This window comes from Peromyscus californicus, unplaced genomic scaffold, assembly GCF_007827085.1.
Source record: "Peromyscus californicus insignis strain IS unplaced genomic scaffold, ASM782708v3 Scaffold_1__1_contigs__length_55948999, whole genome shotgun sequence".
NCBI lineage: Eukaryota > Metazoa > Chordata > Mammalia > Rodentia > Cricetidae > Peromyscus > Peromyscus californicus.
In genome coordinates, this window is record NW_026294492.1 from 39838908 (window position 1) to 39910996 (window position 72089).

Genomic DNA, 72089 nt, shown 5'->3' on the forward strand with positions numbered 1-72089 from the left:
TATGAGCTTCTTTATGCTCCTTCCAGCGAGGCAGAGGTAAAAAGGACAGGGTGGGCGGCTAGTGCTGGGAGCTGTGTGACAGGAGAAGTCAGAATCAAACTGGGAACCTGGAGCTTCAGTTTTGCTCTCGGCCCTGCTACTCACTGACCATGTAAAGATGGGACTAAATGTCTTCATCTCTGCAAAGAAGATCTTCAAATCGTCTTTCCTACCTCAGGGATATTGTGGAAATGGAATAAAACCATGAAAGTGAAATGAATTGGAAACTTGTAAAATACTTTGCAGGCATTGTTGTCAAGTAGGGTCATTGAGAAGCACCTGAATTGTACGAGTCTTTTGTTACAGGAAGGATTTCAGGAAGGGTAGAGCATGAGAGAGAAACTCCAGAGAACACATGTTCTGAACTCTTTGAAAGCATTGTATCTAATCAGCACAAGGTCCTGTTGCTAATTGCAGGGGGTTTCTCCCTGGGCATTCAGTTCAGTTTGTAAAGTGTTATATTTATAACTTTCTGAGGATCTCATCCCTCTCAGAATCCCAGGAGACAAGAGTGTGATCTGATTGTGACTGCAGATTGCAGTTGATACTGCGAGGTTGCTGGTGATTTCTAACAAAAGCAAAACAGCAGGATCACAGAGAGAAGGGCACTAAAGCTTTCTGTGCCTCTGAGAGGCTCCCCCTCCTCCTTACCCCTCCTCCCTCCCTCTCAGCCAAATGGGAGAGGCCATGACTGGAGCCAGAATCAACCTGCTCACCTGCAAAAGTGAAACTGTCATTCTGGTAGGAGCATCGGCAGGGAAGGGAGTTACCACGGGCAGGAAAACATCAAGTAGACTGAGAAATCATAAGAGGCCTTCATGAACTGTAGAGACTCCATGTAGGAGAAAGTCAGTATATGAACCAGCAGCACCTGGCATAGTAGACCTGTCCTGGCATGGGCATGGCAGACAGAACAAGTGTGTGTGTGTGTGTGTGTGTGTGTGTGTGTGTGTGTGTGTGTGTGTGTGTGTGTGTGTGTGTACGCAGCAGACCTGGGTTTGCATTTCATTCCAGCTTTTAGCTCTAATGGTTGTTTCTACAATAACAATAATAAAACAGCAAACTAGAAGCTATAACTGAGGATACTTCAAGTCTCATATAAGAATTAAATAATGGTGTTACAAACACAGCTTTCTTTTAATAGGGGTAGAGAGCAGATGCTCCATGATGATGAAAAGGCATTGTTATATCAGCATTCTGTGCCTGTTTGTATATCCCGGAGATGCAGATTATGCATGTTTATGTTACAAAAACCCACTTGGAAAAGAAAGAAGGAACACTAGCCGTGTGAATTAGCATAGCTTGAGAGCTCAACAGGGAAAGTAGGTTCATAGTCCTAGGGCTGGAGAGATGGCTCAGAGGTTAGGAGTCTGTACTGTTTTTCCATTGGACCCAAGTTCAGTTCCCCATACCAACATCCACCTGCTTGTAACTCACAGTAGATAAATATCTGTGGTCTCTGTGAGTACCTGCACTCACATGTATAGACACACACACACACACACACACACACACACACACACACACACACACACACACACACACGTGATAAAAAGTAATTTCTTTAAGTTATGGGGTTTTGTTCCAGAAATTCTGAGTTGCCAATTATGTGTCAATGATGAATTGTGTTCTTGTTAAAAAGATGTCCAGATGTTAGTCCCAGAAACTTACTTTGTTGACAAGGAGGATTCTGTGTTACAGATGTAATTAATTATTAATCAATTATTTTAGAGCAAAATGATTATCCTGGACTATTCAGTGACCCCAATGCAATCACACAGGTAACTAAAAGTAGACCAGAGAGAAACATATGCAGTGACAGATACAAATGCAGACCCATGAGATGTGAGACTAACTTAGACATTGCTGAGGATGGAGAACAATGACCCAAAGGATGCAGGCAGCCTTCAGGAGCTGGGAAAGGAAAAGACATGGACAGTTGGTTTTCCCCTATGGACTCAAGACTAGAAGGCAGATAGCCCATCCTATACCTTGATTTCAGGCCAATGAGACTCAGGTGGGACTTCTAACCTACTGAACTATTAGACAGTAAGTGTATTGCTTAAAACAAGGGTGTAGTTCAGCAACAAAAAACAAATACAGCATGGAAAATAAAATTATAGCACTAAGACAAATCATATGGATATTAATTTTAGGAGCTTTTCACATCAAGTTGGTGAAGTAGTTGAATCTAAATTGAGTCAAAGGTTAGATATTAACTCTAAAGTGGACATGAGGTTGCTACTTATAAGTATTTTCCCCACAGCTTCTAGAAACATTGAGTTTCTGGGAACCACTGTAATTCATCCTCCTCTTTTGACTGAGGCCTGAGCAGTCTTTCAGCGTCATGAATCTAACCCTGCAAGCCTTTGCTTAAAATTCTTTGTTGATTTCACATCACCAAAATAGCACATCTACACTTTTTATTTCAGAGTCCTCGTTTCTTCTTATTCTACATCCTGGTGTGCTTTAACTGAGCCATAGGCAGACTATAATATAACCACAGCTAGTGCATTTCCTCTTGTCCTCCTGATGCTGTCCTTAGGCCTCTGAACAGAGGGTATGTTTTCTATGTACCAGTCTTCTCTACCAGCTCGCAAATTCTGACTCAGCTCAGCTCAATGAGACACTTTCAGGAACATACTCCTTTTAGGTCTTCTCTCTGACACAGACAATATCTTAGAGCATATAAACAAGCATTAGTCATTTTTTCGACTACTCAGCTGTGGAACTACTATTTACTGTTAGTGTCTTGTTCTCCCTTTGGCGGGGGGTTGGGGGGGATGGTTCATTATGGTACATAGTCTTTTGGAACCGGGATTCCCAATGTTCACTTCTCACAGTTGGCTCCCCAGGCTCAAAACTTGAGGTTAGTGAGCCAAATTCCCATAGTCCAGACCCCTACACCCCAAACGGAATGTGTGGTTGAAAATTAATGAGGCTTTCAGCTCTGAAGTTCCCAGCACTTGGAATTTCCAGTGAGTGGTGCAAAGAAGTTTGACAGGTCAGATTGATTGTGAGGTATGAAAATGCCAGAGGGCTAGAACCAGTTCCTGGCATGACCATGGCCTGCTTACTTCCTATGTATTTTCAAGCCTGCTTCTCCTGACCCTTCATCTTTCCTTACAATTTGCTATAATCTGATGGTGTATACCCCCCCTCATAAGATTAATAGGTTGAGGCTTCATCACTAACATGAGTGTCCTAAAAGATAGGGAGTGGGGCTCTGGAACTTGGTTAGTTTAGGACGCCAAAGCCCTTACCAAAAGGTCCCAGAGAACCACTTTATTCCATTCACTGTATGAAAGTCCAGAGAGAAGGAGCCACCTCTGGGTGAGGAGGAGGGACCGCACCAGCTTGACCTGTACATCCCTTGATCTCGAATCTTCCTTTACCTCCAGAGCTGAGGGAAATCAATTGCCGTTGCTTGTCAGATCCCTGGTGCTAGTGTTCCTGTCTTCCAGCATGACAGGATGAAGGTGGTTCCCGCCGGTCGCTCCTTCCAGAGCACTTTCCCTCTGCTCAGCCTCTCCAGAGAGATTTCCTCTGCTGGCTCTCCTTGCTCTTCACTGGTTAAAGGCTCCTTCTCTGTGCTTCCATTGCCAAGCATCCATGCATGGTCTGTAATAAATGCCATTTAAACCAGCTACGATTTACTCATTTATCCATAAATAAAATGTTTGAAATAACGAAGACTGTTTCATATTCAAACTGGCTACATAAAACTTAGATTCTATCTGATAAATTTAGATTTTTGAATAAAGCATTTTTTTAAGGTTATTTAAAGTGGTGTCAAAGTGATATTTTGCCGTGAAAACTAAAAAAGCATGTGGTGTGAGGAAGCTTTGGAAGGAAGTGAGACATGCCTTGTGAGACAATCAGGACGCCGAACATAACAAATAGAGAGAGGAGAAGGTAGATCGACGCACAGAGTCCTGCCCTTGGAGCCGACAGTCATGCAATTGCAAAAGGAGCTAGAATGTTGCATGTTGCCTGGGCTGAGCAAGAAGATCATAGTTTAGCTATTAAGGGCCCCATTAGTTTGAGACGATTAAATGATGGCGTCTTCTATATGCAAATTTTAAAGACTAAGCTGTAAGATGAAGACAAGAAAAGTAAACACAAGTTTAACATTTTTTCCTTCCTTTCTTTCTGTTTTTCATTTTCCAGACAGGGTTTTTCTGTGTAGCCTTGACTGTCCTGGACCTGGCTCTGCAGACCAGGCTGGATTCACACTCATAGAAATCCGCCTGCCTCTGCCTAACAAGAGTTGGGATTAAAGGGGTACACCACCACCCCACTGCCCAGCTTAAACTTTCTTATTGGGAATAAGCCTGTATTTCTTTAAAGCTTAAAATATCTGTGTTTTGATTTTTTTTTTATATTTTGGCACCTTTGAACTTTATTCTTTAATCACCAGTTTAGTCTGCCTATTGGTAATCCAGTATTACCTATGTTTGGATGTTCAATGATAATGAGACCTTTGGATCTGATGATCTTCCATTGATACAAAGTACGTACTATGTACAATATAGAGAGATGCTGTGGTTATTTGGGGGATGGAGGCTTAGAGATAATGAATGAAATTCTCTAGAGCCTAAGCATAAACCATTCATTGTCATACCTTGCAAACTAGTTTAAGCGTGAAGGAAAGGACAGTGGATAAAGTCAATCCCCCATGCAATAATTTCATAATGAGGATTTTGTATTTGAGTGCTATAAATAGCCATACTCCTTCCAAAAGGAAATATAGACAATAATTTTTTTATTTTAGATTTGAGATAAGAATGTCTAGACCATGGAAACACTTGCAGAAAACCACAACCAATCAAAACATGAGGTTGTATAGCCCAGTCCTGATGGCTACAGCTACAAAATAATTCCCACACCAAAGAGTAAGGGAACATTGTAGAAGAGGAGGCAAAAATATTCTAAGACCCAGAGGATTGGGAAATTCACTGTAAGATTGTGTCTCTTAGTCATTTCAGAAGCTACACCCATAAAACACAAATATGACTGCTAAATATGAGCCGAACAAAGACAACACCAACAGACGTACTAAATTGGACAAGAAGAAGCCCACATGGCCTCAGTCCTTCACAAAGACCTATAGGCAACTAAGGAGCACTGGGAGTGGGAGAAAGAGTCTTTCCAGGGGAGAGCACAATTGGTCAGATGATACACCCTGAAAATAAACACACACAGAACATTATACAGACTGAGCAGCTTATATTTAGGAATATATTTCTATATGTGTGCATAATGTATATATATATATACATATATATGTGTGAGTGAATATACATACATGAATATATATACACATACATACAGATATATGCATGCAATAATAATTAATAAAAAAAGAAGCCATGAATTTGAAACAGAGCAAGGAAAGGTATATATGAGTGTTTTGATGGGAAAGGAAAGGGGGAATGATGTAATTGTATTATAATTTCAAAAAGAGAAAAATATAAATAAAAAAGGAAAAAAGAAAACATTTTGACTGAAAGGCCAGGTTGACTTACGCATCCGAATAGCGGCTGCCCAGAAAGGTAGCAAGACAGTGTCAGGTGCTTTTGCAGGCTTCTCTTAAACACTTGCAGTTACTGATTCATTTACGCAAAGCGGTGTTTTATTTGCCATTTATTTTTTCCCACAATTTTCCACATAAGACATTACTAATGGTAGAAGTAGAATTTAGAAGGAAGAAAGACTTTAGCTTTTACATCATCACTAACCCTCATAGGCTGCCCAATGTTGCCATGTCTTGGTATTTTACCAAGACTAAGAGTCAGGTAGCATAAAAATTGGCCATAAATAAAGTACCCACACCTTCTTTCTTCCCTACTTCTTAAAATATCATTAAGATACAAAACACTTACGGGCGGGTTTGTCCGTGCAGGGGGTTTGTCTGTGCAGGGGGTGTTTGTCTGTGCAGGGGGTGTTTGTAGGACCAAGGCTTAAACTTAAGAACCATTCAGTGCATAAATTCAAGTTGGGCAGTCATGGGCACACTTTATGAATCTCTCCTTAAATCCAACCAAGTGGTTAAAGACAAAGCTAAACCGGGGATGCTGCTCTTGATCTCACTGACAATACACCTATTTCTGAGTTTTGCGGATTCCCACTGGACATGATTTATCTCAAATTATCAGTTTAAATGCACTAGATGTTCCCATATCACTTCCAGTTGTTTTTTAACTGTTGTTGCTGGTTTTGTTTTTTCAGGTTCACTGGATTTTTCTACAGCTACATTGAAATAACCCTTCCATCATACAATGATTAGGCTCCCATTGCTTGCTTAGTCTGAGTTTAATTCCCTAATAAGCTATGCCTGCAGTCATTTCTGCGCCGTGAATACCAGGAACATTTGTTATTGAATGAAGCCCTTAGCAGTCATTAGCTGCTGTTAAGCCACAATTAGATCAGCTTTTTCCACTCTGTAAAGCCATTGGAGCACAACCGATGTTCGGGGAAATTATTCTAACATCTCTTACATTTTTATTGTTTCAAAACAAAATCTGATCTTGTGTGTGCAGGATCAATTTCCTTCAGTCTTATGTATTATAGTGATATGTTACATACTGTGTCTATGGCTTAAACAACTTTACAAATGACTCCAGGCTTACTTAATTTGAAGACTTTCCAATGCACACTCAGATTTCGAATTCCCTAGCTAGCTATGAATGTATACATAAAATGTGTGTATATGTAGTGTAACAATGAAGAATATGAAATTGAAATGGCTTACAGAAGACAAATGGGCTCTTATTAAATGCTTGATATCTTAGAAATCCAGAGGGTACTGTAGATTTTTCTTTTGTTCTTTAAACCCTAGCAATTATTTGAACAATATGTCTGCATCAGGTTTTAGTTAAGGTTAAGTGATAAAGATTTGAGACCTTCCACCAAGAGCTAAATACCCTATGTCCCCATGTCTGCCAAGAGAAAAGGGAGAGTCTGTGCTATTGAGAAGAAATGATGAGAGGTATTGAAATAATATTTCCTCTCTATTTCATGCTGTGTAATCTGTTCAGTTTCTGAAAACTCCTCTAAGAGTTAACTAGATGATGAAAATACAGTGATGTTACATCAGCACTAGGTCAAATTAGTCCTGGTTAATCTTTCATGTCTGTGAAGAGGGATCTATTTTAGAAGTATTATGATCTGAGTAATAAACTAAGTTAACCCTCCAAGATGCTGTGGCAATTACTGAAACATATTATAAAATTAATGCCCGGAATTATTCCATGATAGTAATATTTAATTCCTCATCTCAGTTATCTGTTGAGCTAAGAAGATGTTGTGCTGATGGTGATATGTTATGGCACATCTACTCTAGGAACACACCTAAAACGACGAAATTACACGGCAAATTCTGTTCTGTGAGGCATTGCCATGATGCTGTAGCTTTGTGTCCTTCGACAATTCACTTAACATTGCTAAGTCTATTTCTACGTCTACATAAATGAAGACAGATGGAAGATCCTGCTTAAGAGAAGTGAGGTGAGGATTAAATGAATTAAAATTTGCAAAGGTCTTAGCCTGTGACCTGTCATGTGGTAAAGTTCAGAAAATATTGGTCAAAAATATATAGACTGAAGAAGAGATATATGGAAGAATTAATAACCATACCAACTAAATTAGTATGACTTTGGATGAATGAAGATGGAGAGAGGAAGGGCTAGAGATTTTATACTTGCTTTTTCCCAAAGTCTCTGCTATTTGCTAGCCATGTGACTTTGTGCCAGTTAGTTGATTATCTTGAATTCCTCAGTTTCCCTACTTTATAACAAGTAAAATGATAGTGTAATTGCTTTGGTGACGACACATATAAAACACTCGGCCACAGTGGTTGATTGGAAAACTCTTATGTCATTGCCCTTTATTTAGCAATTATCCTTACATGAAAGCTACCGCATGACAAGGGATGGGCGGTGGACAGCTCTCCATTGAGGGGAAGAGGGAGATTACAGAGACGGTCTCCATTGTGACAGGCATCTGAAAGAAACAATTTGCAACTGTACAAAGCCCAGGTCCCTCTTTAGCATTCAGGGCTGTCCTTGCTCTCTCAGCAAGCATATCTCACCACCCAGTTATCTGCCACCCACAAAACAGTAGTGAGGGAACAACGGCCCCCTGGAGGATGGTGCGGTTAAGTCAGATTCAGCTCCTGAACCATGGAGATACCTTGAGGCCCGCTCCGCAGCCTTACAATTGAAAACTATTCATGCAAGCAGTGCTTCGGTAACCAAGTCATCTTCATAATAAGCAGCCATGCCCCAAACTGTTATTCTAGGTCAAAAGGTGATGAGACGAAGGCGGTGATTTTTCTGGACTATGGTTACATATTAAGTCAATAGCAGACACAGATTCAAAATGAAAAGAAAAAGTAAACAGTTCCTTCCCCTGACAACAGTGGCTCTTCAGTTCTGGAGCCATTACCCTTCACGGCCTCAGCGTAAAGGATAGGTACATTGAGCTGTTTTTTTAATACAGCAAGTTTTACAGAGTTCTACCTACTTTGTCTATTGATATTTAAAAATCACATTTTTCCTCATTTATGGTTAAACCTTAGTGACCCCTCAGGGTACTTATTAAAGGGTCACCTTGTCACTCTAGTCAATCTGCTTCCTCTAAAGTGAGAAGGGGATTAAATCTGAACCTGTACGTATTGTCTCAGCAGCATGCCTCACTCTGATAGCTGTATGGTGACATATTGTGTACCTTAATAAAATTTGCCTGAAGATCAGAGAACAGAACAAGCCACTAGATTAAACATAGAGGCCAGACAGTGGTGGCACACATCTTTAATTTTAGCACTCAGGAGGTAGAGACCTATCTAGATCTCTGTGAGTTCAAAGCCACCCTGGGCTACATGAGATTGACTCAGTCTAGGAGAGAAACAGAGCCAGGTAATGTAGATGTAACCAACCGTCTTATTAAATAAGAAACACAGAGCCGATTCAGAGAAGAAAGCCAAGAGGTCAGAGCTAAGAGCCTCACCCTTCCTGATTCAGCGATCCTCTTCAGCCAAGAGAGCTCTCTGAAAAGGGGCTACTTCCTGTGTGTATGTCTTTATATAGTCTAGCTGTTCTGCCTTCTCATTGGTTGTAAACCCAAACATGTGACTGCCTTGTCACTGCCTGTATGTACCGCCCTCCAGGTCCTTAAAGGCGTGTGCCACCGCTGCCACGCACTTGCTATGGCTCTAATAGCTCTGACCCCCAGGCAACTTTATTTATTAACATACAATTAAAATCACATTTCAGTACAAGTAAAATACCACCACATTTCCCCTTTTCTATTTTAATAAAAAGGAAAAAAAAGGTTATAACTAACAAAGGAAAAACTATATACAAAAGTACAATGACTATATACAATATATACAAGTAATAAATGTCTAAACAATGTCTAGTCCATTTGTATTTGACAAATTCAGAGAAAATAATTTCATTATCTATCCTATTTTGTTAAGTCCAAAATGTATTTAATTCACTTTCTATCCTAATTAATCTTCAACTATAACTAACTAACCTTCAACTATAACTAATCTTCAACTCCCTCAGAGACCCAAGAAGGAAATAATATTAGCTAACAAAAAATAAAAACAGGAAGTACATGCAAGCAACTTCCAAAAAATTTGTGAGTTGACAGAAACAGCCAGCTGCCTGGACAGTGACCTGAGGTTTCTCCGCAATGCTGGGGCATCATCTTCAGCCTATAGGCTTAGCATATCTGACAGACTCATTTGTGAAGTAGGATGTACACAAGGTCAACAGTTCAACCTCACATTGGGTGAGAGCAGTTCATGTACCAGAAACACCTGAATTCCACTAGTGTCATGTCATGATTCAGGATTTTAAATTCTGGAAATTGTTGATGGTTTTTTAATTCAGCTGTCCATTCTTCTTGGCTGTGTATATATGGCTTCATCTCAGCATCCCGTTCTTCTCCACATCCCTCTATCAAATGCCAGTCTACTATTGAGAGGCGTGAGCTTAGTTACTCTTCAAGAATAACTGTTTCAGCTGCTGTTCCATTGCACATCAGAAGCCATCGGCCCACTGCCTGTTCAGCTGCCTTCGAAGAAAAGGGCACTGTACCTTTTCCGAGTTGCTAAGGCCACTTCAGGGATGGTGCCATATTGTCCTGGCCTCAGAAGATGCCTTTTGATAAAGCCATAACCAGACTTGTTTAGGAAAGAATCAGTAGTCCTTTGTTTCATGTCCTGTCTATCCATTTTGTCAGCAGTTGATTCGAGGACACTTTGTTATCCAGTGGCTAACTTTTGCCACAATGAAAGTTAACTCCATATGCAGTTTCTTCAATGCCCATATTTTCTCTGAAGTAGATTGGTACTGCCAGGAGCCGACATGTCTCATAATCATAACAAAAAAGAAAAATTTTCTAAGTTATTAAAACATTTTAAATGCCGTATTCTGTAGATTTCTGAAGGGTTTGAGGATGACCTGTCTAAAATATATCTGCTCAATTTTTAAAACATATCTAATATGACTACAAGTTCTATTGTAATGTCTAACTACTAACTTTCATTTCTTTATATCCTAATAGTTGGTAATAATAACATTCAAGGATCAGAAAATTGCATTGTTAAATGAACGGTATAAGTACAATTAGAAATATACATATAGCATTTTCTAACAATATCAATTTCAATATATATAATTTGTATACAATATAAAACAATCCAATCCAATGTAAAGTATTTAAAACTAGTAATTGTCTTTTTCTTCTTTTCTTTTCTTTCTTTCTCTCTCTTTTTTTTAATCTAATCTCCTTTGCTTAGCCTTTTTCCTAACCCTTGACAACAACTTGTAACCAACTCCCCTAAACAATGAAAATTATCCCAGACCCAAAACCCATTAAAAACACCAAAAAACCACCCGCCCCACACCACCTCTTTGGGAATGTGGGCGTCGTATTCTTAAAATTGCTTCCTGCTGGGTATGGGCGAAGTTATCTTTATCCTGAAAGAAAAATTTTAGGTTAATTGTCAAATTCTAGGAAAGGTAACTATATCCTTCATTATCCAGTCTGTGTATAATGCCAAAGTTCAGTGTTTATCTCAAGTCCTTATTCAAGTAGTCTTTGAGACTGGATCATCTCAGCTGGTCATCTCAAAATTGCTCTGAGCACCTTGTAGTTCAAAGCTGATCTGTAGATGATGTTTGTCAGCTTAGTGATGTTAATATTGTCCACGTGGAATTGTTGTTGTTGTGGGGCCCCAACTTCTTTCTGGAGACTTCAGTTGATGTTAGGCCTGGCCGTGATTTCCTGCAGAAAACTGATAAGAGACTCGAACACAAAGACATATATATGCAGCTAATTGAAGCCTTTTTTCTAGAATTAATTAGTACTCTATATGACCATTCATATCTTAACAAAGTTTAAAATGTATATATATCTATATATCTATATATATTAATCTTGTAAATTTTGATATAAAATTTATACTTTAAGAAAAGTTTTAAAGAATCAGAATAGAATCAAAGAGTTGAGATTAGTAATAGAATAGTCCCTTAATTAATTTGGCTTTTCTCCTGTCCCATAGCAGAAGATGGCTCTTTTATTCTGGCATGATACAGGGAGTTTGCATTTTCCTTTTAACAACATACTTGAGTTTAAAGAAGGAGAGAGCCATTCTCCAACTCCAAAGTCAGCTTTAAATTTTAATTGAACTGGGACTATTAGAAGACCAATAGTGTTAAACTTTAAGAGAAAAGCAGAAACAAACATTTAGGAAGACATAAAATTTTTTAGATAATATATACCCATACGCCATTTCACTCTGTTTCCTGGGATAGATGATTTGTCCCTTTTCTTCAGTTGCCTCATTTGTCCTGTGTTCTTCAGATTCCTTAACCTTCATTCTCCTAAAAGACAAAAACAAAGACTAATTTTGGGGATGTTCTTTTTTGGCAAGTTATTATCTGATTAAATGAAAAGACATGAGTTACTGGTATAAGTTAGTTTAAATTGGATGTTCATGCTGGTTGAAGAACTATCACCTCCTCTAATTAAGAGGTTTCTCTTGTTCAAATCGAACCTTTATCAATTTTGATGGTACCCACAACTTATCTTCTCCTGTAGAAACAAAAGCAAAACCTCGTCCCCAACGTAACACATACCCTGGTTTCCATTCTGAGGTCAGCACATCCTTAAAGTATATAGGCTGATTTAATTCTGTAGTTTTTTCTATTATCCAATGTCTCTCTGCAGCTGTTCTTCCTTTCTCATTGGCATTAAGAAAATTCAAAGTTAATAGAGCATTATGAAGTCTGTTTCTGGGGGTTTTTGTTACCCCTTTCTGTTTATTTAGCATATCCTTTAGAGTTCTGTTTGATCTTTCTATAACTGCTTGACCTGTAGGATTATGTGGTATGCCTGTAATATGCTTTATATTGTAATAAGCAAAAAACTGTTTCATTTTAACAGAGACATATAATGGAGCATTATCAGTTTTGATTTGTGCAGGTATACCCATGATGGCCATAACTTCTAGCAAATGAGTGATTACAGAATCAGCTTTTTCAGAACTCAAAGCAGTTGCCCACTGAAATCCTGAATAAGTATCGATAGTGTGGTGTACATATTTCAGTTTTCCAAATTCTGCAAAGTGAAACACGTCCATCTGCCAGATTTCATTCCTTTGAGTACCCTTTGGGTTACATCCTGCTGGTAATGGCATTTGATTGTAGAAGGAACAAGTAGGACATTTCTTTACTATTTCTTTGGCTTGTTGCCAGGTTATGGAAAAATCCTTTTTTAAACCTTTACTATTGACATGATGTTTTTTTATGAAATTCTGAGGCCTCCAGAACATTTCCTATCAATATTTTATCAATCTCATCATTGCCTTGTGCTAGAGGGCCTGGCAGACCAGTATGGGATTGAATGTGAGTTATATATAAAGGATGACTCCTTTTCCTGATTGTATCTTGTAATTGAATAAATAGTGAAGTTAATTCTGAAGCACCAGGGATAAATTCTGCAGTCTCAATATGTAATACTACTCTTTCAGCATACTGAGAGTCAGTTACTATGTTGAGAGGTTCTGAAAAATCCATTAATACCAACAGAATAGCATACAATTCTGATTTCTGAACTGAATTATAAGGACTTTGAACCACTTTACTTAAATTTTCTGATTTGTAACCTGCCTTTCCTTGTTTGTTGGCATCTGTATAAAATGTACGAACTCCAGATATGGGTTTCTTCCGTACAATTCGAGGCAGGATCCAATCAGCTCTCTTTATAAGATCAATTCTATCGCTTTTGGGATATATAATGTTAATTTCTCCCAAAAAATTACTGCAAGCTCTTTGCCAAGGTTCACTTTCTGTCCATAATTTTTCAATGTCCTCCTTAGTTAAAGGTATGACAATTTCTGCTTGGTCTATTCCTGCTAATTGACAAAGTCTCAATTTTCCTTTCCAAATCAAGTCAGAGATTTTTTCTACATAAGTTTTTAATTTTTTATTTGGTTTATTTGGTAAAAATATCCATTCCAATATAATATCTTCCCTCTGCATTAATATTCCTGTAGGAGAATGCCTAGAAGGTAAAATAACCAAAATGCAATCCAGCTTTGGATCAATACGATCCACGTGCCCTTCATGTACTTTCTTTTCTACCAAGGCCAATTCTTTCTCAGCTTCAGGTGATAATACTCTTGGACTATTTAAGTCCTTGTCACCTTCTAAGGTTTTGAACAAATTATGCAGTTCATCAGTTTTTACCCCAACAATAGTTCGTAGATGAGAAATATCTCCAAATAATCTTTGAAAGTCATTAAGAGTCTGTAGTCGATCTCTCCTACTTTGCACCTTTTGGGGTCTAATTTTTTGTAGCTCTATTTTATATCCTAAATAATTAATAGAATCTCTCTTTGTATCTTTTCAGGAGCAATTTGTAATCCCCAGCAAGGCAAAATTTTCTTTACTTCTTCAAACATTCTTTCTAAAGTATCTGCATTTGAGTCAGCTAGTAAAATATCATCCATATAATGATAAATTATAGATTTAGGAAATTTTTTACGTATTACTTCCAATGGCTGTTGTACAAAACATTGGCACAGAGTTGGGCTATTCAACATTCCCTGTGGGAGGACCCTCCATTGAAATCTTTTAACCGGTTGAGAATTATTATAAGTAGGCACGGTGAAAGCAAATCTTTCTCTGTCTTTTTCTTGTAAGGGTATTGAAAAGAAACAGTCTTTTAAATCAATAACTATGAGAGGCCATCCTTTTGGTAGCAGAGTAGGCAAAGGAATTCCAGATTGTAGAGAGCCCATTGGCTGAATTACTTTGTTAATTGTTCTAAGGTCTGTTACCATTCTCCATTTACCAGATTTCTTCTTAATAACAAATACAGGAGAATTCCAAGGGCTGGTTGATTCCTCAATATGCTGAGCATTTAACTGCTCTTCTACCAGCTCTTCTAAAGCCTGGAGTTTCTCTGTTGTTAAAGGCCATTGCTGGACCCATACAGGCTTGTCTGTTAACCATTTTAAAGGTAGAGCTGTTGGTGTCTTTGGAAGATCATCAGTTGTTGTGCCCTGTTCTTGTATAATATGGATGGCTGGTGACCACTCAGAATAATGCCTTCTAATATTTCTCTCAGAAACATGTGCTAGTTTATGATTTGTTTCTGAGATTGGAGGGATGTTAATCTGAGTATTCCATTGTTGCAACAAGTCTCGACCCTATAGGTTCATAGCTATGTTAGCCACATATGGTTTCAATTTTCCTTTCTGTCCTTCTGGACCTATACATTCGAGCCATCTTGCACTCTGTTTCACCTGAGATAACGTCCCAATTCCTAATAGTTGAACGTTTACCTCCTGAAGAGGCCAAGTTGGATGCCAAAATTCTGGTGCAATTATGGTAACGTCCGCACCTGTGTCTACCAGACCAGACAACAAAACACCATTTATTTTTATTGATAATTTTGGTCTTTGTTCATTAATAGAAGTTTGCCAAAAAATTTTCTTTATGTTTTCTCCTGAATTTTCTATTCTCTCTGTTTCATTATCCTGACCAGCATGACTTATTCCAATAGGCATTTGGTTATTTAATTGCTCTGAATAAGGGTTTCCTCTATGACTGCAGGAAAGGTTTGAACTGGATTTGCTATTGGGGCCTGCATGAGGCCCCTCTGGGAGTTTCCCGAAGACTGAGGCAAAGGATTACCCTGTCTGTCCCTTGTTGATCTACATTCATTGGTCCAGTGTTTTCCCTTACCATACCTTCTGTATACTCCAGAAGGAAGGGGCATTCTGTTGCCATTGTTCCTTGAAGAAACATTGTTTCTAGGAATGACCTGTTTACAGTCCCTTTTCAAATGTCCTTGCTTTCCACATCCAAAACATCTAACATTCCTCAAACCTTTTGAAATTGCTTCTCCTACCCATGTATCATCATGCTCATGAGCTTCAGCATTAACTGTGTCTCTAATCCAATCTTCCAAAGGTGCAGATCTTGCCTTTAATGGCCTGATTATTGTTTTGCATGCTGCATTCGCATTCTCAAAGGCCAAAGATTCAATTATTATCTTACTAGCTTCTGAATCCTGGACCATTCTCTTTACTGCTGAAGCCAGTCTTTGTAAAAAAATCTGTGAAAGATTCTTTTGGGCCATGTACAACCTTTGTAAATGACTCAGTTTTTTTTCCTGGTTCCTCAACTCTGTCCCATGCATTCAAGGCTGCTGTTCGACATAAAATTAGGGTTTGGACATCATATAAACATTGTGTTTGTGCTGAAGCATATTGACCTTCTCCAATAAGCTGATCCTGGCAGACTTGTATTCTTTTATCCCTCCACTGTTTTTCTATGTTTTTAGCTTCATCCTTGAACCAAGTTAGCCACTGAAGCCTTTGACTGGGTTCAAGAACAGCTTGTGCCAGCTCCTGCCAGTCCTGTGGTACAATCCTATTATATGTTGACCAAGAGTTTAACATTTGCTTTACATATGGGGAATGCATGCCATAAGATACTATTGCCTCCTTAAACCTTCGTAAATCTAACATTTCAATTGGAGCCCAAATATTTTGTGTAGTCATTTGATCAGGCAACTGCTGTACGGTTACTGGACAAACTAAGGGTGACTGTGTGAAAACAGGCTTTCTTTCTGTAACCCTATGATCCAATCTTGAAGCAACTTCACTGTTAGTTTCTTCTGTCTGAGTTTTTACAGGTTTAACAAGTTTTTCTAAAGCTGTCACCCTGGCACTTAAATTGACTATCTTTTTAAATATTAAACTGAGGATAAGCATAGTAATAAAATGCATAATTCGATCAGCATTAATCTTCTCATATAGCTGTTCCATTGTCAGACTGCCTAAAATTGCAAACAAAGCCCAATTTTCTTCCAATGAACACAGAAAACCCATTTTTTTTAAAATGTGGAAAAAAATTTCTCTTTTAAATAGTTTCCTTTAAAATATTTGATATGTTAAGTGACTTACCAAGTCCTTGTAGAACAGTACAAATCCGAGGGAATTTCAAAACAGCCACCTAGTGTCCGAAGTGTGAATCCAGAGAGAAAGAGAGAGAGAGAGAGAGAGAGAGAGAGAGAGAGAGAGAGAGAGAGAACACGCAAGAACCGTAGCCACAAGTTCTGCCTAAGAGCTTGAATCCAGCCACGTGTTCCCGCTTGAGCCTAGTCAAGCCTTGGTTCTGGCTACCTTAAGCTCCAACCACGTGCGTTGGCTTTACAGGCAGGGGCCCTGTTCGGCAAGGCAGGCCTGAGTTGTTTGTAGCACTGGCTTTAAGCAAGTAGCTCGAGGTTAGTCTGGCCTGAGGCCAAGCCAACCTGGGCCCGGGCTAGGGAGCCGGCTGCCCTGGCGGGAAACCAGACCTGCCGGCCGCCCTGGCAGGAAACCGGACCTGCTGCCAAGCCAAGTTAAGCGGTTTTTAATGGATTCTTTTCACGTTGGGCGCCAAATGTAGATGTAACCAACCATCTTATTAAATAAGAAACACAGAGCCGATTCAGAGAAGAAAGCCAAGAGGTCAGAGCTAAGAGCCTCACCCTTCCTGATTCAGCGATCCTCTTCAGCCAAGAGAGCTCTCTGAAAAGGGGCTACTTCCTGTGTGTATGTCTTTATATAGTCTAGCTGTTCTGCCTTCTCATTGGTTGTAAACCCAAACATGTGACTGCCTCGTCACTGCCTGTATGTACCGCCCTCCAGGTCCTTAAAGGTGTGCGCCACCACCGCCACGCTCTTGCTATGGCTCTAATAGCTCTGACCCCCAGGCAACTTTATTTATTAACATACAATTAAAATCACATTTCAGTACAAGTAAAATACCACCACAAGGTAGTGGTGGCACACACCTTTAACCCCAGGAAGTGATAGCTGGGCGGAGAAAGGTATATAAGGCATGAGGAGACAGGAACTAAAGGCTTTTCAGCAGAAGCATCCCTTTTAGCTAGAGGCTTTTTTCGGCTTGGAGCCTTTTCAGGCTGAGGAGTCCTTGAGGTAAGAGGTAGCTATGGCTTGTTCCTTTGTCTCTCTGATCTTCAGGTAAATTTTATTAGAGAACACAATATATCACCACATAGTTGTTGCTCTAATTGGCCAATAAGGACGGGGTTCTAAATTCTAGGGCTTTCGTACACCCCTTCTTAGAAAATACCTTATTCAGGCAAACTATTAGTTTTTATGTATACAAACAATGAATGGGCATCATGGCTTTGTATACAAACATCTCAAGTCACTGTAGAACTTAGGAATTATGCTAAGAAATAATCTGCCTCAGCATTTGGCAGCTGGCGGTCACACGGAGGAGCCAGTTAAAGGGCAGAGACCAGACCTGGACGGACTTAGGAAGATTCCTCTGGCCTGACTTAGGAAGTCTCGCTTTGTTTCGGTTTGCTTTCTACTTGTTTTTCGTCAAGGTGATAAACACTGGTGGACAGGTCACCTTTTCTCATCTAGTACACACAAGAAGCAGTCCCCTTCATCTCCCACACCCAGGCTCCAGGGAAGAACAGAAGGGCAGAGATGCAAAGCTGACTGAGGCCCTTGGAACTTCTAAAATGAGATGCAAATATTATGCTTTAGTTTGCGTGTGGCCTCAGAGCTTTAACATCCAAGTCTCATGCAGAACTCAGGCTGAAGCAAAGCAACCTGGCCATGCCGGAGATGATCGAAGACGCCCAAGAACATGTGTGAAGACCAGCGTTGCCCTGCTCTATCGCAGTACTCTATGGCTGGTATTACAATGCATTTCTCTATTTCCCTCCGCATTCACCGTGTCTTGTGTAACCTGAACTCTCTGTGTTTTCCTGTAGACTGCCAAAGCATTCCTACCCCAAGGAAATGACACAAAATGTTTCTTCCATTCAAACTCCTCATGTTTCAATTCTGCAAGGGGTGCTTATCTCAGTAAATGGGGACCCTACTTAACAACATCGGAAATTTATCAAGCTAGAAATTGGCGACCATCTATGAATCCTTTTATACATCCACCTATTGAACCAACCAACAAAACTTATGTGTCAATGCACTGACATTGGCTCCTGTTACTACAACCCATTACTTCCTCTGCTGCCTGGATTGCTACAGTGGCTTTCTCAGTCTCAGTGTCCTTCCTGTCTATTCTTCCTTCCGTCTGCTTTCTCAGACAATGATCTATTAACATATAAACCACACCAACTCATAACTCACTTCAAAATGTTCATCACTCTCCATGTCAGTCATTCTAAGCCCGCCATCCCAACAGTGACCCAGAGGAAGCTGTCTGACATAGGCCCATCCTCCCCCTCTCTGTTTCTCATTTTGCTCTTTCCCTTTCCGGTCATTCCTACCTCTTTCTTCTACAAACCAGCCAAATTCCCTCCTCAGGCCTGGACGCTCCCTCTGTAGGCACATTCTTCTCTCCTGGTTTCATAAAGAGTGTTCTCTTAACTCTCTTCTGGTGAAATCTACTCTATACTTTTTTCTCTACAGTGCCAGTAATATTATATATTTCATTTTAATAATCTACCATTTTCCTTTCACATAAATTTTTGTACAAATACAATTAAGGGAATTTCTATCTTTTGTTTATTGTTTAGTGCAAAGTTCCTAGAAAAGCAGCAATATATAATTAATAATACATATAAAAGTATCATAAGACACTTTTAGATTAGATAAGTGAAAAAAAATCACCTTTTTATATTGCTATAAGGCTTAATGAGCATCTCAAAAAATAATTGAGTCCTTTATCCCCTCGAAGGACCACAGTTTCTGGAAGGTCTGGAAGCACATGTCTCCTGGGCTCCAGACAGCCGGATGAAATCTTTCAGAGAAATGTCACTATTACTATTAGGTCCTGGTTATAATTTCATAAACTCCCTGTGGGTATAGCTAATCTGAGGCTCCTTTGAAAAAAAAATGTCAATTACCTCTTGGCTTTAACTTTCTCTAGCACCACCAGGATTAATTCTCACTTCGCTTTCCTTCACCTCAACTTCAGAGGCACATTCCCTCTCTTCAAACCAATTACAAAAGCCAACGTGATCGCCTGGCAGAATTGTCTCTCTTCAGTTGTCTTGCCCCCTTTGAAGTAAAATCCCCTCTGCTCTCCTCAGATTATCTGAGGATATTGGGTGTGATGTTTTATTGGTTTTCTTGTTCTATTTCAGTACGAGCATTTTAGTATATTCTAATGAGAGGTGAAATAAATTTGCTAATGACATGAATAATTATAAGTGTAAACAGTAGCTGAGTATGCGACTCCTGGGAGAATGCCTCAATAAAGAAACAAACCCCGAGGAAGCCAACAGAGAAGGAAAGTGACAGCTGTAATCAAAGTCTTGATTCCCTCCTGGCAATTTAAACTGCAGGCTGGCTCCTAATGCCGAATCCTGGAGCAAATGGCAAGGAAGAAGGGAAATGGATTATGTTTTCAGTTTACAAAGTCAGGGGATTGATGGTGACGGTGTATGGAAAAGTGTTGGATTCTGAGTGACCATTGACAGCTCCATAATCAAGCTCTAATTGTGCAGTCTATATAACTGTCCTTTGTGGTAGACATTTGCAAAGAAACCAATGAGGAATCGTGGTTTTTATTTCAAAGTCCTTGAGAGATGATAAGGTTACAAATAACTACTACAGAGCTATGGTCAGGAGCATATATGGGGCAAGGAGGTAGAGACACAAATTACGATGAAGTTGAGTTGATGAAGAGGTCACGATTCCTTTGCTCGTGGTTGTTTGGGACATGGGAGAGAAAAAAGAAACGAATGTAGATTGTGTACATTCTGGGGGAAAGGCTTTGTATTCTGATGGGGAGGTAGTCAGGGTAAAATTTGAATATGAGTGAGATTTTGAGTCAAAGAAGGTCAAGAAGTACATGCCCAGGGTCAGATGCAGTATTAAAAATTTTCAGCAAATAATTATCAGAGGAAACACAGGGAAAGGGTATGTTGGGCTGAAAGTTAGGTAAAATCAGTACTTAAAAACCCTCTATGCTTGTTTCTGAGAAATATGGACTAAGTCAAGACTTGGAAGCATAAATGGGGACATCATAAGAGCTCTGAAATGCTAAGGTTCTGTCCATTTTCAGGGGACATGGGAAAGAGCTACACTCTCTTTCTTCTTGGCCTCTCTGGACCACTGCTTTCCAGAAAACTCTTAGAAGTAACTAGGCCTTTGTAAGTGATTTCAGATTGAAATAGAGAGTCTGATAGTAATTACATTATTCCCTGTCCCTCATTTGGCTAAGGAAACTGAGGCCAAGAGAAATGGAACTATCCTGCTCAAAGTCACACAGCCATAGAGATGGGAAACAGACAGATGGAAGACAGACAGGAAAACAGACTGAGAGACAGAGAGAGACGGAGACAGGGAAACAGAGAGAGAGAACATTGTTAGGCTGTTGCAGAAATACATACACCAGTAGACATTTGCTTAATGTGCTATGGCCTCGAGTCAATTAATTTAAAGCATTACAACTTTAATAAGGATTAATGAGTTGAATTAATAGCACTTTTAAATATATTGCCAAATATTTTGGTAGTTTTACTTAAATATTTCTCAATTGCTTTGTTATAATAAATGAACAGAAATCAAGAAAGATTAAGCAGAAATAGTTCGTGAATTCCGTGTTTCTTGCCAAAGCAAGATCCTTAAAACATGAAGAGAGAGAAAATTCTCATTTTGGTTGTAGACAGATCTTTTTCCTTAGTACTAAGTGAGAGTAGGTAGACCGCTTTAAAAAGCAAGTGCAGGAGAGATCATCAGCCTTAAGGAAGCATTCTCACTGATGGAGCTGAGGTGTTCCTGTTTGCTCCATTTAACAGCTTCATTCTCACACAGTGTGTGTGAGGAAGTCAGCCACAAAAATACTGTAAGCACTCTTATTTAGATTAGTAATATATATATATATATATATATATATATATATATATATATATATATATATATACTGATTAATATCACTCCCCATCATCTCACTTACCTGTATAGCGATAATTGCAGTTACAAAAGTCCTCGGAGAATTTAAAATGGGACATCATTCTGTAAAAAGCAACACTAATCCTCTTTTCCTTTCCACTCTGCAAGAGTAGCAAGTTGTGATTGCCCTGATATTTCTTCCACTTTTCTTCTTGGCCAGTTATTTAGTCTAAGAATAAATATCTTTTCCATATTCTCCATATTTATCCTTTGGCTAGTCTCGTTTACAGGTACTTGGAACAAGAACCCAGTCCACAATAGCATTACTGTAGTCACTAATCGGGGCTAGAGAGCATCATTAGGAACATGCTATTACTATTTGCCTGCCTTTCATGAGCATATTTTAGTTTCACATATAAGCCATAAAGTTCTCTTAAGTCGAGAAACCAGAGGGAATAGGGAATTGTTGTTGTGTTAGTACAGCTCATATCCTATTGTTAATGTAAAATTAGCAAAGCCTACATAGAAAAAACTTTGAATTAAAATATTAGAAAATATTTCCTTTCTGAGAGACTGAAAAACACTAGTAATCTGTACTGTTTTAACTAGTACATTCCATACTCATTCAACCAAATATAGACACCATACATTTCATTTTGTCTCCCTTCCTTCTGGCTGAACCCTCATTAGAAATTTGACCAAGAACTTTCAAAGTGTGAGCTCTGCTTTCTTTAAGAATTCATCTCCTAGGAATGAACTTTAAATAGACTACCTTATCTCAGTCTTCAGAATCAGTTCTGATGCAAAAATTTAAGGAAGGCCCTATAGAATAAAGTAGATTGCATAGAATAAAGAAGATTTTAAGAGAGAAAGAATCCAAGCATGAGTGTAAAGTTCTGCAAAGCTTCACTGTGTTTATATGCACAGCAGTGCTGCAGTGGGAAGTAGGCCTCAGAATTTGCACTAACAGGGGACACAGAGTGATGTTTTCATAGTCGCAGATCTGCACACTCAGATCAGTGTTAGCTAATGCCCCTTCTAGCTGTTGGTTTCTGTAATCAAACTGTTTTAGGAGGCTGGGAGAGACCCCAAAAGAACCAAATAGAAGCAGAAGCCCACTGAAGTTAGGTAAAAATCAACAAAAACTCATTTAACCAGAGAACTATATAGACCAAAGCAAGTATGCACATGTTTACATCTGAGATGGTTTGTTACAATTACCTGTGGATTCAGGTAAGGGGTGCACTTCTTTATTGACAGCATGGAATACTCTACAGACATTTTCAAATTTTATTAGTTAATCAAGAACTATTCTTTTGAGGATGATATATTCTGGGCTCTGAGAAATAGAACAGACAACATTGGTGAGACAGTCTGTAAATCTAGATGGGAAGTTGTTACAAACCACAGAGAAAAGAGGTTTAGTATACAGAAAACAAAACAGAGCAAGGCAGAGCTCAGCAGCTCTGAGGAGAAGGGTTTTATTTTTGTAAGGGAGAGAGAGAGGCATGCTAATGGTAACAGCCAAATGCAAATGGTCAACCAAGCAAAGAGTTGGAAGAGATGAAGAATAACAGTCACAGACTGAGCTGAGGAACATTCTTTTCTAGAGGAAATTATGTGAAGAGCCTATGTGGAGAGAAGACACCTGCTCTGTGTGAATAATACAATGTGGGATTACGTAAGTAAGAGGACAGAGAAATGATAGAGGGACTGACGGCTTAGCAATGATCCATAATAAGGTGTTCGGCTTGAGATGATGAGAAGCTGTTGGAGGATTTTGAGCAGAAGTGTAATGTGATCTGGCTTACATTTCTTAAAGGAATCCTTCATGTTGTGTACTGCGATTATATCACAGGGTAGGCAAGAGAGAAGCACAGTCAGTTGGGATCTACTGCAATAAGTCAGGCAAATGCCAGCTATGAAGTGGACCAGAATTGTCACACTGAAGATGAGTGAGAAACACTGGATTATGTTAGATATGAACAGAAATCAAGAGAATTTCCTAGTAAACTGATGCAAGGTGGTGGTAGGGTGCCAAGAGAGACTCGAATGTTCGGCCTGAGAACTTTGACAATTAACTGAGGTGACTTTTGTTTCAATCTGGAGAAAACAGACTAAGAAACAATGTGATTAGCACAAAGAAGAAACTATTGAGAATCAGAGCAGGTATTAATGGAAACAAAGTAACAAGATGAACAGCAGAAATAATGAATAGCTCTAATCCTGATTTTTGGGGAAAGGCAATTCGATTAATAAATCTATAATAATATTGATCAAGTAAAACAGAGAAATATATTAGGTATATTAGGGTTAATAAGGGGTAATTTTATTAGTAGTTTTATGCATATTAATTGAATTTATATTTTAGAAACTTTCCTTAAGTCTATATTCAGATAATTTCATGGACATAGTCTATAAATATGTAAGGAAAAGGTATTACTAACTCGACACAATTTTTTCTGAAAACCAAAGAGCAAAGAAAATGTACCAATACATGTATAAAATATTTTAATATTTAAACCAAACACAGAAAATATAAGACCACGAAGAATCAATATCCCTCAAGGACATTTATGTATTTAACAAGTCAGATCCAACTACATGAACTTTTGGTGATAGGACTGAAGAGCACCCCATGGATGTAGTGCAGTTCAGAGAGTTCTCACCTAGTAAGCAGGAAGTTTTAAACTAGACCCCTAGTACCATGTAAACCAGCATGGAGATGCTCTAAGAGTGGACACAGGATGATTAAAAGTTCAGAATATCTTCATTTATCTAATGAGTTCAAGACCCTATCTGAAAAGCAAAATATAGCAAAATTACATGAAGCATAAACACGCAAGCTTCTCTATTGGTCATATAGACCTTGAGTCCACTAAAGCATTCCTTTGCACTTTCTCATTTGCATATATTGAACTTAAATTGCAGTCCAAATTCCATGAGCTTGGATGAATGAGTAACTGTCACTGGAGCATTAATCTACTCTGGAACCATAAAACAAAAGGAATCCTCAACACATCAGTGAATTTCACCTCCAGCTCTTGGTGAAGTTCCATTCCCAAACATGACTACATTTGGAAACAAAGTCAACATTCTTAAGCCGTTGTATAAAAGCATAGGTCAACTCTTGGCTTAGTTATCTTCCTCTTTGGATAAGCAATCCATGACTTACAGGCTTTAAGAATCATATCCTTTATGACATCTTTGGATTTCGTTGATACCAGTTTTATTTTTGTTCATTTCCCCTCATGGGATATGGACATGCATATTATTCTTTAAGTCCAAAAACAAAGACCAGGTCAATGTGTACAAGAATAGAGCATCTAAAGCCTGTGACTAGAACCAGCCTTCTCTTAAAGTGGTAGCGCCAAGCTGATGTTCAAAAGCAGGGCTCACTATGAATGGAATCACTCAAGCTTGCATGTGGGTTTATTCCTCTTTGCAATTATCCTCTCAGCATTATGGTTTTACCTTTTCCAAAAACTGCTGTTTCAGGTAAGGAACATGTATCTAGAAGGAATAATAAAAGAGAGAGTCTCACAAGTAAATTTCTAAATCTAGTTAAACCTATTATCAACCTAATTTCTGCCTGCAGCCTCAATTCAAGGTGTTAAAATTGCTAATAGGCCTGACTTTATGTTCATGCTCACTAACTGTAAATTGCTCTTCATATCTGCAAAAATAAACCTGGGATGTTCATTTCTTAAGATCATTATTTCAGATCTCTTCTTAAGCCCTTAATTTCTTCTTACCTTTCCTGTACGTTATTGCAAAAGAAGCAAGAGATGACTACCGTGTCTGTCAGCTTACCTCCATGTCTGTTTGCTCTGACCTTCCTTCAATCACAACAATTGTCTTATCTTCCATCAAGGTCAGTTCCTTTACATTTCTTCGGAAGTCTGCACACCTTTCTTCACAAAGTTCTTTTTATCCAGTGACCATAACGGGACTGAGGCATTATTAATATCTGTCTAGTGGTCCATTCCCTTCAATAGACAATCTGTTCTTGCGATTTCCATGATGGAATGAAAACCCTCAAGCTTCTGTTTCTCTTGCTCTATCATCCTGCTGCCTTTCTCGACCAGTCTCATTTTTTTAAATGTAATTTTGTATCAGCGTACAAATGAACAGTTCTATTTTTGATGTTTACACACTGTCCTTGCGTTTGCTGATTCTCTTCCTCTGCTCCTCTTGCCCCCTCCCCACCATCGCATCCCATCCCCAATACCTCCCTGTTCATCTTCACACTACATTTAATCTAGTACTCTTTGCACCCCTGCAAAATCCCTTTTCCCCTCTCATGGCCTTTTTTCTAGTTTCATGACCCACATTATACTCCCACATAAATACTAAATGCTAGTGCCCATCCTGGTAAGGTTCATAAATCAATTGTGTTACTGATACTGCTTTTACATGGGCCGTCAGCAACTCACCTTTTACCAAACTTCTGTCCTTTGGTAATCTTTCAGCACAAGTCAGTGTTTAACATTCCTTTCTTGAAACATTTTCATGTCTTGGATGATACAAGTCATGTGGTTTTTACTCTTTACGGAATGTTTTCAGCTTGTTTCTCCTCTGTGAGCTAATTTCAAATGTGAGAACAACCCTAGACCTGTCGCCTTTCTCTTTGGGGACACTCCACCCCTGTGCTTAGTTTTCTCTGAGGCAATTTTGTAAGTAGATAGTCAGAATGAATATGGGAAATCTTTCCATTATCTACAGCTAATTATTTTACTCATCATATTTTATTACACAGATTTTATCACGTAGTATTTTATTCTTTATTCCAGGGTATTTGTACAGCATAAAATATACATGGCTGCACAGTATAATTATAAAATAGAAGACAAGGTAGTGAAAAAGTCACTTCAGATAATAGGATACCATAATATAGCTAGAGTAGTAATAGTAATATACCTGAGAGCAGAAACACAGAATTTCTTTAAAAGGAAGGAAGAAAGAAAAGAGGCAGGCAAGAATAGATAGTTTATAAGACTCCACGTGGCTTGGGCCATGCACCTTTTCATCTTCATAATACATCAACAGTCTTAGATGCTTACTACCTGCATATACACCCCGCCCTTAAAAGTGTACCTAGAGACTCATTAGCAACCTTGGACCCCATCAAGGTGCATGCACACCCCATTCTGAACATTATCTTCCCCTAAATGACCATACTTAGGAGATTCTACTCAGTCGTATTTTGGTTGTGTCCGGATACAAGAACAGGAGGGACCAAATCAGCCTAGACTGGTTTGGGATGTAGGCACTGTAAGGCAAAACTATATCTCCGAATGAGCTTTTAGAGAAAATAATTTATTTACCATCTTATGCTTACACACAATTGGGCATGCAGTTGACTCAGCTGTGATATAGAAATATAGGATATAGATATGATAGGATGAAAGGGTAGATTAGTTACACACATACATATTTGTCGTTTTACCCTACAGTTCCTTAGCATATATGTTATGACTTCCAGTTTAATATTTTTATGGGAGTCATGAGTGTGTAAATAAGTGGTTCTCTATATCTCATGACTTTTCTTGGGCTATTTTCCTCCTGTTTGTTTACTATGTCCAATTCCGATGTGTTCATTTTTATTTTCTTTATTATCCCATAGAAGCCTGTTTGTTTTCTTTTTTAATTTTTTTTATATTTTTATTTTATAATTAATTTAATTTTACATATCAGCCATGGATTCCCCTGTCCTCTCTCCTCCTACCCCTCAACCTTCCCCCCCATCCACCCCCCATTCCCACCTTCTCCAAGGCAAGGTCCTCCCTGGGGATTCAGTTCAGCCTGGTAGATTCAGGTGAGGCAGGTCCAGCCCTTTCCTCCCTACACCAAGGCTGAGCAAAATGTCTCAGCATAGGCCAAAACAGAGCCAAACAGGGTATAGAGTTTGGAACAAGTACCACTCCACTTGATAATAATTGGGTCCTGCATCAGGAAACTAAAAATATACAAGGCAATCATTGAAATCATGTTGATCTTCCTATAAGGTTGTGCATCAAGGATTTCTTTGACACCTCTATTGCAAGAGAGGTAATAGTAGCACTGCTCAGAAACAAGCTGTTTTCCCAGATGATCTCCAGGAGACAGATGGACACTGACAACAGTCTTAAATTGTGGTGATAATGAGGAACCAAATTTTCCAGGGCACGATGGCTCTGAAGGACAGGGATAGCCAGCCTCATTTCTTATGGGAGACAATGGAAAGAAGTTCTCCATTGTATATATGACATGATCTGTGAACATTTCTGACAAATAACCCTATCAACACACTCCATTATAAATTAAGACACCTGCAAGGAGATATAGAGTACATATATATAATATCCACGAGAAGATGGAAAAATTCATTAGAATGACAAAGAGCTGGATCACAGATCCATAGGCTGAAGGAATTGTTTCAGTTCATGTAGATTGAAACTGTAATGGGACATTACCAAGCTTTTAACAGTTGACTCTGGGTTACATAGTAACCTGATGACAGCTAAGCATAATGCATAGCAGTATGTAACTTTAAAGATGAACTTCAAATGATGATGGGTAATCAGTTGATATCAAAGGTATTTTAATGATTTATCTGTAATCATAAACTTACACTAGTCTTTTCCTATTATTAGTAGCTGGACTTAAAATCCTGTCTATTTTCCACAAGCCAAATAAAGATTATTTTCCCATTTAAAAAAAAGGTAGATTAGTAAATCTACTTTTAAAGAGCAACAACTTATTTAAAAATGTTTTACAATCCTGTGGATTTTAGTTTATTGATACGAATTTAAAGTTAATTTTGTTATATTGTATGTATATTTCTACTCTTGTTTCAAGTATTTTGTTTGTGCAACTCATTTGAAATTATAGTATATAGCTGAGAAATACAGATTAATAGTTAATCATCTATGATAATCAAACTTGTTAGTCATATTAATTAAGTTTCCTAGATATACATAAATATATGTCAGTTAGGTAAGTAATCTTCAAACACTTCAAAGACCTACGGAATATGGCATTTAAAGTGTTTTAAGAACTTTGACTTTCTGGACATTGAGACATGTCTGCTCCTGGCAGCAACAATCTACTTCAGAGAAGATAATGGGCACTGAAGAAACTCATTATGGAGTTTGCTTTCTTTGTGGCAAAAGTCAGCCACTGGACAAAAAAGTGCCCTTATGCCAACTGTTTGACAGTATGTTGTATAAAATGGACATGCAGTACCCATAGGAAGGTGGCCACTGAACTTTGCAAGACAAGATGGTTCTTCAGGTTCCTGCTTCACAGAAGAGACTGCCAGATATTCTACAGGACACAAGGAGAAATGACTGAAAGACTCTAGGCTTATAGGCTGAAGATGGATGCCCCAAGGTTGCAGAGGGACTTTGGATGACTGTCCAGGCAGGCAGCTGTCTCTGTCATTTCCAGAATTTTGGAAGTTGCTTACAATGCATTTCCTGTTTACTTAGGTAATATTATATCCTTCTGGAGTCTTTGATGTAGTTGAAGACTAGTTGAATTATAATTATGAATTTCCTTGGTTATGATAAGAGGTAAGGTAGATATGAAACTTTGGACTCACAAATAGGATAAATAAAATATTTTCTTTGAATTTGCCAAATATAAGTGGACTGGATATTGTAACTATGATTCTTGCTTAATAACTGTTATGTTATACGTAATTTTACTATGTTGTAGTTAAAGCCTTCCTTTTTCATTAGACAAAAAGGGGAAATGTTGTGGAATGTCTTTCTGTATGCTTTGCATATGTGTTGCTCTGATTGGTTGATAAATAAGGCAGCATTGGCCTATGGCAGGGCAGGATAAAGCCAGGCAGGAAAATCCAAGAGAGATAGGAGAGAAGGAAGGAGAGTGGAGCAGACGCTGCTAGCCGCCATCAGAAGCAAGATGTAAAGGTACCAATAAGCCAGCCACAAGCCATGTGGCAAAGTATACATTTATAGAAATGGGTTAATTTAAGATATAAGAGCTGGCTATCAAGAATCCTGAGCCATTAGGCCACATAGTTTGAAATTAATATGAGCTTCTGAGTGATTATTTTATAATCGGGCCATGGGACTATGGGGGTGTGGCAGGAACAGAGAAACCTTCCGACTATACAGATGCGTTATGAGCAGGACATATGTAGTAGAGAAATGATTATAGAATTTAATCTGTCAATCAAAATAGAGGACCATCCAAATCAAACATGTCTTTACTTAGACTCCATAAGAATGAGCCCCACAATAACCTGGAACCCTTCAATATGTCCACTCATATGGCCCACTGTCAATCTTGAATGTATTTCTGAGTGTGTCCTGTTGTTTTGTTTTGTATATGTGATTCCCCCCTCCTGATATTTGCACACATGTATTCCTATAATGTCTTGTTAACAAAGAGAATATGGCCCACTTTTAGCCCAAGGACTGTAATTTGGGAATCCTTATTCTAACGGAAGTACCGGATCTAGTTAAGCTCTTTAAAAAGGAGCTGGTCCTGAGGCTGGAAAGTGCTTAAACTACGTGAACAAAACTAATTTCATCTAAAGGAGAATACAGATGAAAACCAAAGGTACAAAATCTGTCCTTTGTATATCACAGAGGGTAAGAACAAAGACACCAATAATGGAACAAATGCACAAAGGAAACGGTTGGTAATATAGGAATGGATGAGGCAGAAGAAAACACTTAAGCTCATGTTCAATAATAACAAGAGAGGAGCCCAACTTTCTCAACAAGGACCAAAGTACAGCTTCCGTTTCCTGGTATTAGGCTATAAAACCATTGTTAATTTTTCTTCTGTCAAAAGAAGCTAGCAGTGAAAGGGTGGTAGATCAAATATAAGGCTTGCAGTTTTAAAGAAACATGAAGGTTCAATGTTTTAACTTGTCTTTTGCCTAAGTTCCACTTAGAGGTGTTTGTGATACAGTTCCTAGTCACATAACACTTGATGTGCTAGTCAGATCTGGCTTGCTTGGCTCCTCAAGGATTCTCCTACGCTAAGCTCTATTGTCTTGGTGGGAAACAACTTGTTATGGTTGGAATATGAAATTCTCCCATAGGTAAGGTTCATGTGTTGAACAGTTGGTGCTACTGAGGAGTCTGGAGTCTTAGGACCTGGGGCATAGATAGAAGCAGACCACTGGGGGATGGTCTTTAAAGGTTGTACCTGGTCCCTAATTCCTTCACTTCTCTCTTCTTCCTGTCTACCATGAAGTGAACATCTTCTTTCAACATATGTTTCTACTGCCATGATGCTCTGCCTAGGTGAGTGAAGACAAGCAGCCACTGAATAGATACCCTGAAACTATGAGCCCAATAAATCCTTCTGCAAATTGTTTCTCTCAGGTATTTGGTCACAGGATGCAGAGGTAACTAGTGCACACCTCTTCTCAAAGCAAAATGGCTGGATGTCCACATCACAGGGTGTGTGTTCACCTGTTCTGATGGTTCAACCAGGTAAAGGAGATTTTATTATTACTTGATTTTTCCAGTTTTATATTACTAGTGTTCCTGGGAAGGTTTTCTTTCTTTTCCCCTGAGACATTTTCAAGACATTTAAGCAAAATGCTTTTAGCTACATGTGAATGATATAGGAAATGTATTTTCTTGCCACAAAATACTTAAGAACTGCATCTTCAACTTTCAAGGAGCATTTATTTTCATTCTGCTTCTATACCTTCAGTCGGTATTGCATTTTAGAATTTGAATCTTGATTCATGGCACTGAAAATTGGCTTCTGTCAGTGAAATACATTTGAAATTTTTAAGTTCTAGCAAGAACTTTTGGAGAAAATACTGGAGGTCAACAAGGTTGAGTAACTTGGACCTTGTAAGAGAACTTCCAAACCTGCTTCAGCATAATATCGCATCTTGTCTTTTGAATAAAACAGTTGAAGAGGACATATATGTGATGTCTGTTATCTTACCAAGTCCACACACTATTGTCATTTAATGAGGAGGTAGTCTGTCCCAGGTGAGTTACTCTTGAATATGTATTTGAAATGCAACAATTGGCATTTACTTGGGGGTTAGTGCTTCTGTACAAACGTTATCAAATTGTTTTTCCTTAGTGGCCATCTCCTGGCATTCAAGACATTCATAACAAGTATTCTCTGCTTGATCTCATTTTAATGGAGAGAGGAGATAAGAGAAATCACTTGAAATTGGAAAGAAACAATATTTGAACACCCTCAGGTCTCTGGTTCTACCCCTGCCTCATGCACATAATCTCTTACTAAATTAAACGAGTTCTTCTTTCCATATAAAAATAGTAAGCCGCTTTTGAATTGTGAACTAGTGAAGTTCTGCAAACTCCTTGAAATGCAAGCTAGAAAATAACAAATCTTATTTAATTAACAAAAGAATGAGATAGGGATAAAAAACATGATGTTAAGACACAGTAAGAATTGATTGGAGCTGTGTTTTTAGCTGTAAATTTGTTGAGTATTCTTTGCCTGTGAGACAGGCAACATTAATTACTCCATTCCCTTTGCAGATTCTGTGTTTTCTAAAAAAAAAAAAAAAAAAAAAAAAATTAAGCTGCAAAGAAGTAGGAAAGCATCTGTGGGTGCATTCTTTTGCATCAATAAAATAATTTTATTGAGCTCTATTCATGTGCATACTTAGAATTTAAATCTAAAAGATCTTATAGGCCTGTTTTCATTAAATATTATGTACCATTTTATATGGGAATACTCATAAAAGAGGAATATGAAACACAATTAAGAGGAATAAATTCAGCATGCCTTGGACTCTGTAAAATCTCCTTTTCTCCATATGTCTTTCCTGACTCCTTTCACACAGGCACAGCCAATAAAGCAGTTTCTTTTCTTTGTCAAGATTTGTAGTGGGTAGCCATTCCAGCTTTGATCTGGAAGTTCCAACCCCCATTGAGACTTCGGCAACTGTCACGCCTACAAGGACGGGCGAAAGGAGGCGCCTGGGGACCCGAGATCTGGATCGGCGGGCGCTCTCTCTGTTGCAGGACCCTGGACTGGAGAGGTGGACCAAGCAGAGCTCCAGAGAACACCGCTGGACTGCGATACACCTTCCCCAGACCCCGCGACCTACCTATCCCTTAATTTGTAAGTTACACCATTAAATAAACCTCCTTTTAACTACGTGGAGGGGCCTTAATAATTACACCAATAAAGATTCATTATATTTCAAAATCATAAAGACCTATAAAGTTCCTATATAAGCATAAAGACCAAATTGGCAGGATAAGTAGTCTCTACTCTCGAGTTGTGTTATGTGTTCCCATCAGACTGGAAAACTACTAATTCCCGAGCCCTTGTCTTCCTGCTGCTTTGGCACTCTTCTCACTTGGATTTCCATTACCTAAGTTCTCCTCAGCTGAAGTCCGACTCCCTGGACCACTTGTTCATTCTCTTCCTATCCCACCATCCCCCATCTTGGCAGCCAGTTGCCCTTATCGGCAATTTTCTGTTACCAATTTTGTGTAGATTTGATGTTTTCTTTTCTTCCTGATCTTGGTTCCAGAGAATTCAGAACAACCCCAAACGACGACAAACTTTTATGGTGCTTTACTTTTGGTCAGAATTTCGTTCTTAGACGACTTTTTTCCTCGATGTACGTATAACACACTGTCTGGCTTCCTCCCCGACATGACTGATCACTGTTCTTGGTCACCACTCTTGTTGCTTTTTCCACACAACAAATGCAGGACTTCCTCCAAGGTTGCCACTTCAGTTCTTTGTCATTTCCTTCTTACCTGCTCCTCCTTAAAAGCTCCAGCTATCCCCACGGATACAAACATCCTCAATAGGCGCTGACAGACCAGCATCCACCAGGAAGTGGAGTTCTTTATTGGAAGCATCCTGTCTATCATGTCCTTATGGTTAATAAGTCCCCAAATGAATTTGTCACCCTTGGCTCTAGAAGATTTTTTGTTTGTTTGTTTTTCGAGACAAGGTTTCTCTGTGTAGCTTTGGTGACTGTCCTGGTGTAGCAGGGTCCTTGCTGTTGTTCCCTTTGGGGGCAGGGGCCAAGTAGGCACAGAGTCAAACCACACAGACTCCAGGAGAATGTCCAAACAACAAGCTCAGTTTATTCAGGAAGAGTCAAGCCTTATATACCCTCCACCCCACCCTGGGGGGAGGTCTGATGAATATGCATCAGCTGGTGTGACATGGCTGTCTCTCATTGATCTAGGTCATCTCCAGATCATGTTTCAGTTGCTGTTGCTAAGACCATCAGGCAGACCCAGGCTGGCTCTCAGAAAGTATCTTTTTTACTTGTTTGGGCCTTCTGGCCCTCAAGCCCGTTAGAGATGAGTCATCCCACATATCTACCCCTTTTTATTATTTTATAGGACATGCTCAGTGGGAGCTAGGGTGCATTGCCCTAACCTTGTTGACCCCACCTCAAGAGAGCTCAGCATAATGGACTGTGCCTGTCTTAGATTGGCTTGTCAAACAAGCTCATATCTGTCATTGATTACCAGCCCTGGAAGAGCCTCAATCCTGGAGAGCTGTCTAGGTGGTGGGCTTTAGGCAGTAGCCTTCTGTATCTCAGTGAGCCATGCATGCATTATCTCTCTAGGAGGACTTTGATCTAGGTGTCTGAGAGCCAATAAAACCTGTAGGGTCGCCTTTGTGGCCACCTTCTGTTAATGAACCTGTTGCAGAAGATATTTGAACAAGAGAAGGATTAGTCAAAAATTTCAATCTCAAGGACATAGATGGGACCCCAGTCATTTTTATTGTGCCAATCGAAGTCCTTCTGGTGGTGTATAATCGACCTTGCAGGGGGTGAGGCAATTGCTTAATATCTAGGTTCGCATGCCAGTGATGACATGACCTTTACTAATACCACAGTAGCAGGGCAAATCATACATTACCCTTCTGAAGCTTCTTCTTTGTCCAAAGTCTCTTGGTCTGTTGCCGGACGCACATCTCTGGAGGGTATCCATATCGGTGTGGTGGTATTCTGGGGGAAAATGTAAGCATATCCTTGCCCCTGGGTTAATAGGGGAACAGAGTGTTGCCACTGAAGGGTGATGGGATCCCTTCAATGCACCAAGAGCAATGGTGTCTCCCAAGGCAAGTAAATAAGTGTGTTGTCCAATTTGGGCTTGCGTGACATATGGTTCTTGGTCCATGTTGTGCTGCATATTAAAATGAGCCTGAGCCTCAGCCTGGTCATCATAGGCAGCTCGCCGATGAAGGAAGACCATAGGCTCCAACACAGCCTTCATCAAACGGTGCCAGTCATAATAAGTCTGTAAATGCATTGCCCATTGCCGTAGGACTTGCTCAAAATATGGTGAGTCAGGACCTGATTCATTAGCAGCCTTAATGGACCAAAGACAGGTCTGCAAGAAGGGTAGGGATCCATGGCTGGTTAGCCGCATTGGGGCCCACATTAACTGGAAATGCCATGGTGGGCATGTGCGGCACCATAGGTGGAATAGGCTGGGAGGTATGCGGAGCAGCTGGCTCGGCAGGCAGACACCCAGGCAAATCACTCTGTGGATACTGCAGTGGCAGGGTAGCCACTCGAGGCATGGGGGAAACAAAGAGAAGGACTGCCGGTATAGGCTTAGATGCTGCTGCAATCATTTCCTCCCTTTCCATCCCTTTCCTTCACTTTACACCTATTCTCATGCCTCTCCTTGTCGGCAGAGGCAGAGTAAATAACAGTCATGGATGGAATGAAGGCAAAAGATAAGTTAGTGTTACATTGTTTCTGGTAGTGTTTATTGTGGGCCTCAGTAGAGGATGACTTTAGGCCAGCAATTTTAGTCAACAAAATGGGCATAACAAACAATTGTAGGGTTACTCCTGTGACCACTTCCCTTTTTCTGACCAGGAACAGAATTCTTATCCACAGATCAGGTTCCCACATGTTCTCTGAAAAGATCGATGGAGCAAGCACTATTAACTACTGACCCATCTCTCCAGGCATCACAACCCACAAGCACATGCATGCATTCACAAACATATACATACATATATACAACTAAAAATACTTAGATGGTGGCTGTTGTTTCCTGAGGGTCCAGCCCTTATATGGAAATGCTAGGCAAGCCTGAACAAAAGTATGTGCCACCCTACTGTACAGACAGACTCACAAACAAGACAAACAGAAAGAAGAAAGTGGAGGTCCCAGCATTTACCCGCTGAAGGGACCGAATTTACACAACGTATAGGGGCCTACTCACCGAAATATACCGCTCAAGGGGGTTTCTCAACCAGCGTGGCACATGAGTAAAGGGAGACAAACAGACCCTGTTCAAGTACCAAATTTCCTGGGTTTCGGCACCAGATGTAGCAGGGTCCTTGCTGTTGTTCCCTTTGGGGGCGGGGGCCAAGTAGGCACAGAGTCAAACCACACAGACTCTGGGAGAATGTCCAAACAACAAGCTCAGTTTATTCAGGAACAGGCAAGCCTTATATACCCTCCACCGCACCCTTGGGGGAGGTCTGATGAATATGCATCTATTGGTGTGACATGGCTGTCTCTCATTGGTCCAGGTCATCTCCAGATCATGTTTCAGCTGCTGTTGCTAAGACCATCAGGCAGACCCAGGCTGGCTCTCAGAAAGTATCTTTTTTACTTGTTTGGGCCTTCTGGCCCTCAAGCCCGTTAGAGATGAGTCATCCCACATCCTGGATCTTGCTCCATAGACAAGGCTGGCCTTGAACTCATAGAGATCTGCCTGGCCCTTCCTCCTGAGTGCTGGCATTAAAGGCATGTGCCACCACCACCCGGTGAAGATCTCATTTTTCTTAACTGTACCACCATTTTCCCAGGCACACAGAATCAAAATTTGGCATCATCTTATAGTTTCTAGGCATACTAAATCACCAAAGCGTCCTTTTATAGGGCTTTATTAATGTTTAACATGTGTTTACCTTAAATTTCTGTTTTTCTACCTCTAATCATTCTGTATGCCACTATGCTGTTCCACTTGCTAAAACTCTCTAGTTAAAACATTAATAAAACTCATTAATTATAGCTATATTTACAAGAATGTTCTCATAACATTTTAAAGTTAAAAAAATTGTAGTAGTTGCATTTCTAGTGATAGGAGACATAAGAGATCTATCACCTTAATCAATGATTTTATGAGTAATGTTACTTAGTATGTAAGATTCTGTTTGTTTAATAAATAAAAAGTATGAAGAAACTTGAAGTAAAATATAATTTTATATATAAAATATAATTTTATAAAATATAAAATATAAGGAATCATGGCTCAAAATTGGGTGGTGTTCACACTGAATTAGATCTATGTGATTTATCCTCCTCTGGTATTCTCCCTTTCCTATTCGATCGGATGTCTCATGACCATACCATTTCCCCAACAAATAAACTAGCTTAGCGTCCCTTGAGCATGATGGTGCTGGTCTATAAAGTTGCTGAGGAAACCACCTAACATTAGAGCAGGAGAAAGAAAGATAATTACAAGGAGGAAGTTTTACAGCATAGAAGGGGGGATGGGACTAAATAAGGCATCATACCAATGATATAGGACAAAGATGGTATGGTGGTTTGAAAGAAAATGGACCCCAAAAAGAGCAGCACCATTAGGAGGTGTGGCCTTGTTGGAGTAGGTTTAGCCTTGTTGGAGGAAGTATACTACTGTGGAGGTAGGCTTTGAGGTCTCATATCTGTTTCTACTTTTCCATCTGTAAGTATTTACTTTCTAAATCCTATTTGTGTTAAATTGCCACAAGTCCTGCCTTCTTCCCAGGATTCTTGGATAACTAGAGTTGATATGTCCCCCACTTGAAATGTCTTAACACATGTTGTCACCTCCACAGATATTTGATACTCATATTAGCACAATCAGCTTTATTGCAGAGTGATTTGCCTAAATGCTTTATCTATGCTTTATTGTGAGTACTTTACAAAGAATAATAATTATTTCTATATCCAAATCCAATAGCATCCCATAAAATGTTTAAGAGCAAATACTTGGCATGAAGACTTCATTGGTTATAATTGTCAGGTAATCATTGTACTTACACAAGCTTGATGCTATTCAGTTAACTATCTAAACAGAAGCTGAAAGTATGTCTAACACTGTTTTTGAGGCCAAAATATTTATGGGAAACTGAAAAATGACTGATGTGTTGTGTGCAGAGATTTATCCTGGGGTTATTCATGCTACTTATAGGGAAGAAAAAGCAGTAGTATCAAAGTCTCCTTATTTTCCAAGGGAAGCAAGATAAATGTATATGTATTTGCAAATGAGTAAGTTATTTTTAAGACCATTACTTTGTACTTAAATAGGTTTACCATGTTTCATACAAGGTGGTTCAATACATTTTTTTTCTCATGGACACAAAATACCTAAGTTATTTTATATTCTGGATCCCCCAATAGGAGGAAGGTAGAAGTCAATCTTTTTTAAAGGTACATGAATTTGCAACAGTGGGGTTTTATAGGAATCTACCTGCATAGTACAACGTTGTATTTACTTAACATCTAAATGCTAAGGAATGAGATCCCAACACTAGGAATCCTCTTGCAGAAACCCCAATAGTCTTATTCTGTGTCCCACATTGTTTGCTGTTGATGAGGTCTACCATAAGTCTTTACTCTTGATGAGAACTGAAAGTGGAGATATGGTTCTTCATGTTTTCTTCATGAATTATGTCTAAATAAAAAAGAATAAAGATTCCCATTGAAATAAAATTAAAGCTTAAAAAATTCAACATTCATAATGCTTAGGACAATTTCAAAGGAAAATGTTCAATATAGTCTGTTGCTGCCAAATATCCTACATTAGAAGATTCTTGTATTTTGATATTTACTTTTTCTTTCAATAAATTTGTCTACTATGGCTCATCACGTATTTTAGGTGTGATGAAAAAATAAAAGTATAAAGATTTCGCTTTTCTATGTTGGATGAACAATTAATTTAATTTTATATTAATTAAATAAGATAAGATATTGTAATAAAATTAAATCAAATTTATAATATTTATCTGAAACATGATATCAAATATATGCTAAATTTAGTAGAAAAAGAATAAAATAGACAACAACCATTCCATATCAGAAATCTTTATTCAAAACAGCAACATGGGGACCATATAAAAGTCATTTATTGGACCCATGGGCCTGCCTTGCACTGCTAGGCCAGGGTGGGTGGAAGATAACTACAGGTCAGCCCAGAGCTGCTAGGCCAGGGTGGGTAGAGGACACTTGAGATGTTCCAGCCGGCAACTACATGGCACAAGCTGGCCATGAGAGGCACTGCAGAGGCCCCTGCCCCCAGTCACGTGGAACAGGCAGGGCAGACAACACCCACCTGCAGTCACACATCACTGGCCTGGTGTGAGAAACACAAGGGAGGCCCTCACTGGCACTCACACTGCATGGACAGACAGGCAACATTACAATGGGCAGTCTCTGTGGGCCCCCCACAAAAGGCCATGGGGACAACCCTGGTCTGGGCTACCACCTATGGCCATGTTGATGTCTACCGGCTATGCAGAGCTGGTCCTGCCCCTCACTGGCTGGGGCACTCAGGGGAGCTAGCCCTGAGGGCATGACAGCTGGAGAGCTGGACTCACCCCTCATGGGCAGTACTTGGGAGAATGGGCCCACACCTGACCAGAGCTACTCATTAAAGCTGGCCCTGGTGACCTGAGCATGGGAGAGCCGGCCCTGAGTGTGTGAAGTGGGAAAGCTGGTCCCACCCCTCATCAGGGCAGTATGGGAGAGCAGGCCCTGGAACTAGCCTCACCCCTTGTTGGGATGGTGCAGGAGAGCTGGTACCGCCCCCTCACATGGGCAAAGCAGAAGAGCTGACCCTAGTGGCACAGGTGTAAGAGAGTTGGTGGCCTGACCAACTCAGCTACCACCCAGGCCCAATTCTAGGGCTTTGGGTTGGCCCATGTCAACATCTTCCCCATTGAAGAATTGCTGGAGTATGTGAAGGGGCCGGCCCTGCAGAAATGAAACTGCAGGATCTCCATGAAACAGGGTAACTCCAGGATATCCAAGAGGAGTCCTGGCAAGGATGGAACCAGACCAATGACTCATTGCAACAAACATTTGCAAGCAAAACTGTTTGAGCAAAAGGGTAGACTGGGTGACGACACTCCATGGCATACCACAGCTTCCATGATCAGGTGGGTTTTTTTTTTATCATTTTTATTTTTATTTTTTTTTCTTTTGGGGGGAGGTTACAGGGGGAAAAGAGGGTATGGAGGGACACAGAGAAGAATGGGATTGGGGTGCATGATAGGAAATGCACAAAGAATCAATAAAAAATTTTAAAAAGTCATTTATTATGTTCTCTTGATGAGCTATTGATATCCATTTGTAAAATATGGTTTATTAAGAGCATATTTTGTATTATTTCCAAAAACTACATAAAATGCTTTCATGCCATGTCTTTTGATGACTTTTTAAGCCTTTCAGACAAGTAAGTCATCCTTGTGAATTTTAACTAGAATGTATTCTTTCATCCTATTTCTCATTTAACAGATAAAATATGTACTACCTCTGACCTGGCCTTGATTTCTAGGGATCCTCGCTGACTATAACCTCTCCCTTCTACCGTCTGTTAGTGCCAAATGTGTGCTTTTAAAGTAAGCTTCTGGCCACATCCTTATACTATTGAAAACTTACACACATGCTCAGATGAGTGCAAATATATACTGGTTTTTTCTCTGCTTATATAATAAGATAAAACTTCTTTAGTATAATCAGAAGCCATTTTGCTAGGTTTATCTCTCATTCTACTGCCCTCTAATCCTTGAACATGTCCTGTGTTTTTGAACTTTCTATTTATGATGCTTCTGCTTCAAAAATCTTTTTTCCTCTTTACTCTCACACTGTCATTTCAAAATGTATAAACCTTGATCTTATTCTGAAAGATGTATTTTCAATGTTTTTTTTCATAAATTCTTCACTGACCCAATGAATCTCAAATCATCTTTCTTTTGAAATGAGGCTCTCTCTCTCTCTCTCTCTCTCTCTCTATATATATATATATATATATATATATATATATATATATATATATATATATATTATAATTCTTTGAAATATATGCATATATGTATATATACAGATATTTCCAAGAAGCGGGTTTCTATAGAGAGGGGATGATTGTTGGAAACCAAAGAAGGCAAAGTTCTTTTCTCTCATTTTAGAACCTATGCAGTAAAGACATTGCATTCACTGTAGTGTGCTGTCATGCATCTTAGGCATTCCTTTTCTGAGATTTATGTATTACATCAGCATAGATTATAACTTTCTCCTTCATTTCTGCAACAAGTTTGCTTGTATTTAGAATATCTCCTCATGAAACTTTAGCAATTTCAACCGTTTATGTTAATAGATGATGAAAATAAATGTTACTACCATCCACTCTTTATTAGCAATATTTATGGAACAGACATCAAATGTAGCCCTTGGATATTTTTCACTACAAAATATAAACATGTAGTGAACTGATGCACAACCGAAGAATGGATTAAGAAAATGTGGTGCATATATGCAATGGAGTACTACTCCACAGTAAAAATCAATGACATCATGACATTTGCAGGCAAATGGATGGAACTAGAAAATACCATCCTGAGTGAGGTAACCCAAACTCAGAAATACAAACATGGTATGTACTCACTCTGAAGTGGATACTAGATGTAAAGCAAAGGATAACCAGATTACAACCCACAGCTCCAGAGAAGCTAGGTAACAAGGAGGATCCTAAGAGGGACATGTGGTGATACATTGTGTCCCCCAATATATTGTGTACCCTAATAAACCTTATCTAGGGTCAGAGAACAGAACAGCCACAGGATTAGACACAGAGGCCAGACAGTGGTGGCACAAACCCTTAATCCAAGTATTCCAGAGGCAGACAGACCCATCCAGATGTCTGTGAGTTCAAGGCCACACTGGAAACAGAGCCAAGTATGGTGACACACACCTTTAATCTCAGTACTTGAGATCTCATGTCTTACTTGGGAAAGACACATGTCTTTAATCCCAGGAAGTGATGACAGGAAGCAGAAAGGTATATAAGGTGTGAGGACCAGGAACTAGAGGATTTTAAGCTTTTAGCTTTTTAACAGCAGTTCAGCAGAGATGCATTTGGGTAAGGACTCAGAGGCTTTCAGTCTGAGGAAACAAGATCAGCTGAGGAGTTGGAGAAGTGAGGTTGGCTGTGACTTGTTCTGTCTCTCTGATCTTTCAGTTTTCACCCCAATATCCGGCTTTGGGTTTTTGTTTTTTTTTTTTTTTTTTTTTTTATCAAAAAGACTGTTTAGCAATTCACGTTACAGGTATGCATAGATCACACTGGGAAGGGGAAACAGATGAAATGGGGCAATAAAAAGGAAGGGATGAGGGATGAGAACATGAGGAAACAGGAAGGTCGAGTTGGGGGAGGGACGGAGTGGGAGAGCAATGAAAGATATCTTGATAGAGGGAGACATTATGGGGTTAGGGAGAAACCTGGTGCTAGGGAAATTCCCAATAATCTACAAGGATGACCCCAGTTTAGAGTACTACCAATAGTGGAGAGGGTGCCTGAACTGGCCTACCCTGGTAATCAGATTGGTGAATACCCTAACTGTCATCATAGAACCTTCATCCAGTAACTGATGGAAGCAGATGCAGAGATCCACCTCCAAGCACCAGGCTAAGCTCTGGAAGTCCAGTAGAAGAGAGGGAGTGTTGTGTCCGCCTGGACCAGCAAGGAAGACACAACACCGAGCTCTTCTTCAAACTGTTTATTCAGGCCTTTTCAATCTGTTTCTTTTGTTCTTCTACCCCTAGGGAGAGCCCGTCCCAGCCTTATATAGGTCTCAGTCCACCAGCCACCATGCGACATGGGATTCCCGGATAGGTACACGTATGCCTTAGCAAGCCAAAATCTAAAGCCAAGCCAAATAAGGTGTTGTTTAACACAGAGAGCGCTCACCATGAGAGCTGGGGGCGGAAGCCAGCGCCATGTTAAGGATGCAGCTCCACGCAGCTCTCTACAAGGGAGGAGGGATTATATGAGCAAGGGGGTCAAGATCATGATAGGGAAATCTACAGAGAACTGAACCAAGCTCCTAGGAACTCAGGAACTTTAGACCAACAGCTGTGGAGCTTTCATGGGACCGGACAGTTGAGTAGCTTGGTCTGTTTGGGGGCCCCTGGCAGTGGGATCAGGATCCATCCCTGGTGCATGAGCTGGGTTTTGGGGGCCCATTACCTATGATGGGATGCCTTGCTCAGCCTTGATGCAAGGGGGAGGGGCTTGGTCCTCCCTCAACTGAGTGTACCAGGATTTGCTGACTCCCCATGGGAGGCCTTACCCTTTTGGAGGAGGGGATGGGGAGTGATTCAGGGGAAGAGAGGCTGGGGGGAGCAGGAGGAGGGATGAGAGGGGCTTCTGTGGTTGGTGCGTAAAATAAATTTTAAAAATTCTTTAAAAAAAGAAGCAAACATATTTGAAGCTATAAATGTGATTATAAAAATATATGTTATATGTACATGTGTACATAATATATACAGTTGTATCAGAAGGCATTATGGTGAAGAACATAAATTATGGTATATCCTCAATATATTCAAATGAATCACACGTGTCTAAAGTAGCTACAGTTAGGACAATTACGATTCCGTCATTTGAAGGGAAAAGATCACCTGCTAGGTGATGCGTGTTTACATACATTTCGGAGAAAAGGGCTCAAAAAAATCAGCCGCTTAGTTTTCCTTATCGTTGCAATAAAGTACCAAGTACCAGGTAAAAATCCCAGCCCACAAATCACCTCCGTCTCTGACAAAAGACCTCAAAATAATCTCAACCAGAATCTGTCAAAATTTCAGTTCTGTTGAGAACGGGAAGTACATGGAAATTTCCCCTAAAAATACTTAACATTTTTTTCTCTTGATTTTATTTGCTTTTATGCCCTATAGTAGTAGATCCTCACAAAATATCTTGCTCACAGAACAATGTTCATAATATTGATTTTTTTTTTTTTTTAGCCAATCTCTATTTACTCTCTTGCAGTTGCTCATGTAGTCTGCTTTGAATTCTTCTCTTGTCATTTCTGTTCTGACCACTCCCACACCACTGAGATTCCAGCGGCCCAACCCTATGAGAGATGTACTAGGTGGAGCAGAACAAAAACAAAAATTAGAGATAAACTTTTTAATCCCTGAAGCGTGACTCACTGACAGAGCTGCTTTCAGCCGCTCACTTCCCCACAGGTTCTTGGTTTCCAAAGAAGGAATAAGGCAAGTCATGAGAGCGAAAGACGAAAAGCTCGCCAGAGGTGGACTGGAAGGATTGCAGTGCTTCAGCAGCTGGAATCCTCCAAGCATCGCACGCCTTTCTCGGTTCACACCAGGGACCACTCCAGGGTTATGGTGATAGAAAAACAAATACAAAGGACTTGGGATGAGGATTTCAGGAAACCCACAGAGAAGGGTATGAGAGAAGTGGGGGGCGGGGCTTGAGGGGTTCGGAGCAGAAACAGACATCATGTTAAAGACAACTAAAAATGGAAGAAACAAGCAGGCGGTGGTGGTGGCACAGGCCTTTAATCTCAGCCCTCGGGAGGCAGAGCCAGGCAGGTCTCTGTGAGTTCGAGGCCAGCCTGTTCTACAGAGTGAGTTCCAGGAAAGGCACCAAAACTACACAGAGGAACCCTGTCTCGAGAAGAAAATAAATAAATAAAAATAGAGGAAACAAAGGTAACAGAGACAGCATTAAACGTTTTTCTTTGTAATTGTAGATTAAGTTTTATCTCTCCAGTCTTCGAGAAACATAAGAGGTAAATTATTTCAAAATTAGCTTGGCCAAGGAGTCGACTTGAAATAGCTCCTGATGGCCAGTGCTGAGGGGTTTGAGTCAAAAATGAGTAGTAATAACGATAGACTTTATCCCACAGAGTAAAGTCAATATTCATGAGTCCACAGTGTAATAAATAAGTAACCAAACAAATAAATAAATTGTGGGTCTTGCCTTCAGCAATCATTGCTCTCTTGTTAGAGGAGTCTCAATGCACACAGAAAACAAAGGAATGCTAAAATTTGTGAGCAGCAGTTTGAGTATAAGTAAAATATTTACAGGGCTGGAGAGATGACTCAGATATTAAAGTGTTCATTAGGCAAGCTGGAGGACCTGTACTTCATTCCCAGAACACATGCAAAAAAAAAAAAAAAAAAAAAAAAAAAGCTGGTTGTGGCGGTCCCCAATTGTAATCCCAGCAGTGGAGAGGCAGTGACAGGCAGGTCACTGTCACCCATCAACTCTCCAATAAAGTCAAATCATGGAGCTCCAGGTTCTGTGAGAGACCTGGTTTCAAAAACCAAGGTGGATAGTACCTGAGGGAAATATACCGGAGTTTCATAACATATGAGCCTCACACACATGCCTACATACACATGAGCATGCATATCCACACACACAAAGAAAAAAGAAATGTCACATGGATAAATACCTAGTAATACTGATTTTCAAGAAGAAATGTTAACTTTATCCCTGGGAAGCCCAGCAGTCCTTGTTTTAAGCAAAGGCTCCGTGACAGTTGCTTTTCTCATTGCTGTGGAAGAATATTTGACAGAAGCAATCTAAGGGAGGAAAGCTGTTTTTGGCCTGTGATGCAGGAGATAATTGTCCATCATAGTAGGGAAGGCACGGTACAGGAGCAGTTTATGGCTGTGACAGCAGGAGCATGCGACACCTGGTTACATTGCATCCTCTTGGCACTCAGGAAGGGGCTGAATTGGAAACCTCAAGGCCCACCCCAGCTAAGCCTTCCCATAGCTAATCCCCAAATTCTAAAGGTTTCACAGCCTCAAACTGTGCCACCAGCTGAGGATCAAGTACTCACATATGAGGGCCATATTCACCATAACAGGATCATTATTAGCATCGCTAAGAACGGGCAACTTGGCATCATGTACTTCCTCACATGATGTCCTAAGGAGGACAAATCACTAATGCATTCTTGCTAAAAATACAAGTCCTCAAGCTAACATGGAGAAGGCATCAGAAATCATGAGTTGAGGACTGTTCTACAAAGTAGTTAGCTGCCCAATACTTTTCAAAAACCATGTCCAAGCTTATGAATGATAAGAGACTAGAGAAATACTAGGGGGTGATAGAGACTAACCACACATCTCATTTGAATGACGATGCCATCCTGAATCAGAAGCTGGAGTTCAAAATAAATAAATCAAAGAACATGTGTGGGGAAAATGGGGAAAAATAAATACCTGAAGCCTGTTTTAATCAAGAGTCTTGTACCAAAACAATCCCGCCTCTTGCGTTATATAAACTTCAAATCCCATCAAACAGGATGAGACGAATTCTAGGGTGAGTTGTCAGGTAAGGGAAAAAAGCTGGAATGTGGGTTAACACGATCGACGTAGTAGTAAGAACAAGTGCCACTTGGTATGGACAGCTATGGAATTTTCAAGCTGTAAATGGGCTTAAAACACTAAAGCTCACTTATGCCAGAGCTGTTATTCCAGAGGTCCTCTTAATAAGGGGACCAAGAAACATCATTTAGTGAGGTCACGGACAGTGTGACGAGGCAGCCGGCTCTATTAGTCTGGATGCTTCTTTAGTATGTGGAGCAACAATATGAAAAAGGGGGAAAGAAATGGAATTGACAAGAGCTAGCAGGATTCTGAGGAGCTCTGCCCATTCTAATGGTAGAGCTCTCTTCCAAAGGAAGTGCCAAGCAGTAAGGACCACTCCGTTCATTGTAAGGGAAAGGAAAGTTGTGGTTTCCTGAGCGTGTAGAATTTCCACACTTGTCTGAGTCATCAGAATACTGTTTAGAATAATGGAATGAGTTCTAGACTGTTTTCAGACATGGAGTTTCAATTGAGATTTTCGATATAATCTGTGAAAATGTGGGGAATCTGAGACCCAATATTCAGGTAAATACATCAAAGCAAAGGATATACAAACCTGAGTGACAAGGACACTTTTGCTCACAGTAGACACCCCTTTCTGTTGGTTTGATCAGTGATCAATAAAACACGTCACTTCCGTCTTGGACATCACTCACTTAAGTGTTTTTAAATTATATGATAAAAACATCATAAAATAATAATAGAAACATACATATATAGTGTTTATGGGTTGTTCTGTAAGGTAGACACTCTTTCAAGGGTTTACTTATTCTCTTAAAGTGATCTAATTTTTCTCTTCCAATATCTATCAGTATTTGAATATCAAAGATGAGGCAGATGAATAGGAATATTTGAAATTAAAGGAAAAGTTTGATTTATTATTTAAATAATAAAACTAATTAAGGGAAAGTGGAGATTGTTTATAGGATATTATTAACAGTGACATATTTTGGTTTACATGTCGTGATTTATTGTTTACTGTAGATATACTATAAACTTCTTAGAGATGAGAGTAAAGTCTCATTGTCTACACAGGCATCAAAATATTTAACACAAAAACAGTTAATGTAAGTATGAACTTGCCAGCTACTGACCCTGAAAAGGAAGATCTGGAGATAAAAAATTGGGACTACTAAAAGAAGTCAAATTCCACACCCTAATGCTGTCAATTCATAATAACTATTTCTTGCATGTCAAATATATGTGCCAGAAATTTGAATTCTTCTCTTATCAGTTACCTGTTTTATACTAAAAAACAAAACCATAAAGGTACATGGATTTGCTTTGGACAAATGTACAGCTTGAAACATCCAGCACAGAACCCACTGGAGCCTCCTGTGTGCATTTCCCCCCCAACTCTTCCTTCAAACTGAGATTTTTACATGTCACATTTCAGCCCTAAGAGACTATTTTCCTGTATTCAAGTAATAGATTCTGACAGGAACTGGTTACCATAAAACTGCTGACAGATATTTCTAGTACTGCTGGTGTATGTCATTAACAAAACTGAATCGGTCATGAAGAAAAAAATTACCACATACAATCTCTTCACCAAGCTTCAGTAGAAATCAAATGTGTGGTGCTGTTTTTCAGTAAGCACAGGCCATCATCAAGGAAGTCCACGGAAGGTAAATGGAGACAGTGTTCTTCATGTTCACAACAGAAGCAGGAGCTGCCTGAGGTCCTACTGAATAATTCAGTGTCTGGTCTTCTGGGTGCGACTAGCTTCCACTAGAAATACCCAGGAGAAAGCACTTGGAAGTCATGTTATTGATTTCCTTAATGCCTTAGTCAAGCATCACACAGGGTGGATATAATAATGCTTAAATAGTCTCCTCCATCTGAGACTTTGTCTTTAGATAAAGAGTATCCTCTTAGCTTTATTATTTGCTGTTTTCCAAATAAACACATCTCAGAACACAAAACTGCCTATGATTTTTAGCTACATTCAGTAGGTTGAAAATAACAATAGCAAGTGTTGCTAAATTTTTTCAAAGAAACATTTGAAGAGTAATTGTTCTATGTATTGATATAATGAAGATGTTTTGTTATACGTGTTCTTATGTACTGCAGCTTGATTCAACTTAATATTTTGACAATTATTCTAGCAACACAAAATTGTGTAATATAACGAGTCAACTTTGATTTGTAGCCACTGACTTTGAACAAATGATTCTTTGAAATTGTAGAACAGCTAAAAAAATCAGAAAAATTTCTTATACATGTTCCGAAATTAAAATTATATAACTGAACATAAGCCTAGTAACTTTCTGCTCTCAGTTTACAAGTTGTGTACTGGAGCTCAATACAAGTAATTGTTGAAGTATTTTTAAGTGTCCCATTACTTCATCCTTCAAAGATTTTGACTTGGATACCCAATGCTAATTTGAAAAGACCCTTTTAATCATAAACATGTTAATTGGGTTTCATTTGGGTATTGAGTAAATTCTAATACTGCAGTGTGAGTTGTTTTCACAGCCCACAGTAGCGCTCTGTAGAGTTTGAATGAGAGTGGAGCCCACAGGCTCATGTTTGATGAAGTGGTCTCCAATGGGTGGAACTGTTTTGGGGAAGGATTAAGAGGTGTGACCATGTTGGAGGAGGTATGTATTGGGAACGGGCTTTGAGATTTCAAAAGTTCATACATCCCCTGTTAGCCCTTTCTCTGCCGTGAGCTTGTGGATCCAATTAAAGCCCTCAGCTACTGTTACAGTCTCATCCCTGCCTGCCTGTAGCCAGGCTTCCCCCATGATGTTCATGGACTCACTTTCTGAACTCTTGGCTGTGGTGTCTCTTCACAGCAATTGAAAAGTGACTACAGTAGGTACTATGCTATATGCCCTTCCTCAGTTTTTACAAGTCTACTATTAGATTTTAAAAGCTGGGTAGCCATTAAATATCAAAATCCTTCTATATCCAAATAAACATGCTAGTATTTATAGTAAAGATACAGAATGTCAATGAAGAATCCCTTTCAGTTGCTTTTGGAAGCAAAATTAGATAAATGCTAAGAGGGTTTCTTTGTCAATGTGTGACAGTGTGGTGACTGGTTAAAGGGAGCTGCATCTGGATGCTGGGTGCTGAAGAGATACACCTTGAATTCCATGTTACCCTGTGCATCTCTCATCATGGCATAGTACATGCTTTAAACAAGAATTCCAACCAGTACAGGGGCAGAACAGAATATCTCCCACATTTCAGATGAGACCCAAGGCACTATCACATATGAGCAGTGTAAGGAAAATGGACTAACAAATTCCAGGGCATCATGGAGACATGGGAAGAACGTGGACATTAGAGACAGAGAAAAACAAAAACCGAGAGCTAGAATGTGGGTTTGATTCTAGGTTCTGTCTTGGCCAAGGCTTTTGTCTTCAAGTGAAATCCTCCACGTCCTCAGACCCTCAGTTTCCTTCTCTATAAATCACAGCAGTCTGTTGATGTGGGAAAACTGCTATGAGTCTGAAATGAGACGAGGTTTCAAAAGTCTCTGAGAATGTACCACAAACTCAGAAAGCCATATATGCAGATATGATTAAGTATCTCCGACCACATAGGTTCTGTTTATAGTCTTTAATGCTATCTATGCACAGCTATTTTGTTTTTCTCTCTTTGACTTGATTTTGGTTCATAAATCTCTTCTCCACTACCCCAACAGATGTGCTGTTTAATCAAACTAAACCTGTCTAATTCCACCTTATGTTATAAATCATATCTAACTTGTCTAAAATCCTTTAGCACATAATGGCTTCCCATAAGCTTTTTAAATGAGTAGATCCAAGACACTAATTGAAAATGAACGTGTACAGCAGAGCCTGTCTATGCCACTTCTGAGAAGGGAGGCTGTAGGTCTCCTCCAAGGAACAGCTCTTTATTTAGGAATTTGATGAAAACAATGAAAACAGCGGTGACGAAATGTATGAGGAGAGAGTAGAAGTGTGCAGGTCCATTCTTCTCACAGCCTGGGCTCCAGACAATGCTCCTATATCATGCCTCAGAGTTCAAATGCCCGCAAATGAGCCAGGTCATTGTATTAATTAGGATTGCTCATGCATGAGCTAATACATCATGACAAATAACAAGGGTGTGGAGAGTTCATCATCTCATCCACATAGTCTCAGGGCAAAAGCTACTTCCAAATAAGTAAGGTGCCAAACAGATTGACACAGTCTTAAGAGGTTTTCTCTGTTGGAAAAGAATTGGCTTTCCTTCCCTTCAATGTATTCCAAAGGCAATTGAAAAACATCCATATTTATTTATTTAGTGAAGGTCTCATCCTAGTTAGGAATGCTGCTTAATATTTCTTAGGCTGGCAACATATGCCATGAGTCAGCATATATACATGTAGCCATAAATATGAAATTATGAATAATTCTTTTAGAAAATAATGTTCTTTTATACTATATTGGACATTAAAACCATAGAGTTTAATATTTAAAGAATATATTCTTATTTCCAAAAGGCAAAATTGAGCCAACAATTCTAAGCAATAGTTAGAATATTTGGGGTTGCTGTTTTTAAGTCTGTAGAAGAAATATTCTCATCAGTCTGAGTCATATTTACTGATGTACATATCAAACATGGCATCTCAAATACTGATAAAGAGAATTCAAAATAATGTGACTTTATACGTGTATGCCTATGAAATTTTGTTAAAATTCAGTCCTTTTGGCCTGGACACAAATCCGTCTCAGCAAATGAATTCATTTGAGTAATTCCTAATCTCATTATAGCCTCCGTCAAGGGAATGAGTTATCAGAATTACAATGCACTCTGCTCTATAGCTTGTGAAATATAGCCATCTAGACCAAGACAGTACCGTCAGTGGACTCTCTCAATATATGATATTTTCATTAGCGGCAGGATATTCATTCTTTCCCTGCTACTCAGCAGGGCTATAAATAGAGGGGCCAGCCAACCAAATCACACAATATTGAAAAGGTCAAAAGAAGTACAGAATATTACCATAATTTATAGAATATGGTTCATGAAGTATTAAAACTGTTGACATCTTATTTATGGGCAGAGAAAATAATGAAAACACCAAGCAGAGGGGGAATGCTCAGGTTAACAGGGCTGCAATTACAGAGACAGGACCGGGGGAGGCTTTCCTTGGCCCTTAAGCAGGCCTGAGCAGGCTGGCCAGTCCATTTAGATAGTCGATACAGAAATCAAAGCAGTACTACCGTCTCTAGATTATATGGCATTCTTAAATGAGGACAGGGCAGGGGAGGGGGCAGCACACATGGACATAGTATACCTAGTTCCAGGAAACAAACAAACAAACAAATCCACGAGTGGGAAGAGGGGGAAGATCCTAAGAGTCTGTGCCGTATCAGTTGTAGATGGCTTAATTTCACCTGGTTACATCTATAACTCAGGATAAACAAAAAAAGAGACTGCAGCTGACTCCATATGTACCAGCTTAGGCTGGGTTTTTGGTCTTGTGTCCTGCACGATCTGTTCAGTCACTTTGATGTAAGGGTCAGATTGGAGGAGAAAACAGTTCATCACCACCGTGTAAGCAAGTAGTGTTTATTGAGAAACATAGTACAGACTGGCCTGGAACTCACAGCCGGTCTCAGATGCCTCAGTGCTGGGGTTACAGGTGTGACCACATTACCCAGCCCTTAATAGTGTTTCCTGATCTGAGTCTTGGTGGTCTCTGCACTCTGTTTCCTGTCACACTCTACCTCCTGGTAGCACTAATCAGTTGATAAGTCCCTGTAATCACTGTGACAGAGATCATGCAAAAAATCCTCCAGGAAACCTCTTTAAGTCTTTCTTCTCTCTCTCTCTCTCTCTCTCTCTCTCTCTCTCTCTCTCTCTCTCTCTCTCTCTCTCTCTCTCTCTCTCGATGTTGTTGAGACAGGATCTGTACGTAGCCTTGGCTGTCCTGGAACTTGGTATGCAAACCAGACTGACCTCAAATCCACAGAAATCCCCCTGCCTCTGCTTCTCAAGTGCTGGGATTAAACACACTCATCATCATACCCAGGTCTCTCTTCTTAAAAAACATAAACATTTTAATGAAGTATGATCTTTCTTCCAGTTAGCATGACTTATATTCCTTTTCTTTAAGCAGAAAAAAATTAAAAATTAAGAACCATTACCTTTGTCTTGATATTGGACACTTTGTATAAATCTTTTCATTAAATTTATCATCATACCCTAATTTCCATGATATCTAATTAAAAAGAAAGGAGATACAGTTAAGGGAAAAGAGAGTAAATTAAACGAGGCAGACAAAAAAGTAAGAGTGAATAAGAAAGGGAAGGACAGAGAAGAAAATGGAAATCTGAGGTATACTCAGGGCTTATTCAGCAGATTGGCTTTGCTCTGAGATGGATTGTTTTTTGATCAGGGATCCTGAAACATTTTAATCAAAAGCTAGAATAACTCTTCCAGTCCCTGAGATAGTGTCTTAGTTAGGGTTTCTATTGCTGTGATGAAATACCATGACCAAAAAGCAAGTTGGAGAGGAAAGGGTTTATTTGGCTTACACTTCTACATCATAGTCCATTATCAAAGGACAGGAACTCAAGCAGGTCAGGAACCTGGAAGCAGGAAGCTAATGTAGTGGCCATGGAAGGGTACTGCTTGCTGACTTGCTCAACATGACGAGCTCAGGCTAGTTTTTCTTTTTTTCTCTCTTTCTGTCTTTCTTTCTTTCTTCCTCTCTCTCTCTCTCTCTCTCTCTCTCTCTCCTTCCTTCCTTCTTTCTTTTTTTCATTTCAAAACCACTATTTTATTTACATTCTTACACAAATGATCTGAAAATCATATGTTTATTGTTTGTTATTTGACAATTTAACAAAAGGACATGTGTATAATGCATTCATATCAGTTTCTTCATGACTTTCTTGTGGTGATACTCTATTTGTGCTCTAACAAATAAAGCTTGCCAGGGGATCAAAGGGAAAAAAACTGCCACTATATTAAACATAGAGGTCAGGCAGTGGTAGCACACACCTTTAATCCTAGCATTCAGGAAGTAGGGATTCATCCAGATCTCTGTGAGTTCAAGGCCACACTGGGAACAGAGCCAGGCATGGTGGCACATGCCTTTAATCCCAGCACTAGTTAACCATAGAGATGTGGAGATCTGTACAGACAGACAGGAAGTGATAGAGCTGTGATCTATTACAACATTGGAAAACCCAGATTAACATTCGTCCAGCCTCAGAAACAAACCATAAACTAACACATATTCCTGAGAAAAAATATTAGAAGGTATTATAAAGAACAGTCACTAGCTATCCAGACTGTACAAGAACAGGGCACAACAGCTGCTGATCTTTCAAAGACAGCAACAGCTCTACCTTTAAAATGGTTAACAGACAAGCCTGTATGGGTTCAGCAATGGCCTTTAACAACAGAGAAACCACAGGCCTTAGAATAGCTGGTACAAGAGCAGTTAAATGCTCAGCATATTGAAGAATCAACCAGCCCTTGGAATTCCCCTGTATTTGTTATTAAAAAGAAATCTGGTAAATGGAGAATGGTAACAGACCTAAGAGCAATTAACAAAGTAATTCAGCCAATGGGCTCTCTACAATCTGGAATTCCTTTGCCTACTCTGTTACCTAAAAGATGGCCTCTTATAGTTATTGATAATAGAAAAAAACCACAGAATTTAATCAGCCTATATACTTTAAGATGTGCTGACCTCAGAATGGAAAATAGGATCTGTATTATGTTGGGGACAAGGTTTTGCTTTTGTTGCAAGAGAGGAAAAGCTATGGATACCATCAAAATGGATAAAGATTCGACTTGGCAAGAGAGACTTCTTAATTAGAAGAGGTGATGGTTCATCAACCAGCCTGACCATTCATTTTAAACTAATTTATACCACTAAAAAAAATGCTTTTCATTTCATCAGATGTCACTTGCCAAAAGGGAACCTCCCCAAAGTTATGGTTGGGGAAGGGTTTTTGTTTTAAATTTCAGGAGAATGAAGGCTAAGGAATCTGAAGAACACTGGACAAATGAGACATCTGAAGAAAAAGGACAAATCATCCAGAAAAAAAAAGTCCCAAGAAAAAGAGTAAATTGGCCTATTGGTATATTAGATAACTAACAGGATGAAATTTCATAAGTCTTCTTAAATGATTATTTCTGCTGTTCTCACAGACACATGACACAAATGGTCTTTATGCAGTCCCAGTTCAATTAAAAATTAAAGCTCACTTTGGAGTTGGAGCATGGCTCTCTCCTTCTCTCAACCCAAGCATGCCTATTAAAGGAAAATGCAAAATCTCTGTATCATGTCAGAAGAGCCACCTGGTATGGGACAGAAGTAAACCAAAATTAAGGGACTATTCTATTGCCACTAATCTCATAATTCTTTGGTTCTATTTTGATTATTTAAAACTTTCCTTAAGGTATGAATTTTGTATCAAATTTTATAAGATTTATATATATTTTAAACTTTTGTCATGATATTAATGGTCATAGGGTACTAACTAATCCTAGAAAAAAGACTTCGTCTAGCTTCCTGAACATGATTTCCGGTTTGAGTCTTTATCAGTTTTCTGCAGGGAATCATGACCATGCCTAACAGCTACTTTGAAGTCTCCAAAAAGGTGATGGGGCCCGACAATGACGATTCTGTCAGGACAATGTTAATACCACTAAGCTGGCAAACACCACCCAAATATTGGCTTTGGACTACATACTGCTCAGGACAATTTTGAGATGGTTAGCTGAGATGATCCAGCCTCACAGACTACTCCAACAAGGACATGAGACAAGCCCTGCAATTTCTCATTATGCAGAGACTAGACAACAAATGATACAGCTAACTCTCCCAAAACTTGCTAAATTGGGGTAGGGGGTAATGTAGGGCAAGGGTCAGGGGGAAAGAGAACTTTTGGGGGCAGGAGGTCCCAGCTGGATCAGGAACAGAGTGGGAGAACAAGAAAAGAGATACCATGATAAATGAAGACTGTAGCTAGAGTTTTCCTGCCTGACCCTCAGTCAGGACAAATCTCTTTCACCTGCCAGTCCCACAGCCTCTCAGACCCAACCAAGTAAACACAGAGACTTATATTGCTTACAAACTGTATGGCCGTGGCAGGCTTCTTGCTAACTGTTCTTGCAGCTTAAATTAATCTATTTCTATAAATCTATTCCTTGCCATGTGGCTCGTGGCTTACCGGCATCTTTACATGCTATTTCTCATCGTGGTGGCTGGCAGTGTCTCTCTGACTCAGCCTTCCACTTCCCAGCTTTATTCTCCTCCTTGTCCCGCCTATACTTCCTGCCTGGCCACTGACCAATCAGTGATTTATTTATTGACCAATCAGCAACACATTTGACATACAGACCATCCCACAGCACTTCCCCTTTTCTTTTCTTAAAAAGGAAGGTTTTAACCTTTATACATATAATTTGGGAATTTGGGCGTAGCTTCTCTTACTACTTCCTGCTGGAAGGGGGCGCTGTATCTTATGGGGACACAAAGAAAATTTTAGGATCATGGAGTAGTCCATGAGGGTGTATCGTCTGAGCCAGTTGCCTTCAAACCAATCTGGATGTTGGATCATCTGGGCCATGGTGTCATCGGAGACCTTTCAGGGGGTCTTGGCTGGTCAAACCTGATGTATCTTAATCTGGAACAAATCCATAGCCTCTGGCTTTCTGTGGAAACAAAAGCAGAGACTCTTTTTCAAAGCAACATATCCTTATATCCAAATTTTGAAGTCAAGTTACCTTTAAAATATGCATATTGGTTTAACTCAGCTTCCTTTACAATCAAATATCTCTCTGTAGTTAAGAATCCCAAAGACAACACAATCCAGATTCTCTGTGTAATATTCATCTTTATGTGGCTTATTTTTTATATTAATTTTACTGTCTCTTTAAAGACTTTATTTTTTAAAACTATGTATTTGTTTCTATAACTGTATATATCACCTTTTTTGTCTCTTTCAAGCCTACGTATTTTTTACACACATTGTAAACTATTACATCTGAATCTGTCTTAAGTGTTGTGGGATGTTCTGTATGGCAAATGTGTTGCTAATTAGTCAATAAATAAAACACTGACTGGCCATTGGCTAGGCAGGAAGTGTAGGTGGGACAAGGAGGAGAATAAAGCTGGGAAGTGGAAGGCTGAGTCAGAGAGACACTGCCAGCCGCCATGATGACAAGCCGCATGTGAAGATGCCAGTAAGCCATGAGCCATGTGGCAAGGTATAGATTAATGGAAATGAATTAATTTAAGCTGTAAGAACAGTTAGCAAGAAGCCTGCCATGTCCATACAGTTTGTAACCAATATAAGTCTCTATGTTTACTTGGTCAGGTCTGACGGCTGTGGGACTGGCAGGTGAGAGAGATTTGTACTGACTGTGGGTCAGGCAGAAAAACTTTAGCTACAGAAGACCCCATGGGAATAGGAAGAAGCAGAATGCTAGAGAGGTCCCCAGAAATCCACAAAGATACCTCCACTACAGACTACTGGCAATGGTCAAGAGAGTGCCTGAGCTGACCTACTCTGGTGACCAGATGACTAAATATCCTAACTGTCATGATAGAACTCTTATCCAGTAACTGATGGAAGCAGATGTAGAGATCCACGGCCAAGCCCCAGGTGGAGTTCCAGGAGTCAAATCAGAGAGAGAGAGGAGGGGATTATATGAGCAAGAGATATCGAGACCATGATTGGTGCTTTCCAATGAAAAAGCAGAGGGACAAATAGTCAAACCTGCAGAAACACATGAAATGTGAACCAATAGCTGAGGAGCCCCCATGGAACTGGACCAGGCTCTCTGGATAAGTGAGACAGTTGATTAGCTTGAACTGTTTAGGAGAACCCCAGGCAGTGGGACCGGGACTTGTCCTTGGTGCATGAGCTGGCTTTTTGGAACCGAGGGCCTATGCTGAGACACTTTGCTCAGTCTTGGTACAGGGAGGAGGGGACTGGACCTGCCTCGACTGATTCTACCAGGCTCTGCTGACTCCCCAGGGGAGACCTTGCTTTGGAGGAGGTGGGAATGGGGGGTGGATTGGGGGGGAAGCCTGAGGGTGGATGGGAGGAGGGAGGGCAGGGGAATATGTAAAATTAAATTAATTATAAAAAAAAAGTTAGCTACTGGGCAAGAAAGTCCACTTGCCTCGACTGCTGACAGTATACTGTCCAAAATGGACAAGCAGGACACAAAAGAAAGGACTGCCTATCCTTGCCAAGACAAGGTAGGCAGGCCCTTTAGAAAATCCTGCTTCACAGATGAGTCTGTCAGATATGCTAGGCCTGTAGGCTGAAGACGGGTGCCCCAACGTTGCAGGGAAACCTCGGGCGACTGTCAGGCAGCCAGGTGTTTTTGTCATTCCTCACACTTTTTGGAAGTCGCTTGTTTGCACTTCCTGTTTAACCAGGTAATATTATTTCCTTCTCCGGTCTCTGAGTGAGTTGAAGATTAGATAGTTATAGTTTTCATTGTTAACAAATTAAGAAAAGAAACTCACTAAAGAGGTGTAAAGGATATAAGTTTGAAAGACATCAAAAGATAGTTTTTGGTTGGTAATACAAGTTAGGATAGAAAGTAAGTTAGGTACATTTTGGACTCAGCAAAATAGGATAGATAATGGAGTATTTTCACTGAATTTGTCAAATGCAAATGGACTAGACATTGTTGATGTATTTATTGCCTGTATATATTGTATATAGTTATTGTACTTATTGTACATAGTTTTTCTTATATTAGTTATAACTTTTTCCTATTTTAGACAAAAAAGGGAAATGTGGTGATATTTTATTTGTGTTCTAACAAATAAAGCTTTCCTAGCAATCAAAGAAAAAAAACCAGTCACTATATTAAACATAGAGGTCAGGCAGTGGTAGCACATGCCTTTAATCCTAGCATTCAGGGGGCAGAGATTCATTCAGATCTCTGTGAGGTCAAGGCCACATGGGGAACAGAGCCTGGTGTGGTGGCATACGCCATTAATTCATCACTAGTTCACCACAGAGATCTGGAGGTCTGTACAGACAGACAGGAAGTGATAGAGCTGGGCGGAAAGTGGAAGTGATGTAGCTGGGCAGAGAGAGGAAGTGAGATGGCAGGGCACAGAAAGGCATATAGGAGTGAGTATACAAGAAGTAGCTCTCTCTTGGGCTGAGGATTTCCTTAGTGGTAAGAACTTGTGGCTGACTTGTTCTGTTCCTCTGAGCTTTCAGCTTTCACTCAAATATCTGGCTCCAGGTTTTTTTTATTAATAAGACTGTTTAGCAATTTGTGTTACACTTTATCCTATCTCCCTTTCAACCCTAATATCCCTAATATGCATACACATACACTCACTCTCACACATACATACACACACACACACACACACACACACACACACCCTTAAAGCCATCACTGTCAGTGAAGGATAGTTAGGAAGTATCCAGGCCATATTTTAAACCATACTCATTCTAGAACTGACGTATGTGTGTGCAAATCTGAGAACTGTTATTTACTAACTTTGATACGTGACTGCATCTTTATTTGCTGGATTCTTTTTTAATTTTATTTTTCTTTATTCTTTATGTCTTTCACATCAAGCATCTCTAGCCCATTCATTTCTCCATCCTTTCATATCTGCCCTTGCAATCCATCCCCCCAAATAAAATAAAATAAAATTTAAGCTAAAAAAAAGAAATAAAGAAAATTTTCATCACAGAAGATGTAGTGTGACACAATCACACACTTTACGCTTTTATCAATATATCTTTACTTACAAATGTTCATTGCAAAGACTCATTGGTCTGTTTCCATGCCTCTGGTTTCTGCTACACTGTTGATGCTAGGCCCTCGCTCAGACTCCTCTTGGATATCCTGCTGTTTCTCTGTGTCTGCAGGACCGGCCCCTTCACATGCTCCATCGGATCATAGATAGGGAGGATGTTGCGGTGGGCCAACTCATAACCCTTGTTCTAAGCCTGGGCAATTGCAGGGTTGGTAGCCTGCCAGCTCTCCCTTGTCCTCACCACCAGGGTGAGCGCTCCAACATTGTCCTGGCTAGTTCACTCCCCACAGCAGATGAGCAAGGGGCGGGGCCAGTTCTCCTGCTTTCTCCCTCAGGTTCTACCCTCCCACATCTACTACATCAAGACCAGCTCTACTGTGTTGCCCAGATGAGGTGTAGGGACCACTCTCCCGAGTGCTGCAGCTAGTGAGGGGCAGTGACAGCTCTCCCACTCAGAGGAACTCAGGGTCAGCTCCCCCACCTGCAACAAACTACGAGGGACGCAGGAAGCTGCAGGCTTTCTTATAGACCCCAAGACCACCCAGCTAGGGACTTCCCTATCCACAATGGGCTGGGACTTCCACATCAATAATTAATTAAGAAAATGCCCTACAGCTGGATATTATGGAGGCATTTTCTTAATTGAGGCTCCCTCCTCTCAGATGACTTTAGCTTATATCAGGTTGACAGAAAACTATCCAGCACAGATAATCAAGGGAATTCTGGGAGAATTTTCTATTATCTGCTCTAAAAAAAATTTTTTCAAATCATATTATCTGCTACCCACACTGGTAAGGAATATGAATGCTATTAATTGGAGGACTGGAATTATTCACTTTTCAGGCAGAACATAGAAAGTATAATTGTACTCAGTATGGGAAAAGTGACAGTTGACATAATTCAATTTATTCTGTCTCTTTATAGCATAACATTTACCAGTCATTGTGATCAAAAGATCAAAAATATGGAAACAGTATGTATGGGATGTAGCCTAAGCGTAGGCAGGTTCTACGACATCCCAACTAACATACTGTCCCTGGTCCTTGCATACTTTACGCACATTTTCTTTCATTTTTAAGACATCATATGTGTGCACTAAAAGTACACAATCAATAATACTAAATATCATTTCTTCTGATGGAAAAGAGCTGGATTATACATACTATACAGGGATAATATTCATTCTAATTTTACTAAGCATTTATGGTAATTATTAATAAAATATATTTTAAAGATAGCAATAAAAAATAGTAATCTTGGTTATTATTTGGTTATTAAGTATAAACATTTTTTTTTTCAGAATTTCCCATCTTGTCATAGTAGGATGTAGGAACCTACATAGTATTAATAATAATGGATCTCTAGTTCTTTGGTCATTCTCTTTCATGTGATGAGCATTTAAATAATATTTCTTCATAAAATAATGGAAAACACGCCACATGGCGATGGCACATGCCTTTAATCCCAGCACTCAGGAGGCAGAGGCAGGCGGATTTCTGTGAGTTCAAGGCCAGACTGGTCTACTGAGCGAGATCCAGGACAGGCTCCAAAACTACACGGAAAAACCCTGTCTTGAAAAACCAAAAAGAAAAAAGAAAAAAAAAATGAAAACCACAACTCACTACAACAGTTTCTCCCTCCGTATTGTATACAGTATGTGTTCTCTATGAAAGCCTTTCCTTGTCTTTATTCACGACTGAAGTCTAATTTACCGATAAATACAACCCCCCAAGTATTGTTACTTCTACACATTCTTTCACTGGCTTCGTGTCCTGCCTTAGCTCTCTTCATGCACATAGAGGGCATAGAATTGTGCTCGTAGAGCTCAGTATGGCTATTTCCGTTTTTTTAATTTCTAAATTCTTTATTCTTCTGAGTTGCAACTAGTTATATCACAAGATTTATTCTTAATACTTAGATAATGTAAATTATAACTGTCCCCTCATTAAAGCCAGTGTTCAGACATAACTAAGGTAAAGAAATAAGATTAAGCAAGCAGTTCTTATCCACTAATTACATATGCAGCCATCAAGAACCGTTAGCCCTCTAGCTGGTGGCTCTCCATACAGACCCCATTATCTGCATCAGGGACATGGCAGAGGCAGCTCTTGCTCTGGAAAACTCTGGGTCCAGACCTCATTCATGTGTTTATTTCTTCATCATTTCTTCTGAGAATTCTTCCACGTGATCCTCTCCCTAAGCTCCAGTCCCATTTCTGTTATAGAAAGTGACGTATTTTTCCTCAAACATTTCTGGAAGTGAGCTTTTCTTATTTCTCAATTTCTCTTAGTTCTCAAGAATTGTGCAGATTTCTCTTGAGACACAGTCCTAGTATTTCCTTAGCACCCACAACAGAAATCTGGCCCATTCTTCCATTAACCTGGCATATTGAGTCACTAATTACATTTGTTTTTCTAGTTAAAAAACGAGTTTCTTATACCTCTTTTCCCTCTTTTCTTCGGTTTTTTATTTTATTGAAAATGGATTTTTTTCACATAATGTATCCTGGTTAGAGTGTCTAATCCCTCTACTCCTCCCAGCTCCTCCCCAATTCCACTCCCATCTGGATCCACTGCCTTCCTGTCCCTCACTAGAAAGCAAACAGGCTTCGAAGGGGCAATAATAAAATAAAATAAGATAAAACAAAAACTTACACATCTGAAGAAGACAAACTAAAGGACAAGAAGGTAAAGAGTCCAAGAAAAAACACAAATAGACAGAGACCCACTCTTTCAGATACTCAGGAATCCCATAAAAATAGTAAATTGGAAGCCATAATATATTTGCAAAGAACCTATAGGGTAAAACCAAAGGGGAAAACATGTAACTGAAATAAAATAAAAAATAAAATAAAATAAAATAGAGTTTTTTCTAAAGCCCTGACTTGACATTATGAGACAAGGAACCTCCACAGATGCCACTGAGTTCTTTTCTGTTGGCGATCTACTGCTGCATATGCAGGCCCCGTTGTGAACTGTTTGTCATCCCATTGAGGCTAAAATTTCATTTGCAAGTGGTGCTGTGTGGTCCTTTCTAAAAATAGCTCCCAGGAAGGTGGAGATAGGTACCTCCCTGAAGATTGCTGATTAGCCAGTGTAGACTAATCAACAAACCCCAGGTCTCAATGGGAATCCTTGTTTTAAAAAAAAAAAATTATTTTTGGGTGACTCCATGTGTGTGTGTGCACAGCTGTGCACAAACACATACATACATGCGTATAAAGATATGAATACAAAACAAAAATTAAACCCCAGGATGTCCCTATGGTCTACAGCGATCACCATTCCCAGGTGGGCTCAAAGCATCCCCCAACACCTGTTGTTCTTACCCTTTTCCACTCTAAAGGATTTCTGTGTTTGGAGAATCACTGTAACTTGGCTCTACAACTATTGCCAATTAGTGGAGTTCTAAGCAGTGCTACAGTGACCCTTCAGGTTTGTGTGATCATGTTTTGGATTTTCTGATCTCTGTGACACTTCTGGTCTCATAGGGTTCCACCTCAGCTTTGGTTCTTGTCTTCATGGGCATTGGAACACATATTTTTTTCCTTATTTTACCCAGTATTCTTGACTGGACAACCCCTCTGTCAGCCCTACTTCCACAGTTTTCAATACTCTTGCTCGCTGACAGATTCCAGCTTTCTGGGATGGTCTTGACCTCGTTTTCAGAGGGAAAGAGTTTTCAAAGACTATACCCTTATTTCTAATCAGAAATCATATTGTCATTGTTTTCCCTGTCTCCTACATGCCAAACATATTCCCTAGCATGTACTAGAGGCTCAAAGGGTTTATTTAATTTAATCCAGAATATCACAGTGTGACTTTTTTTTTTTTTTTTTTTTTTAGGAGATAATGTCTTTCTAGAAATAATCAAGTGAGAAGGAAGCCATTAGAGAGAATACTAATTCAACATACCTGCTGTCCTTAGGAAAGTGAGAAACTCGAGCATGTACTCAAAGGAAGAAGACTTCACATACGCAGTGGGAAGGGACCCAGGCCAGATCCTTTCCATCCTGCCGTCACCGCGGTTTCTGATTCTGAGCTTCCAATCTGTGAAGCAAAAACCCAGTTCACTGAATCATCTAGCCTATGATACTCTCTTATGAAAGCTGTATCAAAGTAGTAAAAACATGTATTTTCTCACATGTGTAACAGAAGCAGCCATAGATCCTCATAGAGTTAGAGGAGAAAAATGAGAGAGTGCGTGTAAAATTCTCAGTGGGATTCTGATCAATCTCAATCGTTTGGAGATCACTGCCATTGTCCTCATCTGGGCTTTCCTTGAGTCAGGAATGTATTCCTTGCTAACCTTGGCTGATCTCTTATTTCTTAATCTTCTTACTAAAGTGCTTTTAAAAAAAAACTAGTGTTTCATTGTTAAAATATTAGTCTCCCTCTTACAGCTAAAAATATGCTGTCATATGATTAGGCTCTGAACTTTATTCTTTATGCCTGAGATTAAGTTCATAATCCTAAATATATACAGAACACACTCCAGGAAGCTTCAGGTAAGAGGCATGTTTAATAATTTAAGGGCATCAGTCACCAAATGATATGCTCTTAATTGTTTTATACTCCAGTTTTATAAAAATCTCCCCAAATAAGTACCTTTGAAGAGTGGGTCCCATTTATTACTGAAAATCATTTTGTCTGATAAAAAAGAACTGGTTCAGGTACATTAGAGATGTGCTATCAAGAAATCCTCTAATAGTACTGAGAGTTATGATTATAGATGATGATTAAAGTGTATTTTAAAGGCGTACAATAAAGAAACTGGCAATATCTTGCTTCAGATATTAATAAGATGACCTACTTTTCTAAAATTGAAATAAAAGTGTATTGCAGATATGAAGCCATGCAAATGTTTTAAGGAAAATTTCTCTATCTTTCCCATCATCTAGAAGGCCAAAAATACGCTTTTATCAAAATTGTAACTTTAGAGGAAAACTACAGTGGTAACAATGAAGAATTTCCCCCAAAGGTTACAGTTCCAGTTGAAAACATTCAATTGGGAGTATATAGAAGGAATTCCTTTCATGTGGCAAAAGTTCTTTGAAGTTTTGCTTTTAGGCTAATATCATTTACCCATACTATGGAATCATCGAGAAAGTTTAACAAGACAGTGTTTATTAAGTCATGGCCCAGCTATTGGACACGGAGCAGTGCACTCTGGGCATGGAGTGTAGTTATTGTGTTAGTGGCTTGTCTTATAGTCAAAGGCATAAGTTACTGTTGCCATTGTCATTTACATATTTCAGAAAAGCAGCACGAACACCTATGTGTTATTTTTCCTGCTGGGGACACGGAAATAACGCCTACCCTGTTCTAGGAATGTTCTAATGAACAGGAGCGTGTATATAACACACACGGAACAGCCATGTCAGCACTAGGAAATACACATTAGCAGAGTACGGTCTAGCCTTGGTCTTGTTACATTCAATGCCAACCTAATTCCCTGTCTGCTATCTCTGTGAGAATGAGAAAATATTACAGCAAGAGTTTTTTTGTTTTTGCTTTTGTTTTTAATTTTACATGAAGCCACATTAGAAGGTGATGTACCAGAAAGCCTAACTTCATGAATTTGGGTGATCTGATGAAATAATTTTTCTTTTCTTAGATGATGAAGTGTTTTGTCGCTATCAGAACCATGGTGTGCAGTGTACAGTTTATTTATGTATTTTATACTGAAATAAAAATTGATCACTGTAGATACATATTAAAATCCCATGAAGGGCTTATTTTCACTGATAGACTTTCCTTCTAAGCAATATGAACTTCATTTCTGTGTTTGGATGCTAGGGATTTGGAACAGTGGAAGTCTATATTTGTACTCCAGATGACAGGGAATGAGGGACAGAAAACCAAAATAAAAGTCTTAGTTTCAGCAGTGGGTTAAAATGAACATAAAATGACCTCCATTATGTCTCATTTCTTTTATTTGTTACAAAGGGGGGTATCAGTATTTACTTCTCTCACTGGGTGGCATAGAAATTAACTCGATAATGATTATAACATGCTGTGAAAATGTAAAGGCCTTTCATAGATTCCTCATGAATACAGCTCTGGAGTCATGCAGAGCTGGTCCATTTTAAGACCCGCCAACACTAGAGTCCATTTACAGTCCACACAGAGATGTCTTCCAGGTATAAGAACCACCTTAACTGCTTTAAATTTTAAAAACATTTTTTTTAAAAAGTTAGCCTTTTACAAGCTTTCAAAGACCAAGAATATTTAGTAAAATATCCAGTATGTATGCATATATGTGCGTATGTGTGCATGCGTGCATGTGTATGTGCATATGCATGATTGTGTCTGTGCATGTGTGTCTATGTATGTGTGTGCTTGTGTGCTTGCATGTGAGTGCATTTGAGTGTATGCATGTGTGTATGTGTTCATACACATGTGTTTGTGTGTATGTGACTGCCCATGTGTACACATGTGTGAGCATGCATGTTTGTACAATTGTGTGCATGTTTATATGTATGTGTTCATCCATGGTGCATGAGTATGTATGTGTGTATGTTGGGTGTTTGTGTGTGAGTGCCTATGTGTGTGCATATGCATGTGTGTGTGTTCATGCGTGTGTGCATGTGAGTGTGCATGAGAATATCTGTATGTGTCTGTGTGCATGTGCACACGTGTTCAAGATAAGGCTCTATAAAGACTCAAACAACCAGAAGATAAAAAGAAAGGTGCATAGCAGAAGCTACTGAGAAGTGAAAGCAACACTGTATCATGTTTTCCCTCATGTGGGATTCAAGATTTATGTATCTGTTTGAGTATGTATTAATATACAACGTGAAAGCTAAGGAGAAACCATCTTTGTGGGGTCAAGGAAATGAAGGAGAGTAGGGGAGAACATTAGCATTATGGGATGCATGTTTGAAAATGTCATCATGAAATTCAGGATTTTGTTTGCTAATCAAAATAGAATAGTAAAATGAGATCTGGTGAGCTTCTCTGGGGATGAACATTTTGAGAAGCTGGGAGCACTAGCTGCTGCTGTGGGATGTTCTGTATGCTCTGAATGTGTTGCTCTGATTGGTTAATAAATAAAATGCTGATTGGGCAGTAGCCAGGCAGGAAATATAGGCGGGACAAAGAGGGAGGAGAATTCTGCGAAGTGGAAGGCTGAGTCTGGAGACGCTGCCAGCCTCCACCACCATGAGAAGCAGAGGTATAGATTTATAGAAATGGGTTAATTTAAGATATAAGAACCAGATAGCAAGAAGCCTGCCACGGTCATACAGTTTATAAGAATATAAGTCTTTATGTGTTTATTTTATAAGTGGCTGTGGGGTCCGTGGGGCTGGGCAGGACTGGAGAAAACTTCAGCTACAGTATCCCTAAAGAGAAGTGCTCCACAGCCTTTCCCACACTCACACCTCACCCTGTGGGTGTCCCTCCACTAGCCTTCTCATTTACACCTTTGGAATAAACTGGTCACACAGTGCTTCACCAAGTTACATTTACCAAACCTCAGGGGAGAGTGCTGTAGCCCGTATGTCAGAAGCATGGAATAGAACCTTCTGCCAAAGTGATTCAGAATTCCAAGTGCTGTTACCCAGTGCTACGGTTTGCATGTTCGTCTCTCCAAAGTCATGCTGACTTTAAATCCTAAAGAAGCAGTGTTGGGAGCTTAGGCCTAACTGGTGTTTAGGTCCTGAGCATGCTCATTCCTTAGGAAAGAAGCTTTTCTGCCACAGGAGGAACAATGAGGTGGCCCTCACCAGACCCTGGATCTTGACCTAAGACCTCCTTGCTTCAAGGACTCAGTGAAAAGGAATTTCTGTCCTTCAGATGGTCTGTCACAGTCACACAAGTGGATGAAGAAACCCAGAGAACATTTGCTGTGCACAGCATCCTTGTCTCCCCCAATTTCCATGTCCTCACTGTTAGATGAGCCAGTTCTCACCAGACAGCAGGCACATCTGGAATTTGCTGAACACATGTGGTGGCCAAAGACATTTAAACCCCACAGCCAGCCTGCTTTGAGAATGATGCACACGCCCTGCAAGTGAGATGTTTATTATGTTTGGGACTCTAGCGAAAATATGATATTATCATTCAAAAATAGCACTGTCTTTGTTACAGCTTACAATGTTATTAAAATATTTCCCATTACTATCTTCCTACAGGGCAGAAATAAATAGACAAGGAAATAAGTTCTCTTAGGAATTCTCTTTTCTCATTTCCATGGAAAATTCACACTTTTTATGTGAAATGTGTTTGTTTTCTGTTCAAGCTGGCATGTTTCTTACCCCAATTCACTGACTTCATGCCTAACTGCATATCCTAAGGCCATGATAATTTACATATCCACCACCTCCAACGGAGGTTGAAAGTCAAATTGTGCTTGTTGAAAGAAAATAATATAAGGGCATGCCACGACCATACTAATTCTATGATCATGATCTATACCTGGCCATTGTCCTCATATATCATATTTGTCCTTCTGGAAAGAGCAAAGCATTCCCCAGGGTGCCCTGTGAGAGTAGATGATAATGTGACCTCTATTGAGAAAATATAGGGCGAGACTGTCTGTACATCCTGCCTATGCCTTCCTACCCATTTCTAAATGTCTGACACATGTCTGTGTATAATAACTGCTTAAAGCATCCAAGTGAATGACAACTTGAAAGAAATACAAAGGGATTGATATTTGAGGGGCAAGACAATTCATTGAATTTATATTCTTCCTCTATTACTTTAAACTCATGTTCTATCTGTCAAAAAATTGCATCAAATTCTCCCTTTATTTATGCATGCATGCATTTGTATGTTATTCTTGGTAGCAATATCTTTTTATTGATAGTCAAGACCTTAGTATACAGGACAAGATGGCCTGGAACTCACTATGTAGCCAGGCTGGCCTTGAACCTGTGGCCCACCTTTCTTGCTGTCTCAACTTCTGGAATTGCAAGCATGTGCCTTGCAGAACTTATGCCTTACATTTCATTCTTAACGTCGCATTTGATGCTGGCAACTCTGCTATCTGGACTGTAATAGGAATACTTTGAACCAAAGCCTTTGTCTTATTTATCTCTGCAACAACAATACTTACGAGATTACCTGACATTTTAGGTTGACATTCGAGCTGTTCAGTGGGAAAAAAAAAATCAAAGAAAGAGAAAGTAAATGACTGAATCAGTGTCACGGGTGCATTGAGGATTATGTCACCATAGCAAACTTGCCTTCAATTCAATGCCAGTAACCAAGAAAGCTGAGAAGCTTATGAAAGACAATAATGAATAAAATACGTTAAGTTCATTGATTTGAAAAGTGAAACAAAAGAAAAAAGAGAAAAAAATTTCCAGGAAGAGAAACATAAATAAATTAAGTAAATCTATGGGAAAAAAAGTATCAAAGCCGAGAAATACAAACTTGCCCAAAAGAAAGGTCAAATATAGTAGGAGTTTTTGTCCTCAAGAAATTGGAGTTAAGATAGTGAGTGGGAAGTGTGGTCACAGAAAAATGAATACACACACACACACACACACACACACACACACACACACACACACACAGCAGCAGCAGCTTAGAGGGGACATCTGGGGGTATGGCTTCTACTACAGTTTCTATTGCTGTGTAATTAGCTGTCAGTAACTCCTCTGGTTATGTACCTAGGCATGGGACAGCTTGGTCTTCTGCTCCCGGGCTTATAGGCTACCGTCAAGGTGTGAGCCACACTGGGGTTACTCACAGTAGTGTCACACTGCTCAACTATCCTTGGAGCACCATCACTACCTTTGAGGCTTCCTGGGTGTCCTGTTTTAGCATATTTCAGAGCCTTCCAACTGTGTCTCTGAGGCTTCTGTGAGATCAACCTGACATTGGCTTTGTTTCCCTAGAGGGTTTAACTCATGAGTTCATGAGCACACTGCTAATCTCCCTTTTGACTAGACCACACTGAAGTTCACAAAATCCCTTGGTTTGTATCATTATCGTATCCAAGAATGATGACCATAGAGAGCTCTAGATGTACCACACTAAAGGGGAGAAGACAGTGTGGAATATGCGCTACAGGAGGTGGAAACCTTGTCAGCCAGGTCTAAATCCTGTCTGTGTCACAAAATAAATAATTAATACTAAAGGAAGGAGAAAAGTAAGTGCACTCAGGAGGCAGAGGCAGGTGGATCTCTGTGAGAAACCCTGTCTCAGAAAAAAAAAAGAGAGAAGAAAATGAGTAACGTTCAAAAATTGGAGAGAGGACTAGTGATTCTCAAAGTTTCAATAAAGGAAATATTAAACTGGGGTGGGCGGAGGTGAACAAAAGCCATCTCTGAGGGATGATCGTGGAGACGGAGACTTTATAATTATCCGAAGGATGATTGCGCCCTGTCAGGAAAGAAGTAAAAGAAAGAAGTCAAGTGTTTACCTGGTGATCACGTTGGGAGAACTATGATTATAAAATTACTGGGGATAACTCTGAAAGACATGTTGGCAGTCATGCAGCTTCCAAAGATTAAATAGAAGTTTCAGGGATGGGATAATGGAAGATGTTTTGAAAGAAATACAGTTCACCTGGAAGAAAATAAAAAGGCTCCAAAGTGACGGTTTTATTTTACAGAATTATAGTAATAAAAAGCGGTAGTGGCGCACGCCTTTAATCCCAGCACTCGGGAGGCAGAGTCAGGCGGATCTCTGTGAGTTCGAGGCCAGCCTGAGCTACCAAGTGAGTTCCAGGAAAGGCGCAAAGCTACACAGAGAAACCCTGTCTCGAAAAACCAAAAAAAAAAGTGATATGAACCCTATTCAGAAAGGAAAGGACTCCTAGAAAAGGCAAGGGTAAATGACTGAAGGGGTTCCAGCTAAGTCATAAACAGGGAGGGGACAGTGAAAAGCAGGACTGAAAACACGTAGACAAAGTTCAAGTGTCACGCAATGCAAGGCCTGCACTGTGGGCTGCTGCATTTCCCTGGCCACATATGAGACATGGGTCTTCCCTAACTGGGGAGAGGTCCCATCCTGTAAGCTGGCCAGATGCAGAGGCCGTGGAGGGAAGCAAATTCACAGGTGTTGAAGCAGTATCTCAAGCCAAAAATGTGACAATCAGAGAGAAGCACGCTTAGTCAACCTGCTCAGTGACATCGTCCACGAAGACTAAAAGGAAAAATAAATCATATAGTAGGTAGGATCAAGGAGGGTAAAATATGTTTTCCCCAGAGGACATGGTTTGGCTAGAAAGTCTGGTCACTGTATCACTTAAAGACTGGTGTTTAATCAGATCCAGGACGTGACACGGGTAGTAGTACTTGGGCTGAGACAAAAGCCAAGGGGTTCTCGTGCTGTCCACATTATGGAATGGGTGTGCACCCCACTCCCACGTGAAGTTTTGTAGGTAGGAGGCTAATATTACAGAAAACACAAGCCACTCAGAAGCTCAAAGAAACGTGATACAGAAAGCAAAGGAGAGAGGCCATTGGAGAGGTAAGGCCCAAGCAGGTGTTGTGAATAACACGCCTTTCAGGAGGGAAACAGGTGTCCAAAAATGGCAAGGATGCAAAATGGCTGTAATTAACAGAAATTTTCAACAGGACAGGAGCGTCTGAAACAGAAACGCTAATTCTCAGAAACAGAACATTCCAGCAAGGACCAGCTCTCATCCAGGGATGTCTTGTGTCTTGTTACTGAGACACCAGCCTCCGCTTCAGCTGCTTGAGCCATGGAACCCAGTGACCTCCATAGATCTGACCCCCTTGAGCCTCTTGCAAACCTGCCTTTCTTGGCCTGTACTGAAAATAAACGGGCAGGTCTCTATTGTATCAGAATTCTTTATAAATTGGGTTTTTTTTTCCCATGTTGTTCAAAGGACTAAGTGTGCTAATTCACATAATGATGCTGTCAGATAAAGCTTAATGGGATTTCCCCTCAGGAAATTGCACACTGTGCTAGAAGAGAAGGATTTCCTATGGTGGGATTTTCAGGAAAACCAGTAGCCAGTGGCTGGTTGGGGAGCTCGGGCCTTTTCCATGCTATTAAAATCAAACCACCCACATAGCTGCCTAGTGTCCTGTCAAGGTACCCGTGAGGCTCTCTGAACAGAAAGCTCAGGTGTAACCCTGGCTTGGACCCCACATGTTATTAGATGTAGTCCTAGAACAAAATCAAAGCTGATGATCCAGTAGAATTGCCTGTCTTTGGCTGAGAAGCCTGTTTTAGCATTTACTGAGGGTTCTGCTATGTGTCCAGTGGCTTTGCTTTTAACCGCACTCTGTGTTAGAGTCCTAAGACAACTCAGTCATGTTTCCTGGCTTATGTAGCTCCATACTTTGCACTTCAGCAAGGAAGATAGCTCTGTATACCAGGATACATTTAACTAATTCTGTTCTTTGTTGTTTGTAATTCAGGGGATTGAACCTTGTGTACGCTAGGCAAGCACTCTACCACTGAGCTATACCTCACGCCACATTTTATTAATTTCAGATATGTTTTCTTTATATTCAATTACCTTGAAAACCAAGATAGCTATTTTGATACATGCCCATAATCCCTACACTTGGCAATCTGATACAGGAGGATTGCCCCAAGTTTGAGGCAACTGTGTGCTAGAGTGAGACTATCTCAAAAGAAAATAAACGAATTAGTAGTAAGGAAACATAAATAATAGTGGCTCAGTGGTTGAGAGCACTGATACTCGCACATAGGTCCTGGGTTCAATTCCTAACACCCACATGGTGGCTCACAACCCTCTCTAACTATGGTTCCAGTGTATCTGATGCCCTCTTCTGGCCTCTAAGTGCACTGCACTTACGTGCACTCAGATACATCCTTAAAAGTGAATAAAATTTAAATATAAAAGAAAACATTTTAAATACAGTTTTTGAAAAGGAAATAAATAACAAATACATCATACTTTAATATGATGTTTATGTTATATAAACATGGTGTTCACTGTATACAAAATAAAGAGGAATTTTATAATTGGTACAATATTAAATTTGAGATAATAACTAATTAAAAGCCCATGAAGCCTCAAAAATATACAAAGATCTATAGGCAACTGAGGAAAATTGAGGACTGGAGACATGGCCTTCCCAAGGGAAGAGCATAACAATTCGTTATCCTGTGCCAAATGGTCAGCCCTGAGAACTATATGCAAGAAAATCATATGGACTGAACAGGTTATATTTAGGAATATACATGCATACATATACATGTACACACACATATACATTATACACATGTGCATATATATGCACATATGTATACATATGTATGTGCTCTATACATATATATGTATATGCTATAGCATATGCTTTTAATAGTGAAAAGCAAGGCCACGAATTTGAAGGAGAATGGTGAGGGATATATGGGAGGATTTAGAAGGAGAAAAGGGAAGGGAGAAATTTTTTGATTAAATTATAAATTCAAAATTAAAATTAAAATAATTAAAAAAGAAATATGCACTGCACGGATCTTGTTAAAAAATGAAGAGAGAAGTAGAAGAAAGCAGAGCTGGGCTTCATGTAACAGCTGCTTGATCAAGGTTCAAAAGAATATCACCAAGGAAGAGGCACAGAGGGAGAGAGGGGC